At 34.9% G+C, this 72089-nt stretch overlaps 1 long non-coding RNA gene across 1 annotated transcript in view; it reads right to left on the reverse strand.

Annotated features, from left to right (window-relative positions):
- Nucleotides 1-71746: 71746 nt before the first annotated feature.
- Nucleotides 71747-72089, reverse strand: part of LOC143443793 (uncharacterized) — a 98319-nt gene continuing 97976 nt past the window's right edge. The window contains exon 3 of the long non-coding RNA XR_013113084.1: nt 71747-72089. This exon is cut by the window's right edge and continues 227 nt beyond it. This is a non-coding gene — a long non-coding RNA (uncharacterized LOC143443793).

The raw sequence follows: 72089 nt of genomic DNA on the forward strand, positions 1-72089 counted from the left end.
TAGCTAGTTAGTAAATTGGTTGACAGATAGATACAAGACAAATTGATGATTCTTGTGGCCAAATATTTGTGCTATTCTACTTAACGTTAATATAAAACTAACAAAGTCAGTATTTCTGACAAGCAACTAATGGCATGCAACAACCTTCCTACTAACTGAAATAAAAGTAATAATATTTTACTACGAAAAGCATATTTAACAAGGATTTATTTTTGGTATAACTTATTCTGCTATTTTAGCTTGAACTAAGGAGAAAATGCATGTTTTGCTAAGATGATTGTGTACTATTTCATGTTGAATAAGACTGGTGAATTGGCAGAAGCTGTAGATACATTAGTTAATTCTAAATTTTGTCATATTAATACTATAACTGCAATGTAAAAAACTACATTTTAAATAAAATTCAACATGCCTCATAAATGTAAAAAATAATACTTTGGAAATTTTCTGTTATTTTCATTGCTATTGTAGTAGGTTTTTTCATGAAAGAACTAAACTTTATGTAAATTCAAATGCACCTATAGACACCTAAAGAGTTGCTAGAACTTCAAATCCCTGAAGAAAGAAATTGAAGAGCTCAGATATTGGAAAGTTCTGTCATGCCTATGGATTGGTAGAATTAACATAGTAAAAATGGCCATTTTACCAAAAGCAATTTACAGATTCAATGCAATCCTCATAAAATTTTCAACACAATTCTTAACAGACATGGAAAAAGCAATTCTCAACTTCATATGGAAAAGCAAAACTCTCAGGATAGCAAAGACAATTCTCAACAATAAAAGAATTTCTTTGGGAATCACCATCCCTGACTCAAGCTATAAAACAGAGCAATACTGCTAAAGACCACATGGTATTTGTTCAGAGACAAACAGGTCAATAATCAATGGAATAGACTTAAAAAACAAGAAACAAAAGCACACACTTAAGGACACTTTATCTTTGATATTTATTTTTGAATTAGCAAGATAGGCTAGTGACTTAAGAGACTTGCCTACCAGCCTGAAGACCTCAGCTCAGTTTTAGGATCCACATAAAAGAAAGAATGGACTCTGAGTCATTCATGCTCTCCTTGGTCTTCCATATGCACCCTGTGACATATGTATAAAAACACACACCAAATAAATGAAACTTAAAAAGATATAATATTTGCTTTTATCAGAGAACATTATTTTTAAAATGACGATGATTCCTAATAGGAAAAAATGTCTGAATCACATAAAACAGAATTTATGTCCAGAATATATACATGTTAAATAGACATCAGTGATAGGCACTCATAGATAAAAGAATTAAGAGAGTTTCAGAGATACATACAAGTTCATGTAGCAAGTAAATGTTTAAGGAATCATCATGTTTAATTAAAGTAAGTGAAAATCAAACCCACCAGTTTATGTTAGGATAGATTATTCACTAAGATATTGGACAAATAACCATGTCATGTCAGAATAGGTAGCCAACCAGATAACTACCAAAATAATCATCAAAAGGTAAATAGGTATATATCATACTATAGTATAGTGTAATATAGTATACAGTAGTGTGTATAATAAATGCATGAAAATCAACTGTAAAATGAGATAAAGATAAAATGTATATTTTCTATTGCAACAGTATAAAGCCCAGTAGCGCAAATGATTTACGTAATTATATGTATTTCTATGAGTTGTCAATAATTACATTAAGCAATACAGTCACTAGCTGCGATAGCCATGCAGATATGTTCCTTGTTAATAATTGGGTATATACTTAGGTCTTTCATTTCTGGATAGGACCACATGGGAAGTGAAGAAACATTAACACTCTTTCTATATGTACGTGCCAGCCTCACTGTTACTTCACTCACAACATTGCTAAGCCTGTGCTAAGTGAATATGGCACATTTAGTTTGTATATTATGGCTTAATGAACAGTTAAATTGTCTTGTAACCTCTAAAACCTTTGCTAATATAATCTGCATTTGATCTGCACTTAATGATGTTGCAATTGAAACCTTAACACCCATTATCTACATCCTAAGGAGAGCTTTCTGTCCACACTTCTGTTTCAAAAGCCCATGCTTATTGTTGAATATCCAATTATATTCCACTTTTGTTCTGAATAGAATCTTTAGTTTGCCAATCATGTGCAAAACTATGGCAGTTTATAAACATTCATATTTATATTACTATGTAATGATTATAATAGATAATAATTTTAAAGGGTAATTAACCCATTTCCATTTCAAATTCCTCCTTGTAACAGTATAAAGCCCAAAAAAGTATAGTATCTCCCTATATCACCTTTAAACTTCTTGAACAATACTTCACTTTTTGATGGTGTAGTGGTTGACCAGCACTCTGTATCATTATATAAATAGCATGCTTGAAATTGGACATTTTCAACATAAAGGAGGAGGACATTGCTGTCACATATTTTTGATGTTTTCTTTTTCTTTCAAGAAAAATAGTTGTGTGCCTATTTCATTTAGAACTATGTTATTTTTCAAATTATATACTAACTAGCTAAGTAATCTTTATTAGTCTGCCAAATAGTCATCAAGTTGACTTCTTTTAAAGAGGAAAAGCAATTTTTAGGTCCTCCTCTTGCTAATTCTATAGGAAAGAATTTTAAATTTACATAAATGTATCAAGAACTTTGTTTATTAGCATGCATTGAGGGATGGATGCTACATGAGAGCATGTCATTCTCCACCAAATACTTGAATTAGAGGCATGTGAAACTGGTCAGACATTTTTTTCATATAGGAGCCACAATGCTCCTTTGTGTTCATCTGATTTTTTATTAGTTTGTTCAGGCTGACAGTGGGGAAAGCTCATAAGTAGGATCCCACTTCACAAAATAGTGTTAAATATTTAAAGAAAGTCATTACCTAAGCATTGCTGACCAAGTCTACTAATTTTTATAGGAACTTTTTCCACAGTTCTCATTTATCTAGGCCCCATATTTATTGAATGTCCTTACATGAGTCCTTCAATTAGGACTTGTTATTAATTTAATTAAAAATGTATATTGTGTGAAATAATTTAAAGATGTTTTTGAATTTTTCTTTTATTTTTGAGAATTTTGAGGTTGTATAGTTACATCATTTCTCACTTCCATTCCCACCCTTCAAATACTTTCATCTAGTGTTTCTTGCTATTTATCAAGTTCATGGCTGTTTTTTTACATTACTTGTTATTCTATCCATCTATCTGTCTGTCTATCTATCTATCTATCTATCTATCTATCTATCTACCTACCTACCTATAGCTCTCCTAAGTAGAACCTGCATGGTCTTGCTACTTGTATATTTCCAGGGCTGAATAGTATATTGGTTATGATATCATATTCAATCAATCAAATTGTTATGCTCCTTCCCTGAGGATTTCCACTACTCTCAGCAATCCATGGTTGCCTGTAGAGCTTTGGGTATGGTTGAGTTATCCTGGGTTTTCTTCTGTTCACCTTAACATGATAATATTTGTTGTCCATGTTCAGCTTATGTTTAGGATGTCATGTGTTGAGACTTATAGTTGTAGCTTCAGACATCACTATGTAAGTGCAGGAGTTGTGGAGATAAATCCACTGGGACTAGGCTCCACAATTTTGCATTTTGATTAGTTGTAGTTTTTTGTAGTTTTTTGGTCACTGTTAAGAATAACTTTTTTTTGATGGGGTGAGAACTACATGTATCTGTCAATATAACTTCACATATTTGACATGTAGTCCAGGATTATGCTGGTTTAATAAACTAGTGCTTATAGATTCTCCTCCAAGATCCATGAATTCATTAGCCATGGAGTGTTGGCTAAGTTTCCAGTATCAACAATAATTTTGTTCTTGTTGAGCATCAATGTGGGTGAGATTATGCTTTGTGTTTTTAAGCAAGTAGATATTTTAGAAAATGAGAATTATTAAGTGGATTATACATAGTCTGAAATTTTAAATTTATGTTTTAGTCATTTTAATTTTATTTAAATTTTAATGTGTTTTTTAAAAATTTGAATGTTACTGAAATATTCAGTATCCTTGTACATCATGGAATACAAACCAAAACTGAAATTAAGATTATATCTTTCCTTTCTCAGAATGGCTAGAGAAAGGTAAAACAAATGCTAGCTATGAGGATGTGGAAAGGAAACCTGTTGCATATGTCTGATGAAATATATGTTAGTAGTGTTTCTTTAGAAATCAATGTGTAGTTTCCTTAGAAATTTCAAAATATGACTTCCATATAGCTATGGATAAAGAAATGTTTTTAAGTCACACGTCTTTTTCAGCCACAAAGACAAAAGACATGTTACTGATAGTGGACTGGAATCCTGTGGAATATTTATAAGCTATTTTAGGACCCAGACCTTCTAGTCTGTGCCTGTGTTTTCACAAAGTATATTCACTCAACACACATTGATAGCCAGTTTACACACTAGTGGTAAGTTATCCACTCTGCCTGCTGTAGGCTTTTCTCCACATATTCTGAGTTACACTGTGTTCCAGGTAGTTAGGATTTCCCAAAAGTTCAGAGCAATAGCAGAGAAGAATGAAGAGAAGACAGGAAACTCACCTGTCTCATAGTGAGCCTGATGGTCCATGCAATTTGATTTCTTTTCCAGGATCTCAAACCAGTTTTTTGTCTGTTTCCTTTTGTTAAGTTATCCAAATTTTAAGTTGTAATCAGCAAGAGGTGTGAGTCCTTCAGGCTTGTGCTGCCATAGACAGTTTTCTCATATGGTATGTTTCTGAAAATTACACATTCCTGTCCTACAATGAGGTATTGGGAGAGTTGCCATTTGATCCATGAAATTCAGTCCTTGCAACACGTTCTGAGGTGTATTTGATTAGACTTGGCATGGTGCTTGTTGAAGTACTATATTCAGCCATGACCTGAATCCACATGGGCCATTAAGTTGCACTGATCAGGTATGTGTGAGTCATGGCTGCTCAGCTACTTGGCAGAATGTAAGGTGCAGAAATCAACTTCTGTGTTTGCTATTTTGGATTACCCGTATTTATTATTTTGAATTTAAACAGCTGCTCTTTCTTCTAGAGATTGAACAAATACATCTGTCTAAGAAAGCTGCTGGATTTAAACAAGAGAAAGGTTTCTGTTTAAGTTAAACATTTACAAACAGGTTTAATTTCACTGCTTTTTCAGGAATACATTTTTTTTTTTGCTAGATTATCCCTTTGCCTGAAAGACAGTTTCAGTCAAATCAATATTATGCTTACTAACTTATGAACAAGAGGAGAGGATTGTAGAAGTGGCTGTTTAAAAAGCGTGTGATCTTTGAGCAGTGACTCCTGGAGTTGAATGCAGAAGAAGAGTGATTAGATTTTGTAAAGACTATTTTCTAGTTCACTTGCTGATGATGATCTGGCTTCCTATCTATGGACCCCATTGTTAAACTCTGTGAGCCAGCAAAATATTTTAAAACACACAGCAGTCACAGTTAGCATTAATTGAATTATTCATGCTCATTTCCAGGCTGTGGAAGGGGTGAAAATGATGATATCAATAAATACAGAAAATGGTTCTATTTGAGTCATTCTCTGAAGATCATGCTGAGAGTCTTGTAACAATTTTCTCACCAAGATACTCTTATTTATACATTACATTCTCTGTGCTGGGCAAGGATGTTTGGGATTGATTTTAGCTTAATGTTGTAAGACCACACATTCCTCATTGGTAAACCTTTCTTCTTCATCTCCTTTTTAGTAGCTTCAGGTTCATGCTATAAGAGTGAATCTCTCATGAGGAAAAATTGATAATTTTACATCCAAAACTACCTGAAATGCAAAGATGATATAAAGTATTAACTTTTTCTCTGTGAATCAATATTATTTTAGCCAAAGACTATTTAGCATGAACACCTGCTTAATAATCACAAGTAAAGTCATATCTATGGTGACTGGGATTTTTTTTTTAAATTTGAAACATTCTTGTAAACCTGACATAACTATTCATATTTGTCATAATATTTCAACCAAAGGTAGGAACAAAAATATTAGCAGCAATGTCTCCTTTCATAAAAAAGTAACCAAGTACTTATTCTACTCTGGGTGTAATAAGTTTGCTGAGTGTGACTTTAGAAATCTGTTGTCATAGCAACCATATTGGCAAAGTCTACAAGTCTGAGACCCACTTGTTACTGGAACAAGTTTTCTGAGGCTACAAAGGGAAAATACAAAATATTTTTTCTCAGTACCCACTGATCTTTTGATATCAATGGTATGGCTTGCCAAATGAATGCATTGCCCTCATCCCCATGATACACCTTCAGGTGGTAGTCAAACTATGTTCACAGTCTCATTTATGAGATGATATTTTTCCTAACAGAAGTTCCACATCAATGATCTCATTTACCTTGATGACCTCTATAAACAGATTTCATACTAAAATAAAGTTACATTCTGAAGTAGTGGGGATCAGGACTTTCATAGATTCTTTTTCAGGAAATGCAACTATGCCTGTAAGAATAATTAGATTTTAAGATAGCACTTATCATAAAAGATGTGATGTAGACATTTACTTAGTAATAATTTTCTTTATATTGTAGAATTACCAATTTTTATAGCAATCAGTTCATTATTAAATTTCTGTCTTGAAAACAAGTAATGAAGCTTCTGAGAATTTAATTAAGTAACTTGTTTAGTATCATAATAGCTAATTACAATATAGTGATGATTTACTTATTTTATTTTCATTCAAACCACAAATATTTCTTCATACTGTGATTGGGCTAAGAATTGAAGTTCCCCTTTGGAAAACAGCTCTTTTCTCAGAAAATTTCCTCTTCCTTTCCAACAAAACCTTGATATTTTAAATGGTTGAGGCTATTCAATAACACAGTCTCTTTAAATCGAGATCATTGAAAGGGATCAATGAAACAGATGGTTTGCCAACAGTAACACACCTGGACAGAAAGGAGAATATTTCCTGTGGTTTGAGCTAATGGCTGTTCTTATTCTCACTGTGATAAATGGTGTAGTAAAGAAGGGCTTGATGCCTTGAGCTCAGGCTGTTGTTCTGTACAGTGTGGCTTACTCGGAACCTCACAGGGGAAAACTGAGCCTATGAGGTATTCTCACCAACATACTGGGTTTATAACATGAAACAAAAAGGAAATTTTCATTCACAGGAAGTAGTTAGAATGGAACTGTTGATCGCATGTGAGTTCCATCTTTAGCTATTTATAAGAAACTACCATATTCTTCTTCAATGCCTTTATCAATTTATATTTCTATCATAAGTGTATAGTAGTTTGCTCTTACCCACATTTGAATGGGATATTTTATAATAAATGCTTATGTTAACCATATATAAGATTCTACATTTAATCTTCTGCTTTACTTGTATTTGTTTTATTTTACTCATACTACTATTTATCTCTTGTAGATGATACATCCTTTCCTAAATTGTGACAGGTTGAGTAAATGGTTTACCATCTTTACTTTTGTACTAGAGTTAAAGAGACTTGCTATACTGTCACTATAACTTCAGAATGTTCTGCTTTGAATATATTCTAATTTTTGCAGTGAGTTTATTTTGTATATAGTTGCATTATTCGTTATTTGTGTTTCTACTTTTAGAGTCAACTTTAGCATTTCTTGGATAACACATTCCTATAGTTGGTTCAACAAAGACTTTTGAATTTCTCTTTTCTTTCATAATTAAAAAAAAGATTTTTTTATTATTTTTTAAATTTTTGTGTGTTTACATATCAGGTAGTGGGTTTTTTTTATGCCTTAGATGGATACACAGAGGAAATTCTAATGCCTGATTCCAGAGAGTTAAACAGAACTAGACCCGAAGTCTAAATATGTTGGTATTAAAATATCTCTACAATGGACCTGATACCTAGATTTTTGAGAAATTCCTCATGACATGTAAAGTCTGCTTGATACAGAGTCAAGTATGCTTGTGTGGTAGTTGTCTGCATTTTAGATTCAGAATAATAGGCCTACCATCTGCTAATGTTTTGGAAAGCCCAATGTTGTGATCTTATGTAGGCTGTTCTAAACTTTCAGTCTTAGACATTTGAAATATACTAGAACCTAGTGCTGTGGAGAATACCCTATATTCCTTTAGTCACTAGGTTAAACCTGGAGTATACATACATAAAAACAATTCAGGGGCCACAAATATCATATTCTTTAGGGTACATCTACAGGTCCTATTCCAGTGCTGGACAGACTTTATGCTTTTGTTTGTGATAAGTTTTATTTAAATGCACTATAGTCCTTTACAAAATAAATAGATAAAATATTCCACAGTAAGATATAAGCATCAGAAAGCTACTACAGCTATTAGTGACATTATAACTATTTACAAAGATAGTTATAAGAAAAAGTACTTATCAATATAAATGGAAAAGTTATGATGAGATCATGATACAGGTGTATGAACTTAACAATATCCTTAAGTAACCAGTAATACAGTCACAAAAACATATACACTAATGATCTGGAGAGACTGAATAATTAACTCATGCTTTTTAAGTGTCATATTCATTTACTACTGATGCATTCTATTTTTAAATTTTCAATTTACATTTAGAGCTGAAAAATATATTTGTCCATAAATTAGTTGTGTGTTAATAATTTTGGAAGACTAAATGTTGTGGATTATTGTTAAATCACGATTTAGTAGAAGACAACAGTAATACAATATTTTAGTGAGTATATAAGTGGAAATTAACACATTTTTAAATAAAGATGAAAAATAAAATTTAGTGATTTTATATAGTGTTTTGAAATGAATGAAAGAAACATACACACATATTAAAACTCATTGGATATAAGCAAATGTAGTTCAAAGACATGGAAAGCCATTGTTGAAGGTGCAGCCTCAATTGCAGTTGATGGCCCAGGACTAAAGGGGTCATGCAAACGAGTTGAGACTTGGCCTCATGAAGAGAGAGTATGAGAGGCTTTTTGTGAAGCCTAGTTGCAACAGAAGGCAGCAGTGTTTTGGAGTTGCCAGTACCATGAAATAACCACCAAGAACAACAGCAGCAGTGGAGTACAGGCAGCTGAGTCCTAGAAAACAAGATGTAGGCTACAAGGGCCAGAGCTGGAGAAGTGACCCAAGCCCTTGTAAGAGCCCAGAAGATCGTGAGTAGATCCTCCTAGTCATTGGACAGTTATTGTTTGATTTTGCTTTTGATTGTGACTATGCCCTGATATTTTTATGTCTTGAAGGAAGAAAGTATTTTAGTGGAGCCCACAGTGAAGAGACCTGAATTGTATAAAGGCTTTGAATTTTAAAAGACATTAGATATTTTAAAGGGATTGAAATTTTAGTATGTAAGAATTTGTAAAGACTGTGTGACTTTTTAAGTTATTTATATCTTGGAGATAAATAAGAAAGTAAGGGTTAAGGCTTAATAGTGATGTGTTTGTGTGTCAAGTTGATAAGGGTTCAATTGTACTGGCTGGTTTTGTGTATCAGTATGGTACAAGCTTGAATTACCACAGAGAAAGGAGCCTCCCTTGAGGATATGCTGCCATGAGAGCCAGCTGAGAGGCATTTTCTCAATTAGTGATTAAGGGTAGGAGGGAACACTGTGGGTGGTGCCATCCATGCACTGGTAGTCTTGGGTTCTATAAGAAGGCAAGCTAAACAAGATAGGGAAAGCAAGCCAGTAAGTAACATTTCTTCATGACCTCTGCATCAGCTCCTGCTTCATGACCTGCTTGAGTTCCGGTCCTGACTTCCTTTGTTGATGAACAGCAATGTGCAAAGTGTAAGGTAAATAAACCCTTCCCTCCCTAACTTGCTTCTTGGTCATGATGTTTGTGCAGGAATAGAAACCCTGACTAAGACAAGGGGGAAGACAAAAATCAATAATATCATAAATAAAAGACCAAGGTTATCACAACATGGAAAATGTCTCTAATATTTTTGTAAAAATAGACTTCAAGGGGAGCGTATTTTTAGGTACACTGAGCATTTGTTTATCACTTACTTTGTCATATTGTTGGCTTTAGCCACTGAGGTTTTCTTCTTTAGATAGTTTTTTAAAGAGTTTATTTACCTGTCAAGGCAACCAAATGGACATTGTGGTATTCTAAAGGTTTATTTTCAACTTTGCTTTTGTGAGCACATTCAATGTATTTGTAAATTCACTTATCTCAACTGTTTACTTTAAAATATTGGCTAATTTATAATATTTCTAAAATGTATATTCATATTATTTTGTTTTTAACCTAAATATTACGGGTATTTATTTAGGAAAAATCACAACACTAAAAGATAACAAATGCTATCACTGTGACCTTTCTGAACTACCAAGAAGCTTTACCCCATGTGCAGTTATCAAAAAGTATGCATTAAGTTGTAAAGGAAAATACAACACTGAAAAAAAAGAAGGTCTCATATCATCGTGGGATCTACTAAGTGCTGTTGTTAAAGCTATAATTTATCCAAAGTCCTTACATATCCAGATTCCTCCTCTTTTTCATCTCTGTGAAATTGTGATTAACTTTTGTTGGATAACTATGCTTTTATATATTTGTTTTGCATTAGACCAGAATATTACTCCTTAAGTAGGCTGTGCTTAAACCTATAGCAATCTTCTTACCTCTTTCCTGAGTGTTGTGCACAGGCCCCATGCCTGCTCTGTAGACTTTGATTCACTCTTATTCATTTAACATTAAAACATTAATGAAAAACAGTACTGTTTGAGATTCATGTTAAAATATGATATCAGTAAAATTATTTTATTTTTCCATGTAGAAGGCAATCTTTAGAGAATAATATAGCTGCCTTCTCATTCCAAAATTCAGAATTTATTACTGGACAGTCAATTATGGTCTTAAGTGTGGTATTTTCTTTATTATATATCAAAAACATAGCTCCTCTTTGTCTACTTGTACCACCTAGAGAAAAATCATGCTAACTATATCTGAAGAGTAGAAAACCTAACAGAACAAGGATCAGCTAATTACAATTTGTCTTTTACTATTTAAATGATATTTTGTTACCTGAGCCACAAATTCATGGCTCGGTGATTTATGTAACTGTCTATAATCATGATTTTCTTCCCCTTAGATCAGAGATAGACACACTTTTAAATACATGCCAAATGTATTCATACATGCTGAGCTACATAAATCTGGATTATAACTGAAAAAAGAGTCTATCACTTAAGTGTGCTTAAATGTGTAAGTTTGATTTAAACGCAAAAAAATAAAGACTACAAACCTTCATGGCTAGGCCATTGGGAGTTTAAGGAGAAGTGTCTTTCTTTACTACCTCTGTACTATTTTATCTGTGTTTGAACCAGGATTCATAAAGGTACTATAATTTTCTCATGATAGATACTTGTTTAATATTAATATTAAGAGGAGTTCTTTCATCTGTATAAAATTGTTATATACCTGCATAAAAACTATCTGTGAAATTAAGGTTTTCATTGAATTAAAGATATATCCTGTTTTTATTGAAGTATGTTTGTGGTTAGTATTGTGACTGAAGATAAGATCAGAGATTTTGAGACTCATTTAAAGCATGAGTGGCCAAGAGGCTTCATAGGAAATTTGTTTTCTGATGTTCTTATGAGCTTTGTGAGGTAACTGGGTGAGTATATCTAGGTTCAAGGATAGATGCTAACAATGTTTCAGCTAACATTCATTTAATATTTTCTTTCAGTTATATTTATAAAAGTTTTCTCAAATATAGTCTCCTCAACTTGGGAGGAGGTACCAGTGCTACTATTTTTATACCTTAGACTTGTAACTTATGACTATGACTTCAGGATTCTCAAGCTTCATATTTGGTAGTACTAATTATTTCAGTAACCTAATGAATTCAGTATCACAACCAAATCAATTAAAGTCTTACTAAAAATGTACAATTCTTATGTAATATCACATATGAAGAGTCAAAAAGAATTTAATAAAGAATTACATGACTTAATGTGAAGATTTTTCAGTGGGTAGGAGGGCTGTAGATAATGTGGCAGAGAATCAAATGGCAAAAGGCAAACTTATGAGAAAATTGTTAGAGAAGCTTGAGGAATAAAAGCAAGGCCAATTTTCCTTTGAGCATATCTGCACAAGAAAGTCACTTGGGGAGCTGTTAAAGCACACATGAGTCTTGGCTGTACCCCAGACCCATTAAGTCAAGGTCCTGCCCATTAGTGATTTTAAAATGTTCCCCAGACAATACTAATGAAAGGCCAGGATGTTCGCTGGCATAAAACTCTGCTTTTCAGAGAAAATCTGTTATAAAACATGACTCATTCTTAAATGAAGTGAGCTCTTCTGATCCTTTTTATGTCATAGCCTACCCTTTAATGTCTTCAGAAATCTGTCATTGAGAACAATCAAATTATACTTCACCCACATATATATGATCTGAATTGTTTGTTTTATATTCTTTGATTTATTTTCATTTCTGTGTCTAGATTTTGTGATTGTGTTCTAATAAACTAGAGTATGAAAGGATGGGATGTTGGGTGGGTGGTGATGCTATGGAATAAAGCCCATTTCAAGAAATAATAATATTTAATTATTTTTCTTTAATGCTACATATGGTCTTACTTGCCATGGGCAATTCTCAGCATATTATATGTGGGATACTTTTAATTTATTTGTTTATATACTATAAGAAGAACTGATGTTAACTGATCTATGCAAACCTTCTTTGTTGATGCCTCATTAATCCTCAGTAATCATTATATAACATTTTATAAGTTTCCTGTATTGTATAATATATTATTGTTTCTTTAATCAACACTTATATCCTGATACTCAGGAGAAACTTATAGCTCAAAGTGCCTACATTAAAAACAAACAGACAAGACTATACTTTTAGGGATCATTTCTGTAGTTCGTAAAAAACAAACAGACAAACAAACAAAAAACAAAAGGAATAACAGAAATAAATAGCTTGATGGTACAACCAAAAAATGAAACCAACACGAATAAAATAGTTGTCAATAAATAATAAGTTTTAGAGAAGAAATTTAAAAATTAAGGCAAAGAGAACAATACAAAGAATCAATTAATCAAAGAGCTAGTTTTTTGAGAAAATAAAGAAAATGGGCAGACCCATGGCCCAAAGGATAAAAGGATATAACACATATTATTAACACAATTGACAAGGAACTATGTGAAAGATACTGTTCTATACAATCTTATATTCCATTTAGTTGTAAAAATTTAACCAACAGGATGTGTTTTCAGATTTATCTAAACCACTAAAACTAAACCTAGAAGAGATCATAATTAAATCTTAATGCTCCTTAACCCAGAGTCTATCTCCAATTGATAACTGTTGAAATGAAAAATTCGTATTCTCCAAAGACATCTCATTGGGTATACAAATCACTGATAAAAGTGAGATCTCTTTCTGGGAGCAGATCAGTGGATGCCAGGCACACACAGCATATAGAATTTTTGAGGGTTTTTATTTTTATTTCTTCTCATTACTGGTTGTTTGGACATTTTTTATTACCCTAAAAATTCTTTGCTTATATGTAATGATTTACAATTTTGTGGGTTTTCTGGGGCAACTGTATTTGTGAATGTGTGTTTCTGTACATATGTGTTTCTTGTGCTTTTAATTTGGATTTTTCTTTTTGTCTGTTTGTTTTGTCCTACTCAGGGTTGTTTGTTTTATATTCTTTGATTTATTTTCATTTCTGTGTCTAGATTTTGTGATTGTGTTCTAATAAACTAGAGTATGAAAGGATGGGATATTGGGTGGGTGGTGAACTGAGAGGATGTAGAAAGGCTTGGTGGAGAGACAACCACCAAATATCAGAATATATTGTAAGAAAAAGATCTCTTTTCAAAACATATAAATACATCTTAATATTTGCTTTTTATACTGCTATTCTTTATCTGGAAAACTGAATTATCTAATAGTTTTAGGTAAATGTACTGAATTCTAGCTTGTGTTTCTTCACAGGGGACTCCATGTAAGTACGTGTGTGTGTGTGTATGTGTGTGTGTACGTGTGTGTGCATGTGCACATGCTCTTAGTATTTCTTTTGCATACTGCTCTATAATATTCCTTCTAATATTTTAATATTATACTTATTCTTTTTTGATTTCTTTCAGTTTACTTTTGTGCTATTTTTACTTTCTTCTGCTTCACTTCCCCTTCATCCTAATCACCTTTGATTCTCATGTCTCTTTCTGTGACTTCCACTGTAAAACTGATGCATTTGATTCTTTGAATTTGCTCCTTTTATGATGATTTTTTACAGTGTTACATATTTTTTGTTTCCTAGTATCTTATGTGCTTCTAATTATTACCATCTCTTTTCAGAAATTTTATATCTCTGTCTTATATCGGTAGACATAATTACTCCGTTATGTTATATTGAGTTATATTTAACAAGGCATTTTCCTTCAGAAAATTGATATTTCATAAATATATGGAATTTGAAATTTCTAAAATTATTCATTAATCTGGCTAAATTCTTCTAATTATGCTGTCACCTTTAATTAATTAATCAATTAATTTACATTTGACTAAAATAGTACTTTGATATCTGTTCCTGCTATGATTTTTTTAGAGAAAGAATGTGACTGCTACTCCAGATCATGTGATATTTCAACCCTTAGTTTCTCTCCCCATTAGATGCCTCTCTGTACTGGTTAGTTTTTGTGATTTGAACACAACCTAGAGTCATGTGGGAAGAGGCAACCTCTATTGAGTATACGTTTGTATGAGATGCATATATAGGCAAATCTGTGGGACATCTCCTTAATTAATAACTTAGGTGTGAAGGCCCTGCACTCTTCAGAAGGTGGTCCTTGTAAGCATGCTGAGCAAGCCATGTGGAGCAGGCCAGTAAGCAGATCCTCCATGATGATTTTTAAGTTCCTTTCTCTAGATTATTCTAAGTCGTGTTTCTGGTTTGGCATTTTTTTTATGATTAAGTCTTTTATGATAATTATAAGACATCTAAATCTTTTCTTCCTCAAGTAGTTTTATGGAAACACTTTGGTTATTAAGATTGAAATTTATTATTGACCAGATAGCTTTCTCTGCATAATGGAAGACTCCCCCCAAACCCTTTTTATTGAATATTTTCTTTATTTACATTTCAAATGTTATCCTCTTTCCTGATTCATCCCCCTGAAATCACCTATCTCATTACCCTTCCCCTGCTTCTATAAAGGTGTTCTCTCCACCCACCCACCCACTCTCGCCTCCCCGTGCTTGAATTCTACTACACTGGGGTATTGAGCCTTCATAGGACCAAGGGCTTCTCCTCTCATTAATCCCCAACAAGGCCATCCTTTGCATATGCATCTGGAGCCATGGGTCCCTCCTTTGTTGGTGGTTTAGTCCCTGGGAGCTCTGAGAGGTCTGGTTGGTTGATATTGTTCTTACTATGAGGTTGCAAACCCCTTCAGCTTTTTCAGTTCTTTCTCTAACTCCTCCACTGGGAACCCCATTGAGTATCCCATACTCATTCCAATGGTTAGCTGTGAGCCTCTGTGTTTGTCAAGCTTTGGCAGAGCCTCTCAGGAGACAGCTCTATCAGGCTCCTGTCAGCATGCACTTCTTGGCATCCACAATAGTGTCTGCATTTGGTGACTGCATATAGGATGGATCCCCAAGTGGGGCAGTCTTTGGATGGGCTTTCCTTCAGCCTCTGCTCCAGACTTTGTCTCCATATTTCCTCTCATGAGTACTTTGTTCCCTTTTCGAAGAAGAACCGAGGCACCCACACGTTGGTCTTCCTTCTTCATGAACTTCATTAGCCCATATTTAGGCTAATATTCACTTATCATTGAGTACATACCATGTGTGTACTTTTGAGATTGGATTACCTCACTCAGGATGATATTTTCTAGTTCCATTCATTTGCCTAAGAATTTCATGAGTTCATTGTTTTTAATAGCTGAGTAATATTCCATTGTATAAATGTACCATATTTTCTGTATCCAGTCCTTTGTTGAAAAACATCTGGGTTATTTACAGCTTCTGGATATTATAAATAAAGCTGCTATAAACATAGTGGACCATGTGTCCTTGTTATATGTTGGAGCATCTTTTGGGTATATGCTGATATGTACCAGGAGTGGTATAGCTGGCTCCTCAGGTAGAACTGTTTCCAATTTTCTGAGGAACTGCCAGACTGATTTCCAGAGTAGTTGTACCAGTTTGCAATCCCACCAGCAATGGAGGAGTGTTCCTCTTTCTCCACATTCTTGCCAGCATCTGCTGTCACCTGAGTTTTTGATCTTAGCCATTCTGACTGGTGTGAGGTGGAATCTCAGGGTTGTTTTGATTTGCATTTCCTGATGGCTAAGAATGTTGAAGATTTCTTTTAGGTGCTTCTCGTCCATTTGGTATTTCTCAGTTGATAATTATTTATTTAGCTCTGTACCCCACTTTTTAATAAGGCTATTTGGTTCTCTGGAGTCTAACTTCTTGAGTTCTTTGTCTATATTGGATATTAGCCCTCTATCAGATGTAGGATTGGTTAAGATCTTTTCCCAACCTGTAGGATGCCATTTGGGTTTCTCCTCTGACCTTGTCTAGGGAACTCAAAACCCAACATGACTCTAGCCGAGGAATTCAGAAAAGCTTACCCATGGCAATGCAGCATGTAGGTACCCTAAGCCTTCAGCCAATTACCTTTGCTCATCATAAGTGTTCCTACTCCAGCCCAGCAAATTATATAAACCTTGAATCACCCCCAAGTAAATTTGATATTCTCCACATTTGGTCCCCATGTGATCATTCACCATAGATACACATTGGCTTCTGAACATCTCTCTGCCCCAGTTTATGGTCTCTACTCCATTGTCCTCATGGATCAATATCTGCCAACAGTTCCTGAGGGCAGGTAGAGCCACACAATTTCTGATAATGTTGTTTATCACAGCAATAGAATACAAACTAGGACATCTCCTTATTCTCTATATATATTTAAAAAGGACAATTCTCTAGCCCCTCACAAGTTCTAAAGGTCTCCACATATTTGCTAGCATTTACATCTATTATTACAAATAATAAACTGATATTTTGAAAATTAGTAGTATTTTGCATATATTCTTTTACAGTTGTATTGTATTGTTGAAGTCCTTTTATTCTTTTATCTATATATTTTTTCATATTGTACTCACTATTTCTCTTAAATTTAACATGGAAAAATTGAAAATTGCATGCTTTAAGAAAGTTACCTAGTTCTAACAAAATATGTTTTTATAGTATCTTTTATGAAGCATACAAATATCAAAGAAAAATACAAAAATTTGTGTCCAATTTTCTACTGAAAGTCAATAAATTCAAATTAAATGAACAGTTTTTGATTTACAGAGGAAAAAGTGAGAGCATATTGAAATTACATGCTATGCCTCAAATTAGGCAATTGTTATGATCCTCCACATCATACTATACATTATGAATAATTGAATATATGCTAGATAAAAAAAGAAAACATGCTGGAAAAATTAAGGTAGAAATATTGTTCTAGGTTAATATTTTTACTCATATAAATAGTAAGTTTTCTAAAGAAATATATTTGTCATAAAAACATTACATAAGAAATCAGATTTTTTTATGATTTCAATATTTTAATTTAGAAATTGTACTAATGGCTAATCGTTGAACATTATACAAACAAGACAAACCTGAGTATGTTCGTTGGACTTTACATATAGTTTTTGATATTTTTAATTAAATTTTTAATTAAGTTTTTGATATTTTTAATTGATGCAACTGCATTATTCTCCTGACAAATTATGACATTCATTGATGATAATCAAAACAAGGTATACTTTGGTTTTTATTCAGTCATCTTCTATGCAGGAGTGATGATACCTTGGTCTTTTTATTTTGTTTGATTTTCACTAAAAAGAATCATCGCTAAACATTTTTTGGTTGTTCTTTGAGTTATGTGTTTGATTTTCTGTGTGTTCTATTATTCAGTTTACTTTTTATTACTCTCTACATGCTCTCAAAGTACATATAAAAATCTGTCACAAGTTTCTGCTATTTTTTTCAATCTCACTCCTTTTGTTTATATTTTTTGAATATTACAGAAATATGACTCTATTGATTGCCTTTGATGTTCAAGGAAAAACTTATATTTATGTTATTTTACTCTTATACTTCCATATAGTTTTCTTAACTTTATTACATTGGGATGGTTATCATATATGACTTCTGTGAGCTGACTATACATTTATTTACTTCAAATATCCTTTACTGAATATAAAATTCTTTTTTCATGTATTTTTTAATATATACTACCTTCATCATTAAACATAATTAAAAGAATATGTTTCAAATTGTTTTCTACTTTCAAATATGTTTAAAAATTAAAACTTTAATAATTTTTATTTAAGAGTTGTATTACTTATTTTTAATATTTAAATGTAAAGTGCAATAATAACATACAATGGGGGCAAATTCCATTAACATGGGCATTTTTTATATATTGAAATTAACAAAATATAGCCATCTTATATAGCTATAATTTTTTCAAAACCTACTTTTAATGATGATTCTTTTCAAATGCATTTTTCTTTTTTCTCTTTTTATTAGATAGTTTATTTATTTACATTTTAGACTCCTTCCCCTTTCCCCATTTCCCCTCCCTAGAAACTCCATCCTATTCACCCTCCTCCTTTTTGCTTTTATACCATTTTAATTATATGCAAGTATTAAGGTCAGTTCTAGGTTGAGAAACTAGCAATATAATAGATCAAATATTCAAGGAACAAGCAAGACAATAAACACAAATAGTTAAAGAACAATCAAGGCAAAAACCAAAATTCCATGAACACTCCTGTGATCAGTGTTTCTAAGGGCTTATCAAGATGACAAAAATATCTCATCCAACTTCCCAGTCCTAGCCCAAAGTCATTTTCATGTCTGAAGCCTACTTCCTTGTTCTAGCCTAGTATTTAGATTCCTGCCTGAAATTACTTCTTTGTTCTAGCCTAAGATTTAGATTCCTGCCTGAAATTACTTCTTTGTTCTAGCCTAATGTCAGATTCCTGCCTGAAGCCCACTTACTTGTCCTTGGCCAATGTCATATTCCTGCCAAACAGCCCATTTCCTTGTCCTTGGCCCATGTCAGATTCTTGCCAAGCCACCCCAAAAGCTCTCTGCCTTTCCCTACCCCTGTTTATTACATAAATAAGACAGCCTGTCTTAGGTCATTCTGATAAGAATGCTTTCCTTACCCATCATGAAATATGCTTTATCAAAAGCAACACACTTCTGTCTTAGGTTAGTAAGGATCTGTGTGGAATATTACCTATCCTTGGCTTGTCAGCCTGTTAATTTAATAACTCTGTCTGGGGTCCATTTTCAGGTTCAAGCCATGTATATAGGCTGCCAACATGTTGATATTGTTAAAGTCAAGCTTTAACATGATGGGCAGGAATAGAAGTATTCCCAGAACAAAGAGGGCTAGCATGATCAAGCTATGCCATTCTTTGGAGCTTGAACAAAATGGAAATACTGACCTCAGGCCATGGGTGATTTTATCAGCAGTATCTGCCACATCAACACTCAGCAGAGCAGTATTCTTTAAATTCATAAGCTCACTATACAAAGTTAAAACATTCAAAGAGGTGTTAGAATTATGTCAAATATCCTGCAAGTGTTTTTAAACTTTTTCCTAATTATAATGACTATCATTGTAAATTTTAGAAGTAAGACAAATCCACTGGTATTTGGCATGACACTCAAGATGGCTCCTTACTCTTAAGCTCTCCCTTCTAGGATATGGGCAAATGGGCCTGTTTAGAAATGGTTCTTGGAAGGAAATTCCATCTACACATTATCAGAAAATCAGCAGTTCAATTCACAGGTTAGCAATGGCAGCTTGATCCTCTAGCAAATTCTTCATGAATATACCAGAAGTCCAGTTTGGTAGAGTCAGGATAGCAGCAGTGGTGGCACTACCTAGCAAGAACAGCCAAACTTTAACTGAATAGGCTTGAGTCACCAAGAGGTTTTCAGACCAACAGGGATACTACGCGAAGTTCTTGGCTGTGCCTCTTTCAATGAAGCAAAGTTCAGTGGACACTTGAGACCAAGAAGGATTGCACAGCTTGCTCTACCAGCAAGCCCTTCTCACAGTTTTTTGAGTCCTATTTATACTCCCTCCAAATATTATTAGTTTTACCTCACTGTATTTCTTGCCTTTGTATATGAGTCTTACTTAGCTAAACTCTGTGCGAGTATGTATCAGCTGACATGACTTTGCCAGTAGGCCCAAGTCTACCGAAGTGGCAAGAAGCCACAGCATTCCACCAGAAATTTGTTAGTACATTCCTTTTTATAGAGTCCTGACAAATGGAGCTCAATTACCAAATACAAGACAGACCAATACATGCATGTTGTTAGCAAAAAAATCTTCATCACATGTTATTTCATATGCTTGTTTTAGCAGAACATTCTTTCACCTGTGTCTGCTTCAGTGAAATTCTCCTTAGTGAATCTGTCTCAGGGAAACATCCTTTGACTTGTGTACACTTCAGGAAAACACTCCTTCGCATGTTTGCTCCAGAAAAACATCATTTGGTATAACTGACTTTCCAAAGAACCCTTAAATTTCCATTTCAATATTATCTGGCTAGTCTTTGAAACCTCAATCTTCATTTTAAAACTTATTATTTCCAAATTGATAGTGTCATCTTTCATAAACTTAACATATACTGAAAACATCATTAACTTTGCCTTGATTTATAATATTTCACATTAATATTGTGAAATTTTTATTTGTAAATTTAACAAAACTAAAATTTTCATATTTAGTTGTCCATGCATATGTTATTATAAAAGTATTTATTACATTAATGAAATAAAAGGCCATTTAAAATCACTAATGAAAATGTCTTCAATGAGTATGTACACTATTTTTGAATGTTGATCCAGGTTATCTAAATATGTGTTCATGTATTTGGTGATTCCACACAAAAAATATTCATCAAAATCTGAGAAAAAATTATAGTATCTTTGTTATAGATGCAAGATGACTCATTTATTTATACACAGACATTCAGGGAAAAATGTAGCATTGATATAGATTTCTGAGATAAATTAAGTTGCAAATTTGTTTTTCTTCAGAAGGAAGATAAGTGAGTAAATTCATTTAAAATAGTATTTATGGGGCTGGAAAGATTGCTCAGTATTTAAGAGCACATTTTCTTCTATTATGATAGTAAAACAAAAGGCAAGGTTTGCAGAAGCATTAAGTATTTGTTTTCATAGTGTCTACAATGAGAAAGAGGAGATCAATGAGTCATGCTCAGCTTGTGTATAATATCTGATCCCATGTCAAGAATGGTGTCACCAATAATAAATGGTTTTTCTAATTTTAACTAATCTAATCAGGTTAATCACCTACAATCAGGTTTAGAGACCACTTTTCAAATAATTTACTTCACAAGTTGACAACTGATATTTATCCTTCTATCTGGATAGGGAAAATGGGTTGGAGTCTCTGGAATGTTCTTTAAAGAAGCCAGGTTCTCCTGAAACTGGAGACTGGATGATTGGTAGGGCTTATGTAGGGAGAGGGATCTGGAATAGCTGAATATGGTCCTGAGAATAATAATAGAGAAAAGAGAGTGACCTCACTCATTAACACTTATACATTAATTCTTCCAAGAAGTTAAAAGACCCTGTAAACATTTCTTATCTGTGTTATTAGAGCTCTGGAATGAGGACAGAGCTACACATCACACTTTTACCCTTGTGAGGATCCAAAGAGAAAACTCTGCTAAGTAATAATGAGTATTTTAAGTGGTAGATTTCTGGTTATACATCAACAACAACAAAAAATCCTTTAGGAATTATGATTTGAGTATATTATGCATCATGATGTCATGAATCCCTAATCTCAGACACACACAGTTATAAATTAGGGTCTAAATTACACAACTGGTAATGCATGATCACATTTTGTTTTCCATACAAGAATGCCTCAACAAATATAATCTCAATCAACCCTTTTGTCTTAATACTTAGCATCATTAGTTGAAACTTGAAAAGATAAATCACTTGCTGTTGAGTTTGAAAATGTAGGAGTTCCCTAGTTCTTGCCCCTGGGCTTGCCTTGAGACATCTGATGGTGACCTAGAACGGATTATGGATTATCCCACCCATCTCCTGAAACCAGGAGGGGTTGTGGGTTGGGCCTTCCCCTTTAAATTGAGAGCTGAACATTAAAGCTTTGAGCTTTGGTCAGAAAAAAAAAAAAAAGAGTTCCCTAGTTCTGATCATTTCTTTCATGTGGAGATAGGTTCACTTAATAAAGACAAATGAGAACAGATTTCTGGTATGTGTTACCTTCCCATTACTCTGTTTCACACTGTGTAAAAGCCATGTTATCATCCTATGAAATTTTATATTATAAATGAATTAAAGTAGATGTAATCATAGGCAAAATTAATTATTATTGGTCATGATAAAACTAACCCATTAATACACAACTGCATTTTAAAAATATATGTTTAATTTTTCTCTTTGTACTTATTTTACATGAAGTCTCACTAGATTATGTGTCCTACAACTTATTTTGTTATAAAATCTGGCCTTAAACTCACTGTGATCAGCATCTGTCAGCTTCTGGGTTGTCAAGATTACAGGTGAGTGTCATCTCTAATCAAATATTTCTCTAATTCTCTGAGAGCTAGTTTTTGTGTGTTATATGTTTAGACAGAACTTAGAGAAAAATATACAAAAAAATGTTATTTTTATTTTAAATGTTATTCTTGGTTTAATCTGATAAAGATAATTGTGGATTCTTTGGTTAATTCTATTTTCTGTAAACATTCTGTGAATTTTAAAAGAAGTCATCAATCTTTTACCACTAGAGATGCAATCTAAAGCTCCATTGCTCTATAAAACTGATTTGTTTGCATTCTGTGAATGAGGTTCAGTGGTTAAGAGAACCTGCTTCTCTTCCAGAGGACTAGAGTTCCTTTGCTAACATCCAAGTAGGATACTTTACAACTACATGTAAGAATAGCTCTTTTCAATATCATCTCTTGGCTTCCACCGGCACATGTCTTAGTTTGTGCTTAGCACACACAGACATACACATATAAATAAATTAAAAGTAAAATAAACCTCTAAAATGATTGACTTTACTTGCTCTGCCAGTAAATTACTGCCAGTGGATTACTGAAAATCAGTGTTTGTGTTTTACATTAGGTTCGATTGAGGTAGCTACAAATTTCTGATGAGAATTTTTAAAAATTTTTAAAATGGATTTTGTATTTATTTACGTTTCAAATGTTATCCCCTTATCTGGTTTCCACTCTGCAAACTCTCTATCCCATCCCCCCTTACCCTGCTTCTATGAGGATGCTCCCCCACCCACCTACCCACTCCTGCCTCACCATGCTAGCATTACTCTACACTGGGGCATCAAGCCTTCATAGAACCAAGGGCCTCCCCTCCCATTGATGCAAGATAAGGCCCCTTCAGCTCCTTCAGTCCTTTCCTTAACTCCTCTATTAGGGTCCATTCGCAGAGTCCAATGGTTGACTGTGAGCATCTGCATCTGTATTGGTCAGGATCTAGCAGAGACTCTCAGGAGACAGCTGTATCAGACTCCTGTCAGCAAGCACTTCTGGCATCAACAATAGTGTCTGGGTTTGGTGTCTGCATGTGGGAAGAATCCCCAGGGAGGACAGTCTCTGGATGGCCTTTCCTTCAGTCTCTGCTCCACTCTTTGTCCCTGAGGCAGCCCCTGCTCCCAGTATTAGGAGTCTTAGAAGAAGGTCAAACTACACAACTGTAATGCATATTCAGAGGTCTAGATCAGACCCATTCAGGCTCCCTGGTTGGGGATTCTTTCTCTGTGAGTTACTATTGGCCAAGGTTACTTGATACTGTGGGCTGTTTTGTGGTGGTGTCATTGACTCCTCTGGCTCCTAGAATTCCTCTTCCTCAGGACTCTCCAAGCTCCACCTAATTCTTTGGCAGTGTGTTTTTGTTTCTGTTTCCATCATCAACCTAATGCTTTTAAGTTCAACCAAGAAAAAATTCAAATTCGTGTGATTCATTGAGAAGAGCTACTAAAACAAGCGGTTGGAAAATGACATAGTGTGTCTGTGGTATACAGTTGATATTTTCTGAAAGGTAAATTTAGGTCTACTGCCTAAAGAAATTATTTTTGAATGAGTTTTTCAACTGGATTTGTAAACTTAAATAGTATCACACTTTGAAATGGGGAACAAATCATTAACATATAAAATGTTAACTCCAATACACAGTAGTAATTCAATCTTGTACTATTCTTATATTAAAAAAATAATTTTAACACAGAAATCATATCTGCTTTTAATGACACACAATTTGTTAAGTGAGAATAATTTATGCTCCTATTGCTTCCTTCTAAAATGGTCTTTTTATCATCATTGATTTTGGGGTGATAGTCACAATAGATTGCAATTTGTCAGGTTTTACATATAATATAATACTAGAATCATATAATTATACCCATTATAATTAGTTTTAAGGGAATTCAAGAAAATATGAACAAATATTATAGAACTCTCTACAGATGTCCTGAGGCTTGAAGTGATATTAGCCAGATATTTGACAATTGATCAGTGCTTCTAGATTATAGTGATACACTTGCCCTGCTGCAGGTTGAGGTGGAAGTGTCTTGTAAGTCAAGTTCCCCTTTTACAAAGACAAGGAAAGTCAGAGTGCACATTCAAGGATAAAGTGTAGGTTATTGATCTGATATTCAATTCATGCTATTTTATGAACATCTTTAAATCTTTATTCAGACTCAATTATTCATGGATCATCAGTATTGACTGACAGAAAATTTAGAGTCCGTTTAAAGTCTAGGAATCTTTGCTGAATTGCATTTCTAAGCAGTTGTCATTTCAAATATATACTCAGAAACTATGATGCTATACATTTATTATGTAGAAATACAAACCACTTTGTTCCAGATAGGACCATTGTGCTTGCTACCTGGTATTTAACTCCACAGTCTAGAGATCATAATTCTGACATTGCTTGCCCTCTCTTCCTTAGAGAATTGAGTTAATAAATGCATTAATATTTGGCTTGTACTGTCCTGCATCTTAAGTAGGCCACCTATTGAAATGATAGAAAATGTAGTATTATTTGAATAAATTAAGGAAATAATTTAAAATATGGGTTACTTTCAAAGTTTATACTACAAATATAAAATTTTAAAAAGTTGTTATATTTGTATCTCATAATCCCAATAAGTATTTTATTCATAATCAAATTAATAAATCTAATTCACAGATATGATTAGAGGATGGTCATTATAAAAATGCTATTATAGTTTTAAATTCAAAGGTATGTTTTTCCTTGCAATACATAATAAATTACTTCAATTTTAAACATAATTTTTAATATTATATACACATATGTATATATATATATAATATATGTATGTGTATGTATGTGTATGTATATGATGTGGTAGTTTGAATAGAAATGGACCCCATAGACAGATATGTGTAAATGCTTGCTCAACAGAGTGTGAGTGGCACTGCTGGAAGGTGTGGCCTTGTTTGAGTAGTTATGGCTTTGATGAAGGAAATATTTCAGTGGGGGGTGGTCTTTGAGGTCTCAGATGTTTATGACACACATAAAGGCTCACTGTCCCTTCCTGCTACCTTAGGATCCAGATGTGGAACTCTAAGCTATTTCTTCAGCAACATGTCTGCCTACTTGCTGCCAGGCTTCCTGGTTTTATTATAATTAACTTAGTCCCTAAGCTGTAAGCCAGACCCAATTAAATACTTTTTTTTATAAGAGTTACATTGGGCCAGGTGGAGGAAGTGCATGCCTTTAATTTCAGCATTCAAGAGGCAGAGCCAGGTAGATATCTGAGTACAAAGCCAACATGATGTCCAGAGACAGTCAAGCCTACATAAAGAAACCATGCTTTACTCCTCTAAAAAAAGTGTTGCTGTGGTCATGGTGTCTTTTCACAGCAAATAAAACCCACATATAATGAATTTTGATTAGATCCATCCCCCGATTATTTAACAACTAATTAATTCTTAACAGTTTCTTCCCAGTTATTTTTCACAAAATCAATAATGAATTACAGGAAAATTTTGTAACATCAAAATCCATCTTCCTATTGTAATCATGTGGTATAAGACCTCCACAATATGAATTTATTCCATGTTGCAGCATGAAGAAGGACAGGCTGATGGAACCATAGCACTAGCTACAGGTTAGTTTAATGTCATGTTATTGTATCCTAAAATAAACCTTAGTTTTTGGAAATACCAATGAAGAAAACATTAACATACAGTTAAATTGTATATTTTATACATTGTAAGTTTTATACTTTTTAACTTCCTTCTCCTGTGATTACTCATATAAAATTCATGAATTGCTATTTGTCAATAGAGTTTCTCCAAGTGATATGGTTTATCACAAATTATTGTGAAGATGGCTGAGGATCTTTTAGAATGCACACACATAAATCATTTTGTAATTCTGTATATCTTTGCATGTACTGATTTTACTATAAAAGTGTTCTTAACTTTTATCATCACCTTGCTATTCCTCTGAATCATGCAATACTTAATAGCCATGTATAAAACATCTGATGATTATGCTGTTTGAAATCTAGCTTCTAAGATTGCAATTTAAATAATTAGGAAACTGTGAAATATTTTTCTTGCATGTCATTTAAAATTTTTCTTTTCTAAATACTAAGACACATTTCTGTAAAACACCATAATTGATTGCTACCAACACATACCAGGTGTCACTTCTGATTCTATTAAACCAGAGATTTCAGTTAGTCACTCTGATAAAATATTCTTATGTGGGGAGTCAGTGCAACTGCAATGTTCACTTTGATGGGGTAAGACAGCTGATAACAGTATATTGTTTATTGGAACTGATGCACAATAAATCAGATAAAAGCTCAGCTGACATGCTATGCTACATCCAAAAAATATGACAACTAAAAGTTGAGTCCTAGACCTCATGAAAAATTGATTTTTATTCTAGATACAAATGCATAAAAACAATTCTTTAATCTGCCTTCACTCTGATTTGCAGATTGTATTTGGGTTGATTTATTGTTTTGTTTATTTTTTGACATGTCTTTGTGCTGCCAATCCTGGTTGGACAGTTTGAGCTACTGTATCAGCTTATAAAGAGACTGAACTTCAGATGCCTGGCACCCTTTCTGGATATAGTTTTCACATATTAATTCTATGCTATTAAACATATCAATGACTAAAACAGAAGTATTTTTATTCCTATCAGAGTTCTGAAGAAATTGTAATTACATGAACATCTTCTGCTGTTTTCCCTGCTGCTTTAAGTTGACATGTAATTTGGAGGAGAAGGTAATCAAGTGAGAGTAGTTTCTTACACATGCCACACCATGCAGAAGTCAAGTGTCAGTCTGTATAAGTCAGTCATTGTACTCTTTTCTGATGTCATAATAGACCCAACTATTAACCAATTCAACATCTACCTTGCACTTTTATCAGATTTCTTCTACCTAACACTTTCTATGGAGTTGTTTGTCTAAGTTCAAGAAGAGTAAGAGTCCCCAACCTCCATCCCATATTTGGATGTAGGTATCTACATCTGTTTCAGTCAGCTGCTAGTTAGAATTTTTCAGAAGACAGTTATTCTAGGCTCCTGCCTGCAAACATAACAAATTATTGTTAATAATGTGAGGGATTGGTACTTGCCCATAGGATGGGTGTCATGTTGGGTCAGTTATTGGTTGGCCATTCCTTCAGTTGCTGTTCCATCTTTGTTTCTGCATTTCTTTTAGAAAGGACAAAATTTGGATGGAAAGTTTGAAGGGTAGGCTTTTGTCTTTATCTCTCCATTAGAGGTACTGCCTGGCTACAGGAGATGACCTATTCAAGTTCCATGTCCTCACTTTTAGGTATCTTGGCGAATTTTAATCATGTTAACTTCTGGGAGCCTCCTCTATCTCAGTTCTCTGGGACTTCCTAAAGATTCTTTCCATCCTCCTACCCCTGGCAGCTAAAGTTTTCCAGTCATTGTCCTATTTGTCTGGGTCTCTCCCCACAATCGCATAGCATTCGCCTCCTCCTCCCTTCTCCCACCCACTTCCTTCCATCTCCCTGCCTCATAACTATTTTGTTCCACCTTCTAAGTGTGATTCAAGCATCCTTACTTGAGCCTTCCTTCTTGTTTAATTTCTTTAGGTCTGTGGGCCATATCATGGGTCTTCTGTATTTTATGGCTAATTTTTATGGCTAATATCCACTTATCAGTGAGTATATACCATCCATGTCTTTTTTGGTCTCAGTTACCTCACGTAGGATGGTTTTTTGTTTTGTTTTCTTTTCTCTCTCTTTCTTTCTGTCTGTCTGTCTGTCTGTCTGTCTGTCTGTCTTTCTTTCTTTCTTCCTATCTTTCTTTCTTTCTCTTTTTTAGTTATTTTATTTGTTTACATCTCAAATGTTGTCCCCCTTTGCAGTTTCCCCTCTGCAAGCCTTCTAACTCATCCTCCCTCCCCCTGCCTCTAGAGGGTGCTCCTCCCATCCACCTCCCATGCACTCCCACCTTACCACCCTAGCATTCTCCTATGCTGAGGCATTGAGCCTCCACAGGACCAAGGGTCTCCTCTCCCATTGATGCCAGATAAGGCAATCCACTGCTACATCTGGGGTTGGAGCCATGGGTTCCCTCCATGTGTATTCTTTCGTTGGTGGTTTAGTCCCTGGGAGCTCTGGGGAGTCCAGTTATTTTCTATTTCCATTCATTTGCTTACAAGATTGATGATGTACTTGTTTTTAAGAGTTATGTAGTATTACATTGTGTAAATGAACAACATTTCATTTACATTTGTATTCATTCTTCAGTTGAGGGAGATCTGGGTTGTTTCCAGTTTCTCATTATTATGAATAAAGCTGCTATGAACATAGTGAAGCACGTGTCCATATTGTATGGTGCAGCATCATTTGGGTATATGCCCTGGAACAGTATAACTGGGTCTTTAGGTAGAACTAGTTCCAGATTTCCGAAAAACTGCTAGATTGATATTCAGAGGAGTTGTATAAGTTTGCACTCCGATCCGATCAACATGTGCTATCACTTGATTTTTTTTTTTTTTTTTAATCTTAGCCTTTCTGATTTGTATAAGGTGGATTCTCAGTGTCATTTTGATTTGTTTTTTCTTGATTACTAAGGAGGTCGAACATTTCTTTAAGTGATTTTCAGACATTTAGTATTCCTCTGTTGAGAATTCTTTATCTCTGAACTCCATTTTAATTGGGTTGTTTGTTTTTATGAAGTCTAACTTCTTGAGTTCTTTATATATTTAGGATTTTAGCTCTCTATCTGATATATGGTCAGAGAGGATCATTTCTCAGTCTGTAGGCTGCTGTTTTGTCCAATTGACAATGTTTTTTGCCTTACCAGAAGCATTCTAGATTCTGGATTTCTCATTTATCAATAGTTGATCTTCAAGCCTGAAACATTGTTATTCAGTTCAGGAAATTGTCTCCTGTACCAATGTTTTTAAAGTTATTTCCTACTATCTCTTCTATCAGATTTAATGTATCCAGTTGTATGTTGAGATTCTTGATTACCTTGGACTTGAGTTTTGTACAGCATGATAAATATGGATCTATTTGCATTCTTCTATACCCAGATATCCAACTAGACAAGCACCCTTTGTTGAAGATGCTTTCTTTATTTTCTATTATGTAGTTTTGGCTTCCTTTGTCAAAAATTAGATGTTTATAGGTATGTGGGTTTGTTTCTGGGTCTTTAAATATATTCCATTCATCAATCTGTTTGTTTTTGTACAAATAAACACTAGACAGTGGTTGGGACTCTTATGAAAAAGAGGTAGAGGAAGGATCGAAGGCCCTGAAGGAGTTGAGAAACTAATAGGAGAACAAACAGAGTCAACTAATCTGGCCCTCTAGGCACTCTCAGAAACTGTGCCACCAACCAAAGAACAGAGACTCAAGTCAGGCCCTAGGTACCTATGCAGCTCCATCTTCATATGGGTTCCAAAACAACTGAAAAAGAGGCTCTCCATAGTGCTGTAGTCTGATTGTGGTATCTGTTACCCAACAGGCTGGTTGTCTGGCCTTAGTGGGAAAAAAAGTTTGATGGAAGTAAAATAAATAAGTATATTTTATAAAGAAAATATAATATTTTTATTACCTAAATGTACTTAAAATATGCCTAATTATATATGTCTATAATTGCAGTAAGTTGGTGTGATATTATTTGTATTCTAACCCTAAATAACTAGCTCTCAAGATCTGATTTTCCCCAAAGAGCAGATCCTTATGTCCAACAAGTAATGTATATCCACCAAGGTATGTAAACCCTGCTCTCTAATTTAACTTGTCAATAACAGTCTAGAGCCTGTGGTTAGAGAGTAGAGGAAGAAAGATGGGACTTGAGGATCAAGTGAAGGGATTACAAGTAGAAAAATAAGAGAAAAAGAATAAAGGACAGGGAGAACAGAGAGAGGAGATGGACCATGTGCACATGGCCAGGAAAAGCAACAAGTATCATGAACATTATGGAGTTAGAATAGCTCCAAACCTGCCCAATCTGGGCTTTTGGCTTATAAATAAAATAAATAGATTATGTTTCTTTTATATGAACTATCTAGAATGCTTAACTTCACATAATTAGGGTTTTTGCCATTTGGGCTGATAATGCTTTCAAATCCTTGTAGACCATCAAACACAAAGAACAATACTATACATGAGAAAAACCATTTCTGTGCTGTTGACAAGGACAGTCTAAGAGATTCCCATAGCAATATAAGACATTGCTGTTGGTTTTAGTTCCCTCCCAGAGCTTGAAGATAAATTCTTATTGCTGAAGATAGCATGTGAATTCGGACATAGGACTCAAAAGATTCAAGCTGGATCAGTCCTGAAAGACTGCCCTGAGTAGATTTTATAATACTTAAAATTGTATGTAGACTGCCAAATGGGTGAAACCATCAACAATTCTACCCAGCTATAATGCATATGAACCACAACAATGATTAGCTGGGCAAGATATTGATAAAAGTGAAATAGAGGTACCCAGATCTTTGTTGTGATCACAGGCCTCTGATTAGACTTGCAACATGTTAACAACAACAACAACAAAATAATGCCTGATGCTGCAAAACTAGCCAACTGCCCAAGACTGGTGAGGTCATGTATCTTAGAGGAGAGCCTTTCACTAAACCAGCACAATAATCTAAATGCATTAAAAAAAAAAACCTCTCATAATATTACAGATAAGTGTAACTCTTGCCCTGTCACAGAAACTTTCTTTTGCAGGAGAAAAAAAAAATGTCAATAAATACAGTGTTATTATTTTTTGAGAGTTTAATTTGTTGTCCATAATCATAATAAATACAAGAAATTTTATTGGTATTATATTATGATTTTATAAGCAATTACAACATTTTTTAAATAAAGTATGAACTTTCTATTAGTTCCAACCAACTTAGAAAACAATATTTTATTTTTATACAGCAATATGCATTATATATATATATATATATATATATATATATATATATATTTCCAGAAAATATACAATGGGAATATTATGTTAAACAATTTAAAGAGTAACACTTTTTTTTTTAATTTCAGGGACATAACATAACCAACCAAATAAAAAAATTTCTCTGAGATCCATGAACTACTCATAAATTTATAAGCCAAGTTAGCATTTAATATTTATAAAACAGATTTGTAAATATGTTAGAAATTACACAATGGCTGAGAACTTAACACTGAACATGACATGTACATTTTATTTACATGTATAGTTTTTGATCAAATGATTTGAGCAATATTTTTAGTACCTAAATGAAAAAACTGACATGTTTATTTTAAATAACTAGAATAGTATAATGACATTTCTGTATTATGATATCATTTGTCAATGGTCAGATTGAAAATTGGTTTTGGTTTGCTTAGTTAGATCATGACAATATCATTAGAAACATATAGTGTAATTTCAGTTGATACAATAATGTATGGAAAATGATTTCCTTGAAATAGAGCATCCTTACTTACTCAAAAAATACATACACATAACAGCATATTGTCTCCAAAATAGTGTATATTTCAAAAATAACATGATTTTTCTGCTTCTTACAAATGATGGAAGTGATAAGAAAGCATTAGATAGCTGATAACAGACACAGCTTCCATCTCAATTTTCAAAGGTATTTTGAGGTTAAGAAATAAACCTTATCAATAGTTTCATTGGGCAAAATGTTTGTGTTAACATAATAAAAACAAGATAAAGAGTGGAATATTATTATAGTCAGTTCATTTGTATTTTTATTTGATTACTTTTTGAGGAGAGTCCGTACAATTTTTAGTATGATCATAGGTGACTTCTATTAGTTGCTATTGGGATAATCACAAGACATTAAGAAATACTTGTGTTACTTCTGGTACATAAAATTGAATGCCATTTTTTGCTGTTTAGAGCCATAGTTCTATTTATCAGTAAATTTATCTTAAGAGCATGGCAGCCTAAGTCAACTCCCTTATCTCCATTCTAAAAACAGTTGTTTTAATATAATCTTATAGTACACCTTTTCAGCAGTGTTAAAAAGTATCACTCCAATTTCAAAAGGAAAAAATGTTCTTAGCAAAAAAAAATAAGGAGTTATGCTTTCATGCTACCCTGTCAGATGATTTTTTTCTTTGCAAAGAAAATTAAACTTGTAAATGGAAATACATATAGACATATATTATCTCAGTCAACCTAATATATTATGGGGATTTGGTAATGCCTTTGACTACTCAATCCAGTACATTATTTGGTAATCATATTTGCTAAAGACAAATTCAAGATGTTTGTTTGCTGTTTTTTAAGAGCTTTATTTTGGATTGTCTTTCCAATATTTATATTAAAGAGTTTAAAGTTCAATATGTTTTTTTTTTATTTTACATATAGCCTGGTGTGCATAAGTGCCTCTGTCTTAAAAATTAAGGTAAAACTAAATTTAATTTTATTGTCTTATGTTAAATTAACATTCATTGTACAAAAGGGGTATAAGGCAATCTTTTGATACTTGATATTTGTGCAATATATAATGAGTAAAACGAAGCTGTTAACTGATCCTTTGTCCACATCATTCTATGTGGTCCCTAGTAATGTTTTAATTTCATACTCATGTTTCAGAGGTTCAATTCTAAGATTTCTATTTATACTTATCCACTATGTTTTCTTCCAGGATTTTAGAGGGTTCAGCTTATTTTTGTGTACCTAATCTATTTTGAGTTGGCTTTATACATATTATAATGTATAGGTCTAATTATTCATGTGCATATCCACATCCAATTTATAGTATTATTTAGTGAAATTATTAATCCTTTTCTTTAATATTATTGGCAAAGATCAGCTAACTGTATATGCATTTTTACATTCACCATATTATTTTATAGTAACTATACCCTTAAAATATAATTTGATGTAAAAGAAGGTGAGGACCCAAAATAATTTTTAAAATTACAATAAAGTGGTTGGTGAGGTTATTCAGTTGGTAAAGTTATTTATTTACAATTCCCATGATCTGAGTTTGATTCCTTGAGGCCACATAGAAGAAAGAGAGAAGGGACCTCAAAAACTTATTCTCTGTCCCCTATATGTACATCTTGGTAGGCATAACCCACCTCCCCCAGATGGGGGTGGGTGAGGAGGGGAACACCCTGTTAGAAGCAAAAGGGAGATGTGGTGAAGAAGTCTTGGAGGGGGGACTGGAAAGGAGGGGTAACATTTATAATATTAATAAATAAAACAATTTTTTAAAAAAGAAAAAAGAACAGAAGTAAACAAACAAAAAAATATTTACCTCATGAGTAAGGTAACCCAATCACAAAATAATACACATGGTATATACTCCCTGATAAGTGGACGTTAGGTAAAAAGCTTGGAATATCCACAGTACAACTCACAGACCATATGAAGCTCAAGAAGAAGGAAGACCAAAGACTGCATACTTCAGTTCAATTTAGAAGGGGGAACAAAATAATCATGGGAAGTAAAGAAGTAGAGGGAAGGAGGGACCTGGGAAGGAGAAAGGAGGGGGATGGAAAAAGGAGGGCAGGATCAGGTGTGGGAAGATATGGGAGAAAGTACAGAAGTGAACTGAGTTGTGTAACAGTGGGAGACGGGGATCTGGGTGTAGCCAGTAGAAAGTGTTTTATATCTTAGTTGAAGTTCATTTGTCTTTCAGTATTTATTCCCTTTTATATTTCTATGCTTTGAACTACACTATGTCTAAGGGAACATTGCAGGAAATTCCATTATAAGTACTCATGAAGCTTGGTGAAGCAGAGTGGCTGAGTTGATCCTTATTGGCTATGTACCAACTGGTTCAAGTGTGGGATTATATGCTGACCAGCAAGGTAATAGAATAGAATAAAAATCTGGGTCACACTTTGAGCCCAGTGAACATTCTGGGATTTAATAAACTTCTTGGAAGGAAGGAGTCCAAATATAAGTCCCACTTGATGTCTGTTGGCTGTGGGTTGTAGACAAAGCCGGAACTCAAATAACCTCTTCGACAATTGGAGAATGGATTGTTATTCACTCTTTCAATGAGTACTAAAACAACCCCCTGCCCTTGTCTCCTACCTCTTTGGGATCATAGAAGTCCAAATTCAGATTTCTCAGTTGGTATTGTGCCCACTAAAGTTGTTAGGGTCCTTGGTTTGCCTAAGAATGGTATCCCAGACTCAAAGAGTAAGCAAAGCCAAGAAAAGCTTATTCTACAGAAATTACCAGCATGCAGGGATCTCTATCCACAAAAATGAAGATGGTGAGTGAGATTGCATGCTTACTTTTAAAACCTGTAAAGGGAAGTCCAGGGAAGTGTGGGTGACCTCTCTCCTGATTTATCATGATTGATTGACTCTATTTCAAGTAGTATTGGTGTGTTTGGAATTGGTCAAGGCTTTGGGAAAATTTTCAGGACTTTCCAAAACTGCTGCTCATTAACTATTCTTGGCTAAGGCTGTGAGGTGGGGCAGCTCCTGGCAGCTCCCGATTGGTCACTTGCAATAGGTGTTTTGTTCTCCTGGAATTTGAATTGTTTTGGACTTGTCCAGTATTAGGAAACAGAAACTTAGGCCTAGTCCTTAAACTACCAGTTTGGAGCCTGTCATAGAGTCTATCTGGCTTGGCTTCTGGCTTCTCTCTCTCATTGCCTCTCAAAGTGAATATCATAGTTTGTACTATGTTTCATAGTCCTGTTTATATAGATATGAATTTATAGGGGTTGTACATTTGTGAGGTCAAGTCTTCCTGTAGTCTTCACAGCATCATTTGCTAAAGTAGAACAATATTTATGTTTTATCAAGGTGAAATAGGTAAGAAGCAGTGTTGCCTTCTTACCAGTACAGATGTTTAAATATTTAGGTATCGTTTTCCTGAAAACATTTCAGCAAGGGGATTATACAGTTAGAAAGTATTAGAAAGGCAGTGGAAATTAAAATCTGTTAAACTCGGGGAATGATTTCTTACATAGTTTAATTTGTATTGTTTTCATGAAAAATGCAATGTATGACTTTTTTAAACAGAAGTTTGTACACACAATATAGAAGAGAATATAGAAAGAACAATAGACTAGGTGTGTAGATCCTGAGAACATTTGGGATATGCTGATTTTGGAGTATAATAGGACACTGAACTGAAGATTTGAAGGATCCAGCTGTATGCATGAGTCAGAAATTTGGGTGAGAGGTCTGTGATGCTGGAAGAAAATTGTCTGCCATCAGCACATCACTACTTTATTGACCCATCTGGAAATCAGTGATGTACAATCCAAAATGGTTTTATTTTTATCCAATTATTGCCTTTGAGAAAGAAAAGAAGTAGCCCCCTCAGCTGTCAGCTGAGAGCTGACCTTGCATTAACAGCCAGGGCAGAGTGTTGTACTGAAAAATACCATCTCACAGAATACTAATATTAGACAAGGGCATTCTATGACAATGATAGAGTGAGACAGAAGCCAGCCCCCTCTATACTCATGTCTGAGAAGCAATAAATATAACACTGTCTGGACTAGAAAAATTACCAAAAAAAACCCAAAAAAACCCTCTCTCAAGCATAACAAAAGTGGCAGCCATTCTCTTATTTTGTTAGAGATTTAACTTTGCCCAGAACTCATTGCTTTCTATTGAATGTAAGCCTTCAAATACTACACACCCCTTAATACTGCATGTTGTCTTTTCTGAAACAAAACTATGTTGTTTCTGATGTGTGAAGCATTTGTATGTTGTGCATCCCATATCCATGTGCTCTTGGAGTGGTTTTGTGCCAAATCTTGCTCTAGAGTAGGGATTCAATAATGTATTTCAATTTCCTTAAAAGATTGAATTTTAAGGATTATGGATGTGGAATATATGCCTATTCTGTTGATTGTATTATAATTTCATTTCTACTGCTTACTCCATTCTTTAAGAGTAAGTCTACTCCTCTACTGTGTAAAATCTGGAGTATGAAGCCCTCCTAGTTCCTTCTTTTCTCATCTTTTACACATTTTATATATGCAACTTCACATATCGAATTTCTCAGAATGGAGAACCCTCTTTGTCATTAGTAATGTTGTTACAAAAATGTTTATTTTTTACTAGGAGTAGAAAGGAAGGATAAACACATGTCAGTGTAAATATTCTGTCTACTACATGATTTACTAGCAACAAGTAACTATCGAAATTAAAATGGTATATAACTGACAATTAGGGTTTTGAAACTTATAATTTTATTTCAAAAAATTTTGGGAGGTGTTAAGACAAGTTTTCTTGTATATCCCTTGCTGTTCTGGAACTGGCTCTGTAGACCAAACTGGCCTTTAACTCAGAGAGATCTGCCTGCCTTTGCCTCCTGAGTGCTGGTATTAAAGGCACGTGGCACCATCACAACTTTGGCTTTTAATTTTGAAATTATAAATTATTTATTTTTTCTAGTTTTGTAAACTAATAATTCAATTCATTTATATCTCAAATGATATTCCCCTTCCCAGTTACCCCTCCACACACCGGTGCTCTATACCATATCTACCATCTCCCCCCGACCGCTTTGCCTCTATGAGGGTACTCCCCCCATCCTCCCACCCACTCCTTACCCACTGTTTCAGCATCCCCCTATGCTGGAGCATCCATCGAACAATGGATCTTCCCTCCCACTGATGTCAGACAAGGCAATCCGCTGCTACATATATATCTGGATCCATGAATTGCTCCCTGTATACTCATTTGTTAGTGATTGAGATCCTGGGAGCACTGGTGGTCCGTCCAGTCAAAATTGTTCATCCTATGGAGTTGCAGTCCCCCTCTGCTCCTCCAGTTCTTCCACAATCTCCCCCATGGGGGTTCCCAAACTCAGTCTGATGGTTGGTTCTAAGCATCCACACTTTAATTGGCCAGTTGATGGCAAAGCCTCCCAAGGAATTGTCACACCAGGTTCCTGATTTAATTACATGTTCACCCTCCTTTCCTCTCTCTAAACCTTGCCATATACTTCTTTTTGTTCTTCTTCAAATTCAAGGTCTCTTTCTTCACTAATTGTTATAATATTCATATATGAAGAAGTACATACATATTTGTTCCTAAATATCACTTTTCAGCCCATTTATGGTTAGCGAATACCACAGAGACAAAGTCATACATGAAAAATTCAATAATCCTGCAATATTTTATTTTAGTGACTCTAAAGAAAGAGACATGAATTGGGTAAAAAATTGGGTAGCAGAGTAAGTTCATTGGCATTATATTTAATATGTCAAAATATGTAATACATTCCTGGAAACATAAGGCCTGAAACAAGTACACATTTGGCCAGAAGTCTTGATGTGACTTGGATGGATCCTATTCAGAATTCTACATGCAAGTACTAATCCATCTATGTTTTTATTTGTGATTTGAGAATGATTTCTGGTTCAATGAGTTGGTTGGCAAAATTCAGGTGGTTTGTCTGTTTGTTTGCTTGTTTAGGGTGATGTGAATGAAGCATTCATTTCATTTGGAGCATGTTTCTAAGGGGACATAGTTTCTTACCCTGTGATTCCCGTGGGCATGGCTATACTGCCTTCTTCTAGGATATTGTGAATAAATGTTCCTGGGTTGGCAGAAGTAAACATTGCATCTACAAAGTCCTCATAAACATGGCCACATATAGTCAGACGGAATATGTTTTCACCATTCTGTAAATCAGAATAGTATTTTTCTGTTTACAAGGTGCACTTAGAGATAATGCAAATGGATAGTTTCAAACCATGAATGGTCTTCTTTCTTGAAGTGGAGTGTTAGCTCTCAAATATGGCCATCTTCTTAACAATATTACACAATTTATATAAAGAAATGTGAGAAATTTGAATTTGCACATTTATCAGATTGGCAATATTTTCTTTTATGCTTTCTAAAATATTATAGGGATTAAACATAAGCAGAAAGATTGAGTAAGATTACAGAAAATGAACAAGTATTAATCTAGGAACTCAAATATTTAAGGAATAGATGAAGTGAGAATGGAAAAATCAAAAGAAATAATGAAAAAAATCTCATTATGTCAAAGAAGCTAAAGAATAAAATGTTTTAAGGTAAGAAATCTTCACAAAATAAAACTTAGGACATTACTGAGAACCATGGGATTGCTAGGGACTTAAAGGTGTGTAAACAAAAGATGGAGGAAAGACCCATTGGAACAGTGGAAGAGGGATACATATGCAGAACAGTTAGTTAAACAGTATGGAAATCAAAGACAATATTTCAGTTTGATTCTGCATTGAATGTGTGCTACTTCTTTATGATATGAAAAGGAAATTGATGCTGTTTCTAGTAACAAAAATCAATATTTGGGTTATTTGGAAATTAATATTTTGAAAGGACTAGTTAGTAAAGTAAAAGTTTTGCAATGAGGAGAAAAGATGGAAGGAAGGTTAAATGTTCAAACACAACACATCTTCAGATGGGCAAAGAAATATCATTGTAAGTCCTAAGAATGAATGAAGATACTAAAAACATGCAGTTTTGAATTTTCTAAACAAAATAGGAGTCTGGTTGGCTGCCCTCTGAGAGGCTTCACCCAGCAGCTGACTGGGGCAGACACTCACAGCAAAACAGTGGAGTGAGCTTGGGGACATTTTTATAAGAATATGGGGAAGAACTGTAGCCCTGAAGGGGATAGGAACTCTACAGGAAGATCATCAGAGTGAACTAACCTGAACCCTTGAGGCTCCTAGAGACTCGACAACCAACCAAGTAGCATAAATAGGCTGGGCCTAGGAGGCCTTCCAACACATATGTAGCAGATATGGCAGCTTGGTGTGTGACCAGGAAGGAGGCAGTGAGCTGGATGTAGAGTAAATAAGTTAAAAGAAAGAAAGAAAGAAAGAAAGAAAGAAAGAAAGAAAGAAAGAAAGAAAGAGAGAGAAAAGAAAGAAAGATCACCTTACTATTTATTGAGTAGTAAGTTAAAGATAATGAGTAAGAAACTAAAAACATAATGTCATAAACATAAATGTGTGGCAACTATGTCCTGATGGAAGAAAGTTAAAGGAGTAATAGATGGTACTGCTGCAAGAATAAAAGTAGAGATTAGATTATGTCCAAAGGAAAGAAATTGACTAAAATGAAACAGAGACTGGAGGAAAGGCCAACCAGAGACTGCTCCACCTAGGGATCTATCCCATATTCAGACACCAAACCCCCTCACTATTGCTGATGCCAAGAAGTGCTTGCTGACAGGAGCCTGATATGGCTGTTCCCTGAGAAGCTCTACCAGCACCTGATCAATACAGATACAGATACTCACAGCCAACCAACAGGCCAAGCCCAGGGACCCCTATAGAAGAGATAGGGGAAGGGCTGAAAAAGCTGAAGTGGATTGCAACCCCATAAGAAGAATAGTATCAATTAACCAGACCATCCAGAGTTCCCAGAGACTAAACCACCAACTAAAGAGTGTATATGGAGGAAGCCAGGACTCCAGATACATATGGAGCAGAGGATGGCCTTATCTGCCATCAATTGGAGGGGACGGAGGCTTGATGCCCCATCATAGGGGGGTGTTAAGAGGTGAGATGGTTTCCAGGCCAGCTGGACAATCAAGTGGGACCCTTAGACTCTGTGGAGAGGACTGAGATGCGTGAGAAAATAAGGAAGCACAGCAAGTCAAGAAGTCTGATCAAGCTGGCAAAGTTTTTATTATTCACACAGGTTATATACTCTGAAAACAGGATATGGGGAGGGGTAGGAGAGGAAAGAGGGCTTTGCAGGTGGAGGAAGCTAGCTGCAGCTGTGGGGTCTAACTAAGTTATTCTTACAAAGCCTTGCCATTACCAGGGGTTCTAAAAACATCTAAATCTAGAAATCAGGAGGAAAGTTTACTAAGGTGGGCTGCTATGAGGCCTTGTTTGAAGTTCTGAGAACTGACAAGTAAATAATGGAAGGTAAGCAGAAAGAAGAATAGTAGATAGGAGAGCCAAGGCTGAGTGATCGCCAAAAATAAGGCCTTTCCATGGCTTCCCACAAGATGGGAGTGGGTGAATGGGTGGAGGAGCACCCTTATAGAGGCAAAGTGAAGGGAAGTAGGATAGGGAGCTGTGGAGGGGTAACTGAGAAGGAGGATAAGATTTGAGATGTAAATGAATACAACACTTAATTAAAAAAGAAGAAGAGGGCTGGAGAGATGGCTCAGCGGGTTAAGAGCACTGATTGCTCTTCTAGAGGTCCTGAGTTCAATTCCCAGCAACCATATGGTGGCTCACAACCATCTGTAGTGGGATCTGATTTTCTTTTCTGGTGTCTCTGAAGACAGCTCCAGTGGACTCATATACATAAAATAAATCTTTTAAAAAAAAGAAGAAAATATAAGTGGGGTTTGTGAAGGAAATATAAATAGAGGGAAATAGCAGGAGATCCCATGTAGGATAAGATGAAAAAGAGTCGTTGTCAGAACAAGTATACCAATAGAACACACAGAGATGGAAAGAGAAAATTGAGTAAGGCTGAATATACAATATAGCCTTGGTTGAATCACATGTGAGGAAATATAATTAGAGCCATCTACATTTTTATTACGTTAGACTTTATAAATTCTACAGTTTTCTGCTCATCTGTGATCCTTACCAAAAATTTAGTTTGTAACTAAATAGCATTGTTTCTGCCTTAATGTACCTAAAAATATGTAGAATGCCTTAAAAATCATTAAATATTCCCAAGGAATTAAAATAATATATAATTGTCTATTTTTATGTGAGAATGATTCCAGACAAGAACGTTCAAAGATAGTAATGTTACTTTGCCAAGTGAATAATAAAAGTTATGGGCATAATATTTTTTGAGAAGTAGGTGCTGACTCATACTACAACCCTCTTGCAGATGGTCACTAGGGGTAGCTTTGTGAAGAGAGGGATCTGAAAACATAGATAAATGAATATGTCTCTAAATCATGACACGTTGTCTTCTCCTTCTATGGTTATTATTTTTCAAAGATTATTATCTTGTCTTTTACATTCATGACCATTTTAATGGAAACTCATAAAAATGTAGTCTTTAGATACAGTGTCATTTTAAAATACTATTAAAATAACAAATTTTGATCCTTATTTGACATTATCACATTGAGCATATTAATTCTCTGCCTTATAAGACAATTTAATGGAAACTATAATGAAAAACAAAATAGCTACATTTCATCTTGACTTTGGAGCTTCATAACTGAAAGTTATTTTGTATTTCACTGCACTGGTGTCAAAGGACAATAATAAAGAAATTAAATGAGAGAAAATCAAAAGAAAATAATCTGCTCTCTGGAATTAGCATATATTTAAGATATGAAAGCAAAGGCATCTTTTATTCTCAAGCACATTAGCTTAATTTCACATGCTTGCTTTCTTTTCTAAATCAAGATACACTTAATGTGTTTTTGCATAATGAGGACTTTTTTGGCATGTGTAGTTATACTCAACTTCTGTGTCTTATTGCTGATGTTTGAAATTTAAACTAACTTGTAGGTAATGCTGTGGGTAGTTGTCTGGGAATGCCCTGGGTTCCTCCAGCTGGAAGTTAGGCCCACAACTCACTAAAGGCCTCTCCACAGCTCCTCACGACGCAGCCTCAACATACGACAAAGTCCTTGGGTTCCAAAACCGGTTTATTGGCATGGCAGATGGTAGATGGAACTGGATGTGCTCCCCCTAAAACCCAGGGAGGATCTGAGTTAAATAGGGAGGGGAAGAGAGGGAAGGGGCTGAGGAGGAATGCTTAATTGGCTCCACCCTCTGGCCTTCAGGTACCTTATTAGTATGTAAATCTCTCTAGGGCCTGGGGTCTGTTTATCATGCCCACCTGTGTACATGACTGAAGGGTGAAGGTGGAATGGAGATTAGACCTCATTTCAGGCCCAACACTTACTCTTCCCCCAGTGTCCCATTTTCCATAAATGTATAATAAATCATTATTTAAACTAAAATCCACTAGAAAAATTTGATGGGCTCTGAAAACTCTATTTCTAATATAATATATTCATAAATGATTTGCTTCTGGTTTTGGATACATATATTTTGTTAACAGCAAAATGATTCTCAAGAAGAGAGTAGACAAACTGAATTAACTCTGATGATGATTTGATGAAGAGTTTACTTTGTAGCATAATTGAAAAATGTCTTAAAAATCAATATAATATTTTAATTAAAATTTGAGAATTTCATATATAAAATGAATTTTCATATTTAGCTCATATTTCTCCTCATTTCACTGAAATCTATCCCAAAGTCCTCCATCTTCTCCTCACTCATGTCTTTTAAAACAATTACTGAATTCAATTTGTGATGACCATGCATGTGGAACCACATAATAAAAATGTAATTAATCTACAGAAAACCACACTCCTAAAGAAAATAAACTTTTTCTACATAGAAGCTCCTTAGCTAAAGAGTGTTACTCATGAAATTGAAATTTTTCCTTGGAAGAATGTTGGGTGGTGTAATCTCGGCTTAGTCAACTGTTGTTGCTTGGAGCTCATGAGTGAAGTGGACCTACTATCTCCAGATGATGTTGTTTCTTTTCAATACTCCCTAAATTCTGGCTCTTATAAATTTTTCTGTCTCCTCTTTCAAAATTCTCTCTAAGCCTTGTACAAAATGTATGCTACAGATGTCTCATTTGTGAACTGAGGACTCTACAGATTTTTATTCCTTGTGTTTTGACCAGTGTGAGTTTTGGAATTAATTGTTCTCAAGTGGATAAATAATTTGATGAGGGAATAAATTAATGTATTTATTTACTGGTATAGTGTTATGTAGTTGGTATCTTGATACAATGTCCACTTAGGAAAATAATGGTATTAGACTCACTTCTGGGATCCATGAACTTCCCAATCATTGATAGCCATAATAACAGTATAAGGCATACAATTCTTATTTCTCCTGTGCAGATCATTTAAAACCCAGTCATATACGTAGTTGGTTACTCACATAAAATTGGTGCTACTATTACCCCCAGAGGGAATAAACCATGACAGTGTTACAGCTCACAGGGTTCACAAACAGGGTAAGACTGTTGATGACATTTTTTTTTTTTTTTTGCCAGCAGCCTGCCTAGAAGTTTCATGTCCTGTAAAAAGTAGCCAGTCCAGAAGAAAATTACTGTTTAGTTCCCATTTTATTTTCTCATGTCTTCTGACCCAAGCACCTTCAGCAAAGGGATTTTATTGACGAAGTTCTGCTGCAAAGGCTTTTTCTTAATTAAAATACAATCCATATTCATTTTTTAAAAAAATGTCTTTTATTATAAAGATACAACTATACAAAGCTTGGTGCATTATCGTAACTCTGTACTTAAACTCAAATGACAGGATTCTTTTCTTCTTTATTTTTGGTCTTTTTTTTTTTTTTTTTTTACATTTTAACTATTGTTATTTTAATGTAAACTTCAAAGAAGTCTCTAAATTCTATCAGTGGAAGATGAAATAAGTTCTCAAACATCAATATTCTCTCATCTTAGGTTTATTTTTATTTTTGAGTATGAGCATGTTCTTGTGAGTACAGTTCCCAAAGAGGACAGAAGAAGGCACCGGATCTCTTGGAGCTGGAGTTATCGATGGTTGTAGGCTATAAGATTTATAGATGCTGTAAACTATTAAAGTCTCCTAAGGAAGAATATGCATGTACTCCTATACACTGAGCCATCTCTGCATTCTATGTTTAACATCAGAACCAAAAGACCCTCTTCTAGTTTCTCTCGATTTTTTAACTGAAATTGCTTAATTCTCTCAGGTCTTTTGTTAATTTTAATTTCATAAAATTAAAATTTAAAAGAATCTCCTGTTGTCTACTTTTGTGGTATATGTAGTTTGATTTTTAAAACTTAAAATATTGTTAGCAATATAAAATTATTCTCGTGGTACCTACATATAAAATTGATATTTACCCATAGAGCAAATTATTCTAACATAACTAAACATACCTAATTTTGTGGAGAAAAAAATTCAGAGAGTAAAATGTCTTTAGCAAAGATACTTTGTACATTAGTATCATGATAGGAACTCAATCATCAGTTTAAACCAAAAACTAGACTCTAAGACCTGGGCCTACGTAATATACCACTTAATATAACAGAAACTAAATAAAATAAAAACTGAGCAAATATTTGTAAACTAAAATTATAGTCCACAGGAGCAAAGTATCACAGTGGTTTTAGGCTTTAGAGCTTAGTGGTCTGTATTTCAAGGCAGAACTAGGAAAAGAATGCAAGTATGTTTACAGTACTGCAATAGAAAGGCCTCTGCTCTTCTGTTGAGGGGACTATGGCAGGCTTTGATGTAGATATCAACAAAGATAGTCTTCTTAACTGCTAAAATTGAAAGTCCAGTATGCCATAGAACCTTATTTTTTTGTATTTAACAGTGAGTTTTTATTATTCAATTTTGTTTCATTATTAAGAATAATGTGTTTCACTCCACATATTCTAGACCGATTTTGAAATTTTAATTGAAACGTAATCATCCCACTGTCCCTACTCCCATTCAAATTTATAGCTTCTCATTATTTTAATAATTGTTGTTAAAAGACACAGAGAAGAATTAATATATAAATGCGATCTGCTGAGTCAATTTAGGCTTGCTCTTAAGTATAAGTTTTTAGGGCTGAGCACTTGGAATTGGATAACAATTTAGGATTTCATTTCTGAAGAAGATTAATTAACCCTCTGTCACCAACTTTAATTGCTCATTGTCTAGGAGAGGGCTATCTCCCATCCACACTGTCATATCAACTGATAATATCAGTGTCTGGATATTTGAACAACAAGTATATTTTGTGATTTCATTAATATAGATCCCCTGTATTATCTAGAAAATCCTTTTCCATGTTAGATATTTTCATCTTCTGGATCTTGTAGCGCTTGTAGCTTATTCTTCCTTGATGTTCATTGAACTCTAGGTAAATAGGGGTTGTGTTGTGCATTTTTCAATTTCGCCTATGCATGCAATGTTCAGTTGTACTCTTTATTTTACCACTCATGGGTTTTTATAACAGTCTCCATCTGCTGCAAAAACAAAGCTTCTTTTATGAGGTATATCTACACTTGTGTATATAAGGAAAAAATATTTAGAATGCAATTGGGAATTATATTAGTTTAGGAAAGGAGGGGTAATAGGATCTCCTGAGAACTATGACTCTATTAGTCAAGAGAAGTTGGCTATATTTGAGTACCAGGCATGATGTCTCTCCTGTTGGGTGGGCCTTAATTAGACAAGTGTTGGTTGTTGCCAAGACACAAGTGCCACTATTTTGGGTACTGTGGCTCCTGGGTAGGGACCAGAGGATGTTGAGGGATGCTTCCACATTGTCCTAATGGTACAAGTGTGCATATTTACTGAATACCATGTGACACAAAATACAGGATTCTAGTAAACTAGTAGAACCTCAGAGTGGGTCCACAACAGGGAGGTGGCTGCTTCCCTAGATTTAAAGAAGTCTTCTCAGCATGGTACCTCTCATAGTGCCATTGGGATGGTTGGCTACTCTAGAGCTCCTGTCTGTTTGCCATTGGTCCAAAGGCTATACAAAAATGCTTGCTGCTGCACAATACAGTAGGTCTGAACCCTGATGCTGATCTCTGGATCTTTTTCCCATGTTCATGATTCTGCCTCCCTCAACCCATCCTAGTTCCCAGTTCTCACACACTGTGATACCGCTATAATAACTTTATTGTGGTTTATGCATGTCATATCAAGGAATAATGTGCACCTTTATGTTTTATGAAAGCTAGACCTCAGGGAGGAAGTTGTTAGGTCAGATGCACCTCAATTTCTCTGATTCCAGTCCAATGTGTATTGTGTCTTCAGAAACTGGGACTTACCTTAAACTTTTAGGAGGAAAATGTTTCAGCAAGTTAAATAATAATGCAAGTGATATGAAATTAGAACTTTAGCAGTTTGTAGGAAATTACATGTGAAATAGCCTTATTATTGTTATATTTCAAGATTTGCTATTAAGATAGAATTATTTAACATTTTAATTATATTTGATAAATTCTTAGAGAATTGTTTTATATTTCTTTTCCTGAAAAAGTTTCTTTTTGTTTTATATCTCATTAATCAAAAGATCCTAAATATTGCCACTGAAATATTTTTATTTCAGCAAAAATGTAAATATAGAAATATTTGCTTGGGCTACTTGAAAGGATGATTGGTAATATATAGCATCCCACCCCAAACATGGTTATGAGTAACTCTGGCATATCACTGAGCTTGACAATGTATAGAAATCCATGAAGCTTTTAATTTATTTATTCTATTCATATCTTATAGAGGTAAAATGTACTTATTGGAGCATTTATTCTTTATTCAAAATTTTCTGACTTCACAGGGATAACTGTCCAGTCATTTTGCTGTTGAATGTAGGTCTTGCCTTTTCAGCTAAAATCTTTTAAAAACTCTTAAGACAATCATTGTTCTGTAATTAGATTAGTAATAGATATATTATCTTTTCAGAACATACCAGGATGATGATAAAACAGATGAATCAATTGACACTATCTTAGGTGTCTGTTCTTTGCATGTTCATGACAATTCATTGGATTGCATTTCTATTATTTATTTGCATTTTGTCTCAAGTGATTTTTGCTAAAATAACATATTTTTCTTTCTTTTTTATTAGATATTTCATTATGTACATTTTAGATGCCATCCCCTTTCCCTACCCCAGCCCCCAGAAACCCTCTATCCCATTCCCCCTCCTCCTTTTTGCTTTTAGACCATTTTAAATACATGCAAGTTTTAAGGTCAGTTCTAGATTGAGAAACTAGCAATAAAATAGATGCAAATAGTCACAGAACAAGGAAGACAATAAATACCAATAGTCAAAGAACAAGCAAAGCAATGAACAAAGTTCTGTGATCACTGTTTCTAAGGGCTTATCAGTATGACCTAATTATCTGAGCCTACTTCCCTGTCCTAGCCCAAAGTCATTTTCATGCCTGAAGCCTATGTCTTTGTTCTAGCCTAAGATTTAGATTCCTGCCTGAAATTACTTCCTTGTTCTAGCCTAAGACAGATTTCTGCCTGGAATTATTTCTTTGTTCTAGCCTAATGTCAGATTCCTGCCAATCATCCCATTTCTTTGACCTTGGCCAATGTCAGATTACTGCCAAGCAGCCCCCAAAACTCTCCACATCCCCACCCCCTCCCTTTTTGTTATAAACAAGAATGACATGTCTTAGGTCATTCTGATAAGAATGCTTTCCTTACCTGTCTTGGAATATGCATTATCAAAAGAAAGAAAATCACAGACATATATAACAATGAGGTATCAATTGATTAGGGCACTACAATATGTATTTTATTTGTCATGATAGATTTCTCTGTGGTATAGTTATATATTAGATTTATACATTCATGGTTATTAAGAAGTCATGTTCCCTACCACCAAGCTCTTTATATGTATGAAGATCTCAATTATGCCAAACATTAAATGTTTCATGCAGTGTTGCCTCAGAGTAAGAACTGAATAGAAACTATTACTCAACCATGCACATTTAGAAATATTTTATGAAAAAAATTGCCAATTATCTTACAAAAATGAACATCAAGGTAGTTTTTGTGTATTTCTCTTGGTAACTTCCATATCCATTGGCTGGAATTGTTATTACTTAGTGATATACACTATTATTTAACATACTTTATTGAATGTACAAACTTTCTTCAACTTATACTAGTTTTATACTTTTTCTTTTTTATTAGATATTTTCATTATTTACATTTTATATGTTATTATTTTTCTGAGTTTCAACCTAGAATCCCCCTATCCCATCATCCCATTACCTGCTTCTATGAGGGTGTTCTCCCACCTACCCTCCCACTCCTGCTTCCTCAGCCTGGAATTTCTTCATACTTGGGGAATTGAGCCCTTCACAGGACCAAGGGCCTCTCCTTCCACTGATACCCAATAAGGCCATCCTCTAATACATATGTGGCTGGAGCCATGAGTCCCTCCATATGTACTCTTTGTTTGGTGGTTTAGGCCCTGGGAGCTATGGTGGCCTTGGTTGTTACCGTTGTTTGTCCTGTGGAGTTGCAAACCCCTACAGCTTTTTCAGTCCTTTCTCTAACTGCTCCATTGGGAACCCAGAGCTAAGTAGTACTCTATTGTGTAAATGCTGGCTGCGAGCATCCACCTCTGTATTTGTCAGGTCTGGCAGAGCCTCTGAGGAGACAGCTATATCAGGTTTTTGTTAGCAGGCACTTCTTGGCATACACAATAGTGATTATGTTTGGTGAGTATGTATGGAATAGATCACAAGATGGGAAAGTCAATGGATGGCCTTTCCTTCAGTCTCTGCTCCAACTTTGAATCCTTATTTCCACCCATTAGTATTTTGTTTTCCTTTCTAAGAAGGACCAAAGCATTCACACTTTGGTTTTCCTTCATCTTGAACTTCATGTGGTCTGGAAATAGTATCTTGAGTATTAGCTTTTGAGCTAATATCAACTTATGAGTGAGTATATACCACGTGTGTTCTTTTGTGATAGGTTACCTCACTTAGGATGATATTTTCTAGTTCCAAGCATTTGTGTAAAAATTACATGAATTAATTGTTTTTAATAGCTGAGTAGTACTTCATTGTGTAAATGTACCAATTTTTCTGCATCCATTCCTCTGTTGAAGAACATCTGAGTTTTTTCCAGCTTTTGGCTATTACAAATAAGGCTGCTATGAACATAGCAGAGCATGTGTCCTTATTATGTTGGAGCATCTTCTGGGTATATGCCCAGGAGTGGTATAGCTGGGTCCTCAGGTAATATTATGTCCAATTTTCTGAGGAACTGCCAGACTGATTTCCAGAGTGGTTGTACCAGCTTGCAATCCCACCAACAATAGAGGAGTGGTCCTCTTTCTCCACATCCTTGCCATCATCTGCTATCACCTGAGTTTTTGATCTTAGTCATTCTGACTGATGTGAGGTGGAATCTCAGGATTGTTTTGACTTGCATTTCCCTGATGACTGAGGATGTTGAACATTTCTTTAGGTATTTTTCAGCCATTTGCTATTCCTCAGTTGAAAATTATTTGTTTAGCCCTGTACCCCATATTTTAATAAGGCTATTTGGTTCTCTGGCGTCTAATTTCTTGAGTTCCTTGTATATATTGGATATTAGCCCTCTATCAGATGTAGGATTAGGAAAGATCTTTTACAAATCTGTTGGTTGCTGTTTGACAGTATCCTTTGTCTTACAGAAATTTTACAATTTTATGAAGTCTCATTTCTCTATTGTTGTTTTTAGAGCATAAGCCATTGGTATTGTGCATCCTTCAACTGGAACTTGGTCTACCTACCAGTGGGAACACTTAGTGTAAGCAGACTTTCCCTTTACTAGTAGCTATCACTTGTTAATGGCTCCTTGGCTAAGGACTCTCTATTCTTCTATTTGGTCTGGCTTAGCTTCTAGTATCCTTGGGCATGCTGTTAAAATTTCTGTGAGCCAATGTGTACAACTCCCTGTGTGTTAGAGGGATATTTTTAATTTTTTAAATTACTCACTTTACATTATGTGCATCTCATTCACTGCCCCCTTTCCTGTCACCCCCACACATATAATCCTCCCCCATCCACTATTACCCATCCCCTTCTCTTCTGAGTGGGTAGGGTTGCCCCTGGTTAACCCCGCAACCTTGGCATTTCAAGTCTCTGTGAAGCTAGGTGCTTTCTCTTCCACTGAAACCAGATAATGCAGCTTAGCTAGTAGAACATATCTCACATACATGCCACAGACTTTGGGATAGCCCCAGTTTCAGTTCTTTGGAACCTACATCAAGGTCAAGCTGCAAATCAAAACATATGTTCCAGAATGCCTAGGACTAGCCTATGTATGTTCTTTGGTAGGTGGCTCAGGCTCTGAAAGCTCCAGGTGTCCAGGTTAGTTGGCTCTGTTGGTCTTCCTGTGGAGTAACCATCTCATTCAGGACCCACAATTCTTCCTCCTATTCTTCCATAAGAATCTCCAAGCTTCATCTACTGTTTGGCTATGGGTGTCTATATCTGTCTGAGTAAGCTGCTGGGTGGAGCCTCTCAGAGGACAACTTGCTCCTGTCTGCAAGCATAACAGAGTATTATTAATAGTGTCAGGGACAGGCTTGCATATGGGATGGGTCTCAAGTTAGGCCTGTTATTTGTTGGCCACTCCCTCAGTCTCTGCTCCATCACCCAAGCCTACATTTCTTGTAGACAGGATAAATTTGGTGTTGAAAGTTTTGTGTTTGTTTTGGTGTCTCTTTCATTTCCCTGAGGTTGCTGTCTGGCTACAGGAGGATGGCTCTTCAGGTCCCACAGGCCCAGTGTAGTGAGTCACAGCTTAAAAGGTCATCTCCATTGATTCTTGGGCACCTTCCTTATCCTAGGTCTTTATCTCATCCTGGAGATGCCCCCCCCCTTCCTTACCCCAGTCAGTTGAAGATTTCCATTCATTTCATAGCCATCTAGCCATCTCTCCTATTCTTCCCATACCTGATCCTGAACACCACATTCCTCTCCCCATCCCCTCTTCCTCTCACTGTCTGTCTCTTATGACTACTTTATTCCCCCTTCTAAGTGAGATTCAAGCTTCCTCTTTTGGGCCTTTGTTCTTGTTTAGCTTCTTTGGGTCCATGGAATGTAACATGGTATCTGTATTTTATGCCTAATATCCACTTGTAAGTGAGTGCATACCATGCATATAGGACACTCTTAATGAGTCTTGCTGACATAATATTACTTCTCATACATCCTGTCCCTCAGGACTGGAGCATAAATGCCACTTAAGAGACTTTCCATCAGTATCAGTAAAAAGAGACCTTAAAATTTTTAGTATTCTAATGCTATTTCTCTGTTCACCACATCTGTCTGTTTAGTGAACTGTGGCGAGAGAGAGAGAGAGACAAGTTTTAACATAAAAGAACCAGTTAATGCTATCACAAATGTATGCAGTCTCTAATTGGGATAAAATAACAATGATAATATAAGTGAGATTCATAGAAAATAGCAAAAAATATACTCAGTGGAAGAGGATTTAATATAGATTCTAATAATCTAGGTGATCAGGGTTTAAGGTCTCACTCATGGCTAAGGATAATTAAAAAATAATGACTTTAGCATAGTACTTTTATACCCAAATATGAAAGAATATAAATAAAATGATATTAGGAGAAATGCGATGAGGAGAAGAAAAAATAAGAGAAAAATGAAAGACAAAAAGGAATTCTCAAGCCCCTTTGAAGCCAATATCACTCAAATATCAAAAACAATGAAAAACACTCACAAAGAAAAGGAATAACAAGAAAATAAAACAAGCTAATATCACCGATGAAGAAAAATTCCAAAAAAAAAAAAAATGCTCAAAAGATTTACAAACAGAATACAGATGTGTATCAAAAAGTTATCCACCAAGATTAATTAGCTTTATACCTAAATTGCAAGGATGGTTCAATATACACAAGTCTGTAAGTAATAAGCCACAAAAATAGACATAAAGACAAAAAAAATTACAAGGTTATCTTAAAAGATGTAGATGGACCCATTGACAAAAATCTAGTATGCCTTATTGATAAAAGTCTTAGAGAATGTAGGAGTAGTGAAAATATACTTCAGCAAAATTCACAGACACCATCAATACTAAATGGATAAAAAACTGAAGCAATCCTGCAGAATTCAACAATAAGGCACAGATAACTAATATCCTCAATATATTTCAGTATTTTTCATAAAATACCGCATAGAACAATCAATAATGTAAGACAAGAAAATTGAGAGATATACATGGGGAAGAAAAACTCAAACTATACCTATTTAAAGAAAATATAATACTTTACATTAGAGATCAACTGAATCCTGCCAGAAAATTAGAAACCATAAATAAGTTCACCAGTGTGGCAGGATATAGTATCAACTTGTAAAAATCAATAGCATTTTTTGTACCAGCAGCAAGGATCTTGGACACACTTGCATTAACAATAGCCTCAAAGAAAATAAAGATGTGGGAATCAGCCTAACTGAGACCATGGGGCTTTACAATGAATACTTTAAACCTCTAAGGAAAGAGATTAAAAAATGATACTAGAAAGTACAAAGACATTTTGTGCTCATAGAGCCATTGAATTAATTGCAATTCCTCTAAATCTAACATTGTAATTCTATGTATAAATAGACCCATGGTTTCCCCTCTAGATAAAATACAAGGTGATAATTTAAATTTCTACCAATTTTCTTATTTGTTTACTAAAAGTAATAACACCTTAATATTATTTCCCTAGAAACATGTGGGAAACTGATAATGCAGAGCCAAAATTAGAAATTATTTACATTAATAACTTTAAAGTATTGAGAGTGATAGAAACATAAATTATTTAATTTGTAATATTTTCTATGCATTTTTTAAAGGATGTGGGTGCACAAACTCTGGAAGTCCCATAATTGACTTTCTTGTTAATCTTATCCTTTCTTTGGTGGATATAAAAGATATGTTATATTAATTAAGTAAACACACATAAGACATGATTCTCATTAAATTTTTTGCTTCAGTATTATTGGTAAAAAATTATAGAGCTAGGAGTGATCTATTGTATTTGGTCTTTCATTAAAACACATTCTAATGCAGCAAAAAGAATTTAATTTTTTTTAATTCCTGGAGTGGAAGTGTAGCCCTTAAACAATAAATGATTAAATGTTGATATTGGAGAAATATAAATTCCATCCTAGAGAAAATATGAGATAGGATATAATGGCAGTACCATTTGACAGATCACTAGCCGTCTGCCTTGCTCTTCTGTAAGAGAACTGTAGCACCTATGAAAATATAAGAACTTCTCTCCAAAGTTAGGGCAAGGTTTGTAGGAGCTGAAGCGGTTTGCAATCCCATAGAAAAAACAATGATATCAACCAACCAGAAACCCCCAAAGCTCCCAGGGACTAAACCACCAACCAAAGAGTACACATGGGGTGACCCATGGCTCCATCTGTATATGTAGCAGAGGATTGCCTTACGTGACATCACTGAGAGTGGAGCCCCTTGGTTCTATAGAGGCTTGATGATCCAGTGTAGGGGAATGCTAGGGAGCTGAGGCAGGAGTGGGTTGTCAGGTGGGAAAGTACATTCATAGCAGCAGGGGGAGATAGAGAACTGTGGAAAAGAGACTGGGAAGGGGGAATAACATTTGAAATGTAAATAAATAAAATAACCAATAAAAATGAAAACAAAAACAAATCTCCAATTCAGTTTCTCTAGATGAAGAGGCAGAAATATAAATTCTCAATAAAATTTTTTACAAGCGACCATCTGAATCCTGTAGACAAATCAGAATGAAGCTAGGCAAAGAGGAAGAGCACAGTTAAAGTCTAAGTATAGCCAGGTCTAAAATAGCATGTGTAGAGAAAGAATATTGGTGAAAGGTTCCAGCATAAGAAAACAGGACCAACTTCTGCAGCAAGTGCCTTCTAGAAGCTAGCCATCAACTTATACCAAGGGAGGCATATCTCTTTTGATGTTTTTTCTCTCTTTTTATTACTATGGGTTTTGTAGTGTAGTTTGAGATTTCTGAGTTTTGTTGTTATCTGTTATAATTATATCTAATCATATCTCTTGTTTGATGTATAATTTTAAATATTTTGGTCCTCTTCTTCTTTTGCTAATGATTTGTGTATATATATCCTTAGCAACATGTTTTCTAAAATTAAATATATATATATATATATATATATATATATATATATATATACATATATATATGTATATCAATACAAAGTGGTTGCTTATTAACTTCCTATTTTTAATGAGGTTTTGTGCTTTATTAGAGATTGATGGTTGGTGAATGTAAAATGCCTAATGAAGTTTATTACTCTTCTCTCATGGTTTTCATGTAGCTAACAGCATGCAACTCGGCCATACTATACTATCACTGGCAAATCTTATCCAATTCTCAAGATTTTATTTCTTATCTCTAGGTTTGTTTCTAGTACTCTATGATGGATGCTAAGGCAGGTAATTCCCTCATTGTATTTCACATTTCAATAACATAAAAAACAACATTAAGGAAGAATGTGTTTTATTGGCCAAACAACCATTATTACATAAATAAAATGCATAGAAACTGGAAATATAGCAATGATGTCTGTCCCCTACCTTATCACTCACCTGAGCATGGTCTGATACTCCAAACTGAGTAGCACTTGATATAAGTTGAAGACAGAAACAGAGGAGCAACAGAGACTTGTAAGATGTATCGCAAAAGAGCCATTAGCAGGCTTATGCTCAAGCTAGTAGACTATAGCAATGTGTAAAAGAATGTATGATCTGACCCAGTTCTAACACTGAGCATTTGTAGTTGAGGGCAAGTAAGTTGGAGGTTGGAGCTTTTATTATGTAGTAGAAAGGTGACTTGATTCATCACCTCATTTTTCTACATTTGCAGTATTTTGATGTAGTAACATTTCCTAGAATATTATATTAAGTGTTGAGTAGGCAATCAGTCCCATGGAAGTTAAGTTTTAAATTTATTTTTATATTTTAATACTAAAGATTTTTTTTTCTTTTTCTTCTTTACAAAATGGTCTCTTTCTAGCTCATAAAGAAATTTAGTCATAACATATAGACACCTTGGAGGAATTCAATAATTATTTCATCCAGTAGCTACAAAGAACAGTAAAAATAGAACTTTCTGTAGAAATAAAAATAGACATTTGATCAGGGGTTTTTTTTGTTTGTTTGTTTGTTTTTTGTTTTGTTTTGTTTTTCGAGACAGGGTTTCTCTGTATAACGCTGGCTGTCCTGGAACTCACTCTGTAGACCAGGCTGGCCTCGAACTCAGAAATCTGCCTGCCTCTGCCTCCCAAATGCTGGGATTAAAGGCGTGCACCACCACCACCCGACGTTTGATCAGTTTTAAAGGACTTTACAATACAGATACCAAAATTGGATAAGAGTAAAAGTGTATGGGTGAAATGCTTATCATGGATAAAGGGGAAAAACAAAACAAAAACAAGAGTGTGTAGGAAAATTGAGGCCATTAAGGTAAAGAAAACTGAACAAGAAAAAAACCCATGGTATGAAACATTTCTAAGTAAATTCAACCAGGATGCTAGGGAGTCCCCAAGCAATCGTTGTCATTACAGGTAGAATTAATAAATGAAAATGGAGGATGCTGAGCAAAATTTGAATTTCAAATCCACAAGCAATATTTAGTGTACATATTCCCCAAGTATTTTCTGCATATTCCTCAAGTTGCTAATTGATAATCTGAAATTCAAATTTAATTGGCTGTCCTGCATTTAATTTGACAACCATAGGTATGAGAATTCCCTGACAGTTAAAAATGGACCGGCACTAGTACTCGCCTTCATTTAAACATTGTGTGGGAATGAGTAAGTAAGTGGAGGTCTGATGTAAACATTATAATTGAAGAGACAGCAGATGGGGCTGTCAGTCAACTATGCTCACAGTAGGTGATCTTGAAAAAGATGTGAACTGTAAACCTGCTAGACACCACATGAAAGAATGTGTAACACCTATATGCATTTTCTAAAGTCTAGAGACACCTGGTGGTCTAGTGTTTCTGCCTTGACTGACAGAAGGCAGATGAGGAGCTGGCTAGATGCTGATGGGTGAAGTGTAAAGAAAGCAAATGTACAGTAAAAACTGTGTAGTCAGCATTTATCGTGACACAGACTGTGAACCAGTTTCTAGTCCAGAGGTAGGACAGATAAAGACTAGCATGACATTTCCATGAACTTTTATACTCTCAGTAAAATGATGCAATTACAAGGTATGTGGTTCAGATTAGCAATCCCATGCATAAATAGTAACATGAATAACAATAACCTGAATAAAAGATGAGGAAGAACACAGCCAACAGGCCATAGATGTTACACTTGAGTCAGTACATAGACTGAGAACTTCCCATAATGAGGTGTCTCTAAAACATGTAAAATCCAACAAACAGACTTCAAATACTAATAGATAAAACACATTCTTTATTAATGTTACATAATGCCAAGTATATATACACTGGGTCATGCCAAAGATTGTTATTTCTTTTTAATTTTTATGTGCTCTTTGGTAATACCATATGTAAATACAGTTTATTTAGATAATAACAACCCTGCCTTCTCCAACTTCTTCTAAATCTCTGCTATGAATTCCCCAACTACAAATCAATATTTTTAATAACCCACTGTTCCAATTGTAGGCCCTGTATGCCCTTAAGTGGGTGCTCTTCCCTGGAGCACAAGCAACCTAGCAGGTCCTATGCTGCTGAAGAACACTATCAGCTCACCTAGGTGTTGAGCAAGGTAAGCCCTTCCCTAACTATGTTGACTGGCTTAATGTTGTACAGGTCTTGTTGTAGCAAACTAGTTTTGGTATGTGTTCCAGGCTTTCTATACATGAGTCATTCCAAAATGTAGACTGGCAAACAGGAAAAAATGTTGTTCTCATGGAAAACAGAAAATAAGCAAGCTGAAAGGTTGTCCTGATTAGATTGAGATTGTCACATGTGTCCTTTCCCATCCTTAAGTCAAACTATGTGACCAAACTCAAGAAACAGGAATAAAGGATCAATCTGTTATTCCTATGGTGTCACAGAACAAAAATCACAAGTGAATGGTCATATTCCAGCAAAGAAAAAGCTATTTAGGAATTTTATGGACTAAGTTATACTCCTGTATCCAATACATTAAGAACTTTTTGGAGTCCTAATCATAAGCTTACCATCTCAGAACCTGATTCTTGGAAACAGAATTTATTATAGACAGAATAAAAATGAATTTGTGAGTGAACGTGCTTCTTTTAATATAGCTAACATCATTATTCAAAGAACAAATTCATACAAAGAAGCTCAGACATAGCAGCTTACATACTGGATGAAAACAAAGATTTCCTTATGCATCTATCAAGATGACATGTTCGTAGCACAAACATGACAGTGCTAAGGACTTCTAGAAAGGTGGACAGGAGAGAGGAACACCTGCTCCCTCTTAAGGCATAGGAGGGATTAAACCTGTCACGAAATATTTCTGTCTGATGTTTTCCAATTTTGAAAACAAACTTTTAATTTCTAAGCTGCATTTTTTGTTACTTTATAACAAAAGATTCAGTAAACCATTACAGTAATAATAATATAATTAATTTATATTTATCCTGAGAAACCTCACATTTAGATATCAAAAAAACTATATCTCAGATCCAAACCAGATCAATTTATCTTTCTGCAAAGAAAAGGAAAGATCTGATACCCTCATTCTTCTGTATATACCACCCTATCCACTGTCAGTATATCAGCATCCCTGTTTGGAACTTGACTTAACAAAGCTGAGAATTGAAATCAGATACAGGGTTGTGATAACTATACAGGATGGACTAGTCTGTTACCAAAGGCTGTATTTTCAAATGGCCAGAAGACTCTCTCCCCTGATAGCGTTACGAACCCAGTAATAGAAGTTCGATTGGCTCTAAAATGTTATTCAGGACCAAAGGAAATTTTAATTTATGCACAGCTTTAAGGAAATACTCAGAAACCAAAAGTAAAATAGGAATAAATAGATTTAAAATTGTTTTTGCTTGAAGAAACATGCACTAGTTTTACAAATGAATAAACTTGAGCTTAGAAGAATGCAAATGAGTTACTTAAGGTCAAACAACTAATTAGTAGCAGGTCTGGGACCAGATCCAAATTCTTCCATTCCTCTTTTCAATTCCACTAAACTCTACTGATTCACCTTAGAGACTGCAGAGATATTTTTGGACCATCTGAGTTCTTCTTTCCCTTCCATATTTAACCACATCTAGGAAAGAGTTTGGAAGCTCTTACCACATTAAACACAGAGTAGTCTATGATCAAGTCATTCCATTATTTGCTGCATGAGAGATTTAAACACATGTTCTCACATAAGGCCATACATAATGCTTGAGAACACTAATAGTTCTAAGGGTCCAATCATGCACAAAAATCCACATGGCAACCAAGTGCAGAATGCATAAACAAAATGTGGCATACAGCATAGTTGATTATAATTAAGCAATTAATGGGAATAGTGTACTGAAACATGCTACAATGTGAATTATCTTTAGATATTGTTGATGTGCAGCTATTATGCTTGAAATAAAACATAAGAAAAGGGAAGGGTAAAGAAGAACACTGGGAAGTTAGAAAGCTTATAAGCTTCGAGGAGTTTATTAATCTTACAAAATGATATATAAATTCCTTAAGTCATCTTATTTTTTTCCTTATTTTTTATTGGATATTTTATATACATTTCAGATGCCATCCCCTTTCCCCATTTCCCCTCCCTAGAAAACCCCTATCCCATGCCCCCTTTTCCTTTTTGCTTTTATACAAATTTTTAAAAATGTTAATCAAAGGCTTTATAAGTTTGGTAATGATCAATCAGAAGTGTAACCCAATACCCAACCTAGATATATCAACTATCTTTGACTGGTGGAGACACGTGAACATCTGCCTCTATATCCCCCCCCTTTTTCTTTCTCTTTCTCTCTCTCATCACCTAGCTTCTCCTCCTCCTCCTCCTCCTCCTCCTCCTCCTCCTCCTCCTCCTCCTCCTCCTCCTCCTCCTCCTCCTCCTCCTCCTCCTCCTCCTCCTCCTCCTCTTCTTCTTCTTCTTCTTCTTCTTCTTCTTCTTCTTCTTCTTCTTCTTTTTCTTCTTCTTCTTCTCCTTTGCTTCTTCTCTTCCTCTCAGTACTTCTCCCACCTCAGCTCCTCCTACATATCACCATTCCTGTTAAAATAAAACTTTTCTCTCAAAATACATTTAGAGCATAATTATGCCTATTTGTACCAGTGAGGTACAAGATACTCCTAATACCCAGTCCATCATTTTGTTGACTAACCAGAACCTCTGTCATCTCTCCTAACTAAAAAACTTAGTTCTGAACCTGGCTTTTTTTTCTTGGCTTTAGAATGAATGTCAGCTGAAAACCATCCACTCAGATCTTTTCTCTCAAAGTAAATAGCCAGGATTGGCTATGAAACTATAAGTTTTCAACCCAGTCAGAAATCCAGAATGACTGAATTAACTGAAATTACGGGAAGCACAAAGCATAGCTTCTAAAACTTAGCCAATTTATAGAGACTGCTGAACACCTGGACAGTCCCTATACTACAGAACCATGGAGCATCAAATTTTCAGCCTTCTGGCACAGGATCATCTGACAGACCTTAGTGGTGTAGAATTATTAAGGGCTGATTACTCTGTCTAGGCAGATATAATCAGTCAACTATTCTGCAAGTGTGTCCTTTTCTGGACAGTAATTTGTCTGTAGATGAAAAGAGGCAATTCTTGACTAGTGGCTGTCTCACCACAACTGGAGTAACTCCTAAGATGCTCAATTTCTTCTTAGAATTCAATATAGGAAACTGTCAGGAGCAGACAGGTCTCTAAACAAAATAAACATTAATACAGAAATATTTGTAACATCAATTCTGTGAACTTCTGACGTTTTGAAAACCAACTACCCATGTAAGGTAATCTGGACTGTTGTCTGTTAACTCCACTCAGCTATTTCTAAATAAAACATAGAAAACACCCTAACAATAAACTCCAAGCCATAAATTTGCTATAGTCCCTTAACTCACAGGCTGACCATCTCAAATCTGTTAAAAAAAGTTAAAGAAGGACTGGGTCTAAGCCTTGTATTCCTAAATGTGTTATACTGGTACAATGCCTATGAGAGTATCAATATTCATCTCACTTTTATATCAGTAAGAAGCTCGTACCAATGAAAACCTTAAAATTTATAATCCAAGTAAATTGGTGCCATTTAAGCAATTATATCTTCTTCTTGATAATAATTGTACAGATTTCTACCAATAGGTTATGGCTATGCAATAAATCCTAGCTAATCCTCTCTATTCCTACCAAACCTCTACTTTTCCCTAGAAAGACAGACCAATATTCACCACCTTAGTCCCCAAGCCCAGAGAAGAGGGGTGCTGAATCTTCATTAACTTCTTCAAGCTGATTGTGGGCATTGAGATATTAGAAGAGGAGTGGGGGGGGGGAAGAGTAAATTAATAAGCCTCTGATGCTGTGTCTTCACTGCTTCCAGATGGAATTCCAGGTCCTCAGAGGTTTAAGCAGGTCTGCTCAGCTTGCTTGATTAGTAGATACACCAAGGCTGTGTATTCTGCAATATAATATTCTCAAAACAAGTTTTAGTATCAAGATAATTTTTTAAGAGGGCTGACATTTTATTAAAGATGTTGGTTCTACAGCTTTTTTTTTTCCCCTCTTTTATTGAATATAATATTTACATTTCAAATTTTATCCCCTTACCCCATTTCCCCCACCATCCAGGAACCCCTTATCCCATCCCCCCTCCTCCTGCTTCTATGAGGGTGTTTACCCACCTACCCCCCAATTCCCCTCCCCACTTGGAGGTTCCCCCCCACACTCAGTGTTCAGCCTTCATTGGACCAGATCTCCTCTCCCACCTATGCCCAACCATCCTCCCCTACATGTACAGCTGGAGTCATGTGTCCCTCCATATGTGCTCCTAGGCTGGTGGTTTAGACCCTGGGGAGCTCTGGCTGGTTGGTATTGTTGCTCTCCTCATGGGGCCACCAACACTTTCTGCTCCTTCAGTCTATTCTCTAACTTCTCCATTGGGGACCCTTGATCAGATTAATGGTTAGTTGTGAGTATCTGCCTCTGGGTATGTCAGACTCTGGGGGACCTCTAAGGAGACAGCCTTATCAGGCTGCTGTAAGCATTCCCTTTCAGTCATCCATATCAGCATCTATTTTTGGTGACTGTACATGGGATGAATACACAGGTGGGAATGGTCTCTATACAACCTTTCCTTCAGTTTCTGTCCCACACTTTGTCTCCATATTTGCTCCCTTGGGTGTTTAGTTACTCCTTCTAAGAAAGACCTAGGCAGCCACACTTGTTCTTCCTTCTTCATGAGCTTCATGTGGTCTGTGAGTTGAATCTTTGTTGTTTCAAACTTTTGGGCTAATCTCCGCTTATCAGTGAATAAATACCATGTGTGTTCTTTTGTGATTGGGTTACCTCACTCAGGATGATATTTTCTAGTTCCATCCATTTACCTAAGAATTTCTCAAATTCATTATTTTTAATAGCTGAGTAATATTCCATTGTGTAAATGTACCACACTTTTTGTATCCATTCCTCTGTTGAAGGGCATCTGGGTTCTTTCCAGCTTTTGGCCATTATAAATAAGGCTGCTATGAACATAGTGGAGCATATGTCTTTGTTATATGTTGGGGCATTTTCTGGGTATATGCCCAGGAGTGGTATAGCTGTGTCCTCAGATAGTGCTATGTCCAATTTTCTGAGGAACCGCCAGACTGACTTCCAGAGTAGTTGTACCAGCTTGCAACCCCACCAACAATGGAGGAGTGTTCTTCTTTCTCCACATACTCGCCAGCATCTACTGTCACCTGAATTTTTTATTTTAGCCATTCTGACTGGTGTGAGGTGGTATCTCAGTGTTGTTTTAATTTGCATTTCCCTGATGACTAAGGATGTTGAGCATTTCTTAAAGTGCTTCTTGGCCATTTGTGTTTCCTCAGTTGAGAATTCTTTGTTTAGCTCTGTCTACCATGTGTAATGGGGTTATTTTGTTGTTTGGCATCTAATTTCTTGAGTTCTTTGTATACATTCGATATTATCCCTCTATCGGATCTAGGATTGGTAATGATCTTTTCCCAATCTGTTGGTTGCAGTTTTTCTTAATGACAGTGTCCTTTGCCTTACAGAAGCTTTGCAATTTGATGAGGTCCCATTTGTCGATTCTTGATCTTAGAGCATAAGCCATTGGTGTACTGTTTGTAAAGTTTTCCCCTGTGCCTAGGTATTTGAGGGTCTTCCCCAACTTCTCTTCTATTAGTTTCAGTGTATCTGGCTTTATGTGAAGGTCCTTTATCCACTTGGAGTTGAGCTTTGTACAAGGAGATAAGAATGGATTAATTTGCATTCTTCTACATGCTGACCTCCAGTTGAGCAAGCACCACTTGTTGAAAATGTTGACCTCTTTCCACTGAATGGTTTTAGCTCCCTTGTCAAAGATTAAGTGACCATAGGTGTATGGGTTCATTTCTGGGTCTTCAATTCTATTCCATTGATCTTCCTGCCTGTCTCTGTACCAATACCATGCAGTTTTTATCACTACTGCTCTGTAGTACAGTTTGAGGTCAGGGATGGTGATTCCCCCAGAAGTTCTTTTATTGTTGAGAATAGTTCTCCTATCCTAGGTTATATGTTATTCCAAATGAATTTGTAGATTGCTCTTTCTATCTCTATGAAGAATTGATTTGGAATTTTGATGAGGATTGAATTGAATTTGTAGATTGCTTTTGGCAAGATGGCCATTTTTACTAAATTAATCCTGCCAATCCAGGAGCATGGGAGATCTTTCCATCTTCTGAGATCTTCTCCGATTTCTTTCTTCAGAGACTTGAAGTTCTTGTCATATAGGTCTTTCACTGCCTTGGTTAGATTCACTCCAAGACATTTTATTTTATTTTATTTTATTTTATTTTATTTTATTTTATTGGTGGCTATTGTGAAGGGTGCCATTTCCCTAATTTCTTTCTCAGCCTGTTTATCCTTTGAGTAGAGGAAGCCTACTGAATTGTTTGAGTTGATTTTATATCCAGCCACATTGCTAAAATTGTTTATCAGATTTAATGGTTCTCTGGTGGAAGTTTTAGGTTCACTTAAGTATACTATCATATCATCTGCAAATAGTGAAATTTTGACTTTTTCCTTTCCTATTTGTATCCCTTTGACTTCCTTTTGTTGTCTAATTGCTCTAGCTAGGACTTCCAGTACTATATTAAATAGGTAAGGTGAGAGTAGGCAGCCTTGTCTACTCCCTGATCTTAGTGGGATTGCTTCAAGTTTCTCTCCATTTAGTTTGATGTTGGCTACTGGCTTGCTGTATATTGCTTTTACTATGTTTAGGTATAGGCTTTGAATTCCTGATCTTTTTAAGACTTTTAACATGAAAGGATATTGAATTTTGTCAAATGCATTCTCAGTGTCTAGTGAGATGACCATGTGGTTTTTTCTTTGAGTTTATTTATGTAGTGGATTACATTGATTGATTTCTGAATATTGAACCCATCCATGCATTCCTGAGATAAAGCCTACTTGATCATGATGGATAATTGTTTTGATGTGTTGTTGGATTCAGTTTGCGAGAATTTTATTGAGAATTTTTGCATCATTATTCATAAGAGAGATTGGTCTGTAGTTCTCTTTCTTTGTTGGGTCTTTCTGTGGTTTAGGTATGAGCATAATGGTAGCTTAATAAAAACGAATTGGGTAGTGTTCCTTTTGTTTCTATTCGATGGAATAGCTTGAAGAGGATTGGTATTAGGTCTTCCTTGAAGGTCTGATAGAATTCTGCACTAAAACCATCTGGTCCCAGACATTTTTTTGGTGGGGAGATTTTTAATGACTGCTTCTATTTCTTTAGGAGTTATGCGATTATTTAGATGGTTTATCTGCTCCTCATTTAACTTTGGTACCTGGTATCTATCTAGAAAATTGTCCATTTCCTCCAGATTTTCCAATTTTGTTGAGTATAGGCCTTTGTAGTAGGATCTGATGATTTTTAAATTTCCTCAGTTTCTGTTATTATGTCTCTCTTTTCAGTTCTGATTTTATTAATTTGAGTACTGTCTCTGCGCCCTTTGGTTAGTCTGACTAAGGGTTTGTCTATCTTGTTGATTTTCTCAAAGAACCAGCGCCTGGTTTTGTTGATATTTTGTATAGTTTTGTTTCAACTTGGTTGATTTCAGCCCTGAGTTTGATTATTTCCTGTGTCTACTCCTCTTGGGTATATTAGCTTCTTTTTGTTCTAAAGCTTTCAAGTGTGCTGTCAAGTTGTTAATATATGCTCTTTCCATTTTCCTTTTGTGGGCACTTAGAGCTATGAGGTTTCCTCTTAGTACTGCTTTCAGTGAGTCCCACAAGTTTTGATATGATATGTCCTCATTTTCATTTAATTCTAAAAAGTCTTTAATTTCTTTCTTTATTTCTTCCTTGACCAAGTTATCATTGAGCAGATCATTGTTCAGTTTCTATGTGTATGTGGGCTTTCTGTTGTTTTTGTACATGTCAAAGACGAGTCTTAGTCCATGGTGGTCTGATAGGGTACAAGAGATTATTTCAGTCTTTTTGTATCTGTTGAGGCCTGTTTTGTGACCAATTATATGGTCTATTTTGGAGAAGGTACCATGAGGTGCCAAGAAGAAGATATATTCTTTTGTTTTAGAATGAAATGTTCTATAGATGTCAGTTAAGTCCAATTGGTTCATAACTTCTATTAGTTTCATTGTGTCTCAGTTTAGTTTCTGTTTCCATGATCTGTCCATAGCTAAGAGTGGGGTGTTGAAATCTCCCACTATTATTGTGTACGATGCAATGTATGCTTTAAGCTTTAGTAAAGTTTCTTTTTTGTATGTGGGTGCCCTAGCATTTGGGGCACAGATGTTGAGAATTGCGAGTTCCTCTTGGTACATTTTTCCTTTGATGAATATGAAGTGTCCTTCTTTATCTTTTTTGATTACTTTTAGATTATTTTTATCTTTTGGTTGAAAAAATCATTTTATTTGATATTAGAATCGCTACTCCCGCTTGCTTCTTGGGACCATTTGCTTGGAAGATTGTTTTCCAACATTTTACTCTGAAGTAGTGTCTGTCTATTTCACAAAGGTGCATTTCCTGCATGCAGTAAAATGTTGGGTCCTGTTTATGTATCCAGTTTGATAGTCTATGTCTTTTTATTGGATAATTGAGTCCATTGATATTAAGAGATATTAAGGAAAATGAATATTGTTTCCTGTTATTTTTGTTATTGGCAGTGGAGATATGTTTGTATAGCTACCTTCTTTTAGGGTTGTTGGAAGATTACTTTCTTGCTTTTTCTAGGTTGTCGTTTCCCTCCTTGTGTTGGGGTTTTCCAGCAATTATCCTTTGAAGTGCTGGATTTGTGGTAACATATTGTGTACATTTGGATTTATCATGGAATATTTAGGTTTCTCCATCAATATTGAGTGAGAGTTTTGCTGGGTATAGTAGTCTGGGCTGGCATTTGTGTTCTCTTACGGTCTGTATGATATTGGTCCAGGATCTTCTGGCTTTTATGGTCTCTGGTGAAAAGTCTGGTGTAATTTTTATAGGTCTGCATTTATATGTTACTTTACATTTTTCCTTTACTGCTTTTCGTATTTTTTCTTTGTTTTGTATATTTGATGTTTTGATTATTATGTGCCGGGAAGTATTTCTTTTCTGGTCTAAACTATTTGGAGTTCTGTAGGCTTCTTGTATATTTATGGACATCTCTTTCTTTAGGTTAGGGAAGTTTTCCTCTATAATTTTGTTGAGAATATTTACTGGTCCTTTAAGTTGGGAGTCTTCCCCTCATCTATACCTATTATCATTAGGTTTGGTTTTCTCATTGTGTCTTGGATTTCCTTTATATTTTGGGTTAGTAGCTTTCTGTATTTTGCATTTTCTTTGACAGTTGTGTCAATGTTTTCTATGGTATCTTCTGCACATGAGATTCTCTATTCCATCTCTTGTATTCTGTTGGTGATACTTGTGTCTATGACTCCTGATCTTTTATTTTTTTAGGTTTTCTATCTCCAGGGTATTCTCCCTTTGTGATTTTTTTATTGTTTCTACTTCCATTTTTAGATCTTGGATGGTTTTGCTTATTTTCTCCTGTTTTGTTGTGTTTTCTTGTAATTCCTTAAGGGATTTTTGTGTTTCCTCTTTAAGGGTTTCTATCTGTCTACCAGTGTTCTCCTTAAGTTCTTTGAGAGTGTTATTTATGTCTTTCTTAAAGTCCTCTATTATTGTCATGCGAAGTGATTTTAATTCTGAATCCTGCTTTTCTGAGTGGTGTTCAGGGCTTGCTATGATGGGGGAACTGGGTTCTGATGATGCCATGTAACTTTGGATTCTGTTGCTTACATTCTTGCGCTGGGCAGAGGTCTGTTCCAGGCCTCAGATCCGGGAGAAGGGTGGAAGGGGAGTCTCCTTAAGTCATCTTATAGTCAGTTTGCATATACTGTAGAAGAGTCTCCAATGGAGCTGCATGCAATATGAGTAAGGCCTCCTGATCATTTACCTCTTATGAGTCATCACGCATTCCGAGGTGGATTTTCCAGTGATACAGCTATTTTTTAATAACACAAATCCTTCTAAATAACTTCAGTATTCTGATTTGTTTACCTATCTAGAAATGAATAGAATCATTTCATTGGTCTTTTTATAACACTCTAGTCTTTGGAAAGATTTCTGTTCACATTTTTTCCAGGAAAAAAATTATAAAATAATGGCTTACACACACAATCCCAACACAGGTCACTCCTGATCATGAATACATAACTTTATTTACACAAAATGTCAAGAATAAACAACACACCTATAGGACAGAATAAACAGAGGAAGCTTTCTATGAATGAGAGAAATGTAGTCATATAGGATATTTTAATGTGAATAAGGTTTCTTTTGGCTGGATATGGAATAATCTAACTTAGGATGATATTTGCCCAACATTGTGACTATAATAAAAGCACTGAGTTATATATTTCAAATAAATTTTATATATATATATATATATGACATGAACATTTATAGAATGTATATCAACATATGTCATACTTTACTTGCTCTGAAAAGTAACTGATTAAAAATAAAATAGAAAACATTCTTTTTGATTATAGTCTCAGGGGGATCAGTAGTTATCAGCTAACTCCAGGACTGCCAACCTGTAGTGAGATATAACATCATAATGACAGATATGTGTGACTAAAGAGTCTTCTAAACTTACAGTTGCCAGAAATCAGAAATACGAGATACATAAAGGAGCCAAGTAGAAGACACACCTTCAAAAGAATACCCCAGTCTTCTCCTGCAAGGCCCCACCTTCTCATATCACCTGAACTCTTAGTTATCTAGTTTATTTGGTGATTCTACTACATTGCTGAACACCTCCCCCATCTTTTCAGCAGAATTGCCAGATGGATAAGTAGCCATCAACACATGAGGCTTTGGGGCTGGTACAGTTAATAGCTAAATCAGAACAATTAATAAATGTGTATATTTAAAAAGAATATACTTTTACTAAAAGACAAACATTTGTTTATTTTAAGACATCAAGGGCATAGAAATATTGTAGTCTTTTTACTAATTTAAATTTTCACAGTTTGCTACCTTCGATTTTCCAACTTGGACAAAAGTTTAGAGTATACTAAACACAAAGTGTGTCATTTGGTTTAAATAAAGATATGTCTTACTGCAAACACAAACAGACAGCTTATTAGTTTATGTAGAAGTAATCCCAATGAGCTTCTTCCAGGGAAACTAGTACTGTCTATCACTGCAATGAAAATTTCAGAATCTGAATTTATACCTTGCCCTCTGCACTGCACCTCAGCTCTTACATTCATGTTCATGACTTAGCCCCCAGCGGCTGACTCTCAACAGACATCGCCTGTGAGTTAAGGCTTAATACATAGTATTTGAACACTAGATAAAATAATGACCTGTAGGACCTGGAGGATATGAAATCTAAATTCTCTCTCCATCCCTTTTTCAAAACACTGTTTCAATCACATAAAGAAACTATATAATCTTAAGCAGTATAGTGTTTATGTTTGCACATCCATTTCTCCACTGAACTGCAGAGATAAACATTTCTTAGAATCTCATGAGCTTATAGTTAACAGAATCTCAAAAGACAGAACTCAAAGTATAAATGTTTAGCAAACAAACATGACAAAATTAAATAGTGTATGATAATTTAACTGCTTAAAGAAACCCTCACAACTTTTACTCTCCTTTAAATGTCTCTATTACAAACACAGTTAAAAATTAGGTCACTTAGGAAAAACCTTCAATGATTTTGTAGGAAATCTTAATGATAAGAGGACATAAAATATACAGAAGGTAGTTAGCCCATTCAACTTGGAATGCATTCTAAAATCAATAGAGAGAAAGTAAGGAACGTTCCTCACAGAAAGTGCCTCACATTGTTATTGAGAAGATATTTTTGCATTTTGTCTGTTTGACCTTAATGCATATTTAGACAACATTGACTATATTTATGTTGGCAAAATTCTTGTTCCTCTAGGTTGCAGAATCTTGTATATAATATGTGGTTCTTTCTCTGTTTAAATTAACAGATCTATCTAATTTGTAGAATCATTTACATTGTTCATTAATCATATTCTAATTCCTTTCTCTCTGTGTCGCTCTGTCTCTGTCTCTTACTCTCTGTCTGTCTCTCTCTCCCTCTCTCTCTCTCTACACACACACACAGAGGAAAAAAAGGAAAATGTGTGTGTGTGTGTGTGTGTGTGTGTGTTTCTCTTTCCTTCCTCTCTCCTTTCTAACCAAGAAGTTCTACAATATTTTTTAAACAATAACAGCACATATGGTAATAATTGTGTTTTAGGTAAAATATACATATATATACATATTTTATATGTATATTAAATATACATATAAATATTTTATATGGTAATAATTGTGTTTTAGGTAAAATATACATATATATGCAACATTACAAAGCAATATAATAGAACACAATGAATGGTACATATTAAATAGTATTTTATACATCTTCTGGGAAAGATATATTAAATGAAGGCATCTAGATTTGAGGGGTTACTGCCTCTTGGAGACAGAGTATTTAATTATAATCTTGTAGTTCATTAAATATTATATATTATGCATATATGTAAACTTCTCTGAGCTCTCATTTCTTGTATGTAACTAGAGCAAGCATTAACTTTGTATCATTAATCATATATCTATATCTGCATCTGCATATGTTATAGAAGTGTGAGACTATAGTGATATTTCAGTTTCCAGAACTCAAAACTAGAAAACCAAAATAAGCAACAAATTCTACATCTAGGTATATTATCAGCCTTAGGTGCATTCTTTATCCCAAATGCTTGACATGTTTTATTTGATCGGGACACAATAATACTATCAAATACCAAACAGCTGTCTCCACATTAAAGATTATTATTCTACAATCCACAGTATTAAAGTTCCAAAGTGAATGGCTATGATCATCCAGGATTTGGATTTCCAGAATTGTTAAGAATGTGGCAGCACTGATGTAATTAACAAAACAAATTGGGCAGGACTGAATTTAGAATTCCCACATACTGACATATATACAGAAATATATAATTTTCATACAAGTCATTTTACATACAGAGTGCTTAATCACAGCTCTCCACAGTGAACCCAAACACTCACTCCTAGATTAACTAAAGTAATTTCTCTTCCCAAATAGTGCTTTACCAGGAAGGAATAAATTGGGTCATGATGAATGTTTTAAAATTACTTCGTAGAAGTTTTGTTAAGCATTTGTAATCTTTGCTCTACCTGGAATCTCTTCTGTACTGTTATGGAAAATGCAGGCTTCATGGCTTCAGCCTTAATACAGATTCTGTACATGCTTGTTACTTTCTCCTGAGTTTAACTGTATGCTTTTTATATGACTAAAATTAAAACCTATTCTCATAGCTTTGTGGCAGATTCAGTCTATTTTAGCTTCATATTGATATGTCAACAAACCACAATAAATGAGTAATGAAAACTATACTTATAGATTCCCTCATACCTTTGGTAGCCAAATATCAATTTTTTTATGGATTAAAGTATTGACAAGGCTGCTTTTGTCTGGAGGTTCTAGAATGAGGGAGGATCATTTTCCCCAGTTTAGCTTCTAGAGGCCTCTCAGATCCTTGGTGTTATAGCCTGTTTCTTCTGTCTTCAAACTGCTTGTCAGACATCTTTAGAACTTTTCCTCTCTGCCCTTCTGCTATATTCACACAGACTTCTATTTGGTAGGCTCTGGTCAAGTAGGTTTTAAAATCATTTCTTCTAATACATCCAAGTCATCCTACATCTACATATGTGAAGTCTTTAATTGGGCCACATCACCAATTCCCATTTCCACACAAGGTATGCATTTGTGTGCACCAGCAATAAAGACATGGACATAAAATGGGACCCCCAGCCTACCACACTCATTGTGTCCCCAAGTATGCATTACTTCATTTGCAAATGAAATAACTTGACCTCTTCAAGTTATGCTTATCATCTAGTTTTATCAAACTTTACCAAATAAATAGGAAAATAAATTTTTAGGTAATTATAGGTATAGCCATTGCATGTATCTCGTACTTACAGTAACTTGATTTAAATAATGAAAGAGAAGCAATATAATTCACATTATGCAACAATAAATGCTTTGTGTACATTCTTTATGTGAAAAATGGGAAGTCAGAACAATCATCATAGTTAGAAGTTGCAAAGGATCCATGAAACTTGTGTTTTTATGATAATATGAGTAATTATAAAACATTTAAATTTAATTTAAAAATTTAAATTAAATTTTATTTGTTGATTTAGTGTATAGGTGTATATGAGTGTGTGTGTGTGTGTGTGTGTATGTATGTGTGTATGTCATGTTCCAAGTGTGGAAGTCATAGGGAACATTATAGGAATGTGTTCTCTTCCACCAGGCAAGCTCTAGGGATCTTATGGAAGTTGTCAGTCTTGAGAGAAAGCACCTTTAACTGTTGAGCCACCTTGATGCTCCCTGAGTAATTACAAATATTTTAACTTCTTCAAGTTAATTTCACTTCATATTTGGAGGGAGTGGGCCACTGAACTTTAAGTGTTATATGCTAAGATAGTCACATAGTAGTTAGTCATTAGTCTCCTTTGTGTGTGCACTTGAAAATCAATTAAAGACCCCAGCAGTAGTAGCACTATTTTAAATCTGAATGTTTGAAACTTAATGAGTGCTTCCTATATGTAGTTTTATCAAGCTTTCTGATTTTATCCATTAACTCAGTTTCCTTAGTCATATTCACTGTAGGCAAGAATTTATGTTTCTATACTTTTTTTAGGAAACTTCTCATTTAATTTGTTATATCAACATAGAGCTATTAAAATGGCTATTTTATTTTTCAAAATAATCAAACAGAATTATTGAAAAGAAGTAGAATGGCCTGACTTTTGCCAAAAACACATAACCAAAACAATCATTGAGGAAAGTGTGACCCATAACAAAATGCAAAAGTTATACAAAATTTTCCCCAAAGTGTTTACTGTTTATGAAGATCTGGCATCCTAGCAGATGGCTGTGCACACTTACAAACAAACAAACAAACAAACACATAATTGGTAAACAATCATAAGAATTCTCTCTCTCTCTCTCTCTCTCTCTCTCTCTCTCTCTCTGTGTAAAACACACATACACACACACACACACACACAAAATACCTGTGAGAAACAAACCAAATAAACCAGATTGTTAGTAACTGGGTTTGTAAATGAGAACTGCATGTGTTTTAATTTATTAATCTCTGGTAGCTTCTTTTATATTTTATTCTTAACTCAGCATCATAACTGATTGCTTCTTGATGATTTCTAGAATGTCTGTAGTATCTTTTTATATTGCCACTTTGGTTCACAATTTAGAACGGCCATTCTAATTAAATGAAACTTACAACATGCACTTTCAGTGAATGTGAAAGGAAATGTGATGACTCGTCAGAACACGTTACATTGTGGTATAGCTGAAATGCTAGAGCTTG

The sequence above is a fragment of the Arvicanthis niloticus genome, chromosome 10, assembly GCF_011762505.2.
Source record: "Arvicanthis niloticus isolate mArvNil1 chromosome 10, mArvNil1.pat.X, whole genome shotgun sequence".
Lineage (NCBI taxonomy): Eukaryota > Metazoa > Chordata > Mammalia > Rodentia > Muridae > Arvicanthis > Arvicanthis niloticus.